Below are 64371 nucleotides of genomic sequence, written 5' to 3' on the forward strand. Positions count from 1 at the left end.
TCATACCTGTTGGTAGCATTGGCTAACTAGCGCCAGATTTCTGAGTGCAGGGGACAAGCCGAGGTGAGCTATGAGACATACGTTCACACTCGGTATCATGTTTCAACACACTTTAGGTCAAAATCACACCGGAATTCTCCTTTAAGAGCATCTTAAGGCTCATTTATGCTTCTGTGTCGACTCCACACTGACTACGCTACGCTGTTGCCTCGATGCAGGTGTGAACCTTTCGAAGTTCTTCGTTGCCAGTGTCTGCGTCATAGACTGCCGTGCTGAAATATTAATCTTATTTGTTTGGCCTTTTGTTTGCTTAGATTTTGTAAAAAGTATTGAGAAATAGACAGTAAAATCCAATGACCTAGCCTGACGAGCCAGACCCACATTAAAATGTAAGGTCTGGGCACTCACTGGGCACTGTTGGCAGTGCTCAGTCCGAGGGGGGGGGGGTAATCGGTTGTCTTTCAAATTCCCTCTGCACGCAATAGGACAGCGTTATGAGTCCCATGCGTTTTCCCACCTGAGCAAGTTGGCTAGTTCAAACTTTTGCCAACTAAAAAAAAGCTTAACTCGTGTCACGCTTTTCGCCAACAGCAACATCCATCTTCTTTGTTTTCAAGTAGCAGGGAATTCAAGCCAAACCGTTGCAACTCTGCCATTAATCATTATGTTAAGCCCGCCTAACGTCTCTATACATGATTTGATTGGCCTGATAGAAGTTAAATTTTTCCAGCACACAAGCCAACGGAGAGTTGCTAGTCTGAGGTTATTTGTGAGGTGTCTGTCAGCCAGTTTATGTTATGTTAGCAAGTGATAGCAATATCATTCCTGTTTTAAAAAGCTCACGTATGCCTGACCGCAAAACATCTGATCCACTGGAAATTCTCCCGACTTCCGCAATTGACCAATTCCTAGGCTCGCCCATCGAACACAAATAAGCCAATAGCAGTTTAGTACCAGACCAATAGCACAAGCTCGGACAACTTAAGCCTTTTAAATAGATAGCATAGTTAGCTAATCGTTGTTAATGTCCAAGTGACATTACATGAATGACAGCTATTGGGAGACAATGGAACAAAATTCACTGAGAAACCATTCACCTTGCTGTGGATGGTCATCATAAGATTAGATTGGAAGTGAGAGAGAGTTCACAGATCGTAGATAGCATGCTAATGTTAGACCAGCGAGGTTCGTCCACAGCAATGTAAGATTTAATTACCTTAAAGGAAAGACCCGGAGTTAAAATCCAGAGATTTGAACAACCGGAGTTATCTGGATGTAAAACAACCTATCTATTTATTGACGTTAATCTGAGGAGTTTTGAGCTAGACCGTTGTTTTTGCATTAGCAATGGTTTATAGCCTGTAGCAGCGGGCATGGAGCCACGTCAAAATAATTTGCTATAGACCTCTGAAGTTCGCCTACAAAAAAGCTTCCATCTTTGCCCAAATAAGGAGATCCGGTATCTTGAGATTTTTTTAATGGGAAAGTAACATGAGGATTTTGAATTATCGCACCTGTTAAACTCTCGCGGGTCGAAGAAATCGGAAATGCAGACGTTTTGCTTTACACAGGTTTGTCCTCTGCCTTTGAGTGGATACTGTGATCTTTGGTACGTAAAGACGGCACACTTTGATCTTTGCTACCCCAGAGCTAACTTACAATGCAACTTGCCATAGGTAGGTAGCAACACCCAGATCTCCTTATATGGGCAAAGATGGCAGCTTTGGTTCCTTTTTGTAGGCAAACTTCAGAGGTCTATTTTCAAACCACTGAGAAGGCTCAAAATAGCTTCACACTTTGGTGGTAGCGTCGATAGAGTCTCTAACGACAAAACAAAGTATTGTAAACTTGTGTACAGAGAGGTTATCACAAGGACATTTCTGAAGGCAGCGCACTGCCTTACTTTATGTTCCGGTGGCATCAAATCAGTGGGCTCACTCCACTTCTTGGGGCACTGTGCAGATCTGGCTGAATCTTACAATACAAACATGCATCACGTTCAGCCAGATCTGCAGAACGCTGGAAGAAGTTGAACGTGCCTACTGATTTCATGCTACTGGAACATGAAGTAAGGCAATGCGCTGCCTTCAGAAACAGGCCTTGTTATAACATCTCTGTACACTTTCAAAGTTTACAATACTTCGGTTTGTCCGTAGGGACCCTATTCATGCTACCAAAATATCAGAATAACCGTCTAAGTTTGTCATCCAACAAAATTAGAAAAAAAAGCTTAACTCGTGTCACACTTAACAAAAAAAGCTTAACTCGTGTCATGCTGTTCACCAACAGCAACATCCATCTTCTTTGTTTTCAAGTAGCAGGGAATTCAAGCTGCAACCGTTGCAATGGAGAGTTGCTAGACTAGCCCGGGCAGCAAATTACATTTGCTGCCGCTAGGGTGCATCTAGATTTCTAGGCTAGTGTGTAGCATTATGTTGGCTACAGTCTATGTCAGTTTGCAATGTTTGCGCAGCACACAGAGTGTGCGACTTCATAGAATGAAAGTAGCCTACTCCGCTGCTTGTGCAAAGCTGATCCAAAACAAACTACTGGTGCTGACTGTGCATAATAAACTGCATTGATGAAATATATAGTTTGTGAATAATTGCCGTTTAAATGTATAGGCAATTATATGGCTATTTAAAAACATATGTCCGGTAGATTTTCTGTATTTCGGGTATTCTGCAATATTATAGACATATAATATTGCAGAATAGTCAAAAAAAGTCTAACGTAACCTCTGAGTTGGTGAACACTGTGAGGTGCTCTAGTAACGCAGGCGAACACTGTGAGGTGCTCTAGTAACGCTGCTGAGTTCTCGATGAACATTCCTACTGTCTACATTAAAATTCAAAAATGCCCATCTGATGAAGAGGGGTTAACGTTGCTTCCACACATTTTGTGAATGTTCTCTATAGCTGATATTGCCTACTTTAATATGGGTGACCTATTCAAGCACTATTTCTTCTCTTGAATGCTGTCCAACGATTTCATTACATTCTTTTCACTGTTTTTGTTTCTAAATAGTAGTTGAACAAGATGCAATTTAATGAGATTATGATCTTGATTTGTATTCTGGCATGTTCTCATGCACATCATACAGTGAAACACAATGTCTTTTTTACATTGCATTATGGACACAGCATGATTCTTCACTACCAAACAAAACATGGCGATTTTTTTTTATCCCCTCATCATCTAAGTTGATTTATATTTCAAGACGGCATGATAATTATTGGGAGAAACACAGAGTGCACAGTTGAATCAGGCTCATTGAATTGAACAATTAAATTGAATCATTGAATTGCAACCAGCAATTGTTGCTCTGTATAGTGCAGATAAAATACCTAATTTTAAATTAAAGATCCTTCAGAGACCTGAGGTCTGAGATCTCCATCCTTTTTTGGCACAATAAAATATCTGCTGTACAACCCTTTCAGTTTGTCAGTTTTGAGGACCTGCATGCAGAGTAGATTTTCATAGCCAGTGCTTTGAGTATTACTTCACCTTTTCCCTGGCACAGGAATGTGATGGTCTGGCTAAATCATTTCGTAGGTAGAATATCTGAAAAGGAGGCTGGCAAACTGCAATGCGCAGCCCCAAACCTGCACACTCCCACCAAAAGTTTAGGTAGGCATCAAGCCCTAAACGAATGCCCCTTTATTTATTATACTACTTTTTTACTCATGTGCATTACTTATAGTTGGACAAAGGTTTATGAATGTGACCATCCACATCATCTCTTGTGAGGCAGAATGACATGATTGTGACAGAGGAGCCATCGGCAAAGGACATATCTGTTTGTGTGTTTAGGATGCAGGCGGAGGCGAGTCTTTCTTTATAGAGGCAGAGTGGGGCACAGTTTTTAAGAACCATATAAGTATAGGTATACATATGGATTTGTGTATGTATATGTATGTATGCAGGTATACAGTATGTGTGTCATGCCATAAGAATTAGTCATAACCTTAGTATTTCTCAAATGTCCTGCCCTTATTCTGCTTATTGGTAATGTTGTCTGTGTGTTTGTGTTTGTGTTTGTGTGTGTGTGTGTGTGTGTGTGTGTGTGTGTGTGTGTGCTAGTGCTTAAGAAGAACTGATAATTGACCTTGATACACAGGCCTGTGGCTGGCCCTTTTACCCTTCTATGAATAAAAAAACCCTTATATCAAATATATCCAACTGAAACACACTACTTCACAACATTGTGATTATTTAAATCTTGTAAGCATTCAGCTATATTCATAAAATAATTTCACTAAGCAATTTGTTTAAATTAGGCAGTTTTCAGTATCTACAACATTTGTTGGCATTTCTGACTTTTGAAGGGGAGTTTGGTAGCATTATGGCATGATCATAAGATGGGTGGTCATGAAAGACACATTACTTCATCCTCTGCTTTCCTACACTCCAATCTCATAATTCAAATTCCTGACAACCCTCTTGTCCTTTACAGAACTGTTCTTTCATTCTTTCTTTCTTTCATCTTTCTTCCTTTCATTCTTCTAATTCTATCATCATTCTCTTTCTTTGTTATCTGACTCTCTCCGTGTTATCCTCCTCATCTGCTTCCCTCACATCTCCCCTCCAACCCTAACAGCCTACCCCGGACGAACACTAGGGGACTCGTGCACAGGTGGGTATAAAAGGGCTATTGCATGCAAACCTGGCTTCAGATAGTATTTATTTCCTTTCAAAATATTTGATTGGACGTGACCGTCCTGGGACCTTTCCATGCTGTCCACTCCTCTGTATCAAGCACAGGAAAGTTAAAAGTGAAGGAAAATAATCACTATCTGTCACCAAGGTCTGCGCCAACTGCATGGCATTGCCCACTGAGTCTGTGGACCCTCCTACCCTTCCAAAACATCTTCCAACTATCCATCTCACACACCGCTATCAATATTTCGGGAAAATGTAGCCTTTCGATGTTCTTTTGGTCTGATTTGGGAGTCGCTTTTATCCTAGTGTCATTCTCATCCTTTAAATATGTGACAACAAAAATCACAATATAGCACTTATCCTGTACTTGTGCATCATTTTGGTTTAGTTTACTGCTAGCAAATGGTTTAAATACTATATTCAAATATAAGAAGAGAAGACACAAAGCAAACACATATCCATGTGTTTATTCAATGATTAAAAAACATGATTCCTTTGCTGAGGAACTTTGTATACACTACCTTGTACATTTATTGGCACCTGTAAAGTTGAGTAAAAGAGGTATGAAAAACCTCTTTTGGCAAGGAAACTTGAAGGGATGCAAAAATACCTCATTTAACAAAATCATAATGCCACAATTACAATAATTGGCACCCCTATAATTTTGGCTCCCCTGGCACCATTTTCCCTTCAAATGCTCTACTCATTCTTCAACTTAGGAAAAACAGAAGAATACACAATTCAATTAAAGGGAACATGTGCTGACCTCTGTAAATCATGGAATGTCAATCTTTGCCAATTATTTTTGCCCGGAAATGCCAATATGTACAGTAAAAACAATACTTAAGAAGTTCCAATCAACTGGCCTATGCACCCATGCACAGTGAGGAGGATGGTAAGAGAGGCTAAAAATCTATTGGAGAGTACCAGAGAAAAGAAGCATCTTGGGGTTACCAGGTCTCCAAAAAACTCCGCAAGTGACCTTTATGCTGAAATGTTATTTTAAAAGTGCGTTAGTAAAAAAACTTTTTTGTCATTTAATTACAAATGTAAGTGGCTGGGGTTGCTAAATGCTATTATGCTAAATGCTATTGTGCTTTATGGTAAGATGAAATGGAGCTTTTTGGCAACAAATAGATAGATAGATAGATAGATAGATAGATACTTTATTGATCCCCAAGGGGAACACTGAAGTGGGTCGGACGTACATAGAAGAATGACTATACTGAAAAGAACTCCATGCCTACCGATAAGTAGGGTGGAGAGGCTGTGATGTTGTGGGGTTGTTGTTTTTTCAAAGGTCCTGGGAACCTTGCTGGGGTGCATGGTATCATGAACTCCATGAAATAACTGAGCATTTTAAATAGAAATCTTCCTGTCTCTGCTAAGAGATCATTGAGGCAATACATAGGTCCAGATCAACACAAAAATGGTTTATTGAACACAAAATCAGGTTTTTGCATGGCCATCTCAGTCCCCTGTTCTGAACTCCATAGACATCCAGGGGGGTGAGCTATAGGACAATATCAAAGGACCATGGAATCTGTATGATCTGGAGAAATTATGTAAAGAGTGCTCTGAAATCCCTTGCTCTGAAATTCCTTGCTTTGTATTCTCCAACGTTATGGAATGTCATAGGAGAAGACTAACTGTTTTATTGGCAAAGAGAGGCTTTATAAAGTATGTATAGTATTTATAGTATATATAAAGTCAGACTCCAGCAGTTTATTACAGCCCTGAAACGTTTCTCTTTTCCTCAAAACTATACACTCAGAAGTGTTTATCATGAAAACTTCACCAGGGTTCAAATAAATGTGCAGGGTGTACAGTATGTGTGTGACTATGTTTATGTTGTTTTTTGTTGTGTTGTTTTATTACTGTGTATGTGTGTGTGGTGTGTGATGAGAATAGAGAAAAAATATGATGACATACATTAGTGCAAAGGGACAGCAAATATTGATTTATGAACAGTTAGCAAAACATACTTGCATCTACTCCGTGGTTAGATCTGTGCTGGTTTTGCCAACTACAGGAATAAATAACTTGACATCTTCTTCTTCTAGCCCTTTATAAAGCGAACTACAGTATACTACTCTCAGTACAACATTGATTTAATGGCACAACATGATTCTACATGGCCTCAAACACTAAAAGTAAAACCTAAATGTTGAAGAAATGATGGCCGTTTCAAGAAAATTCCACATTACTTTAAATTAATGTTCATGTGTGAGATGCTCTGGCACACATATGGGGGACATTCTTCAGAGTTTGTCTTTGCCAGACCTATCTTTAAAGATGTATCACAAGAGAAGATAATCTATAACTTGTTTCTCTGCTACTAATCCTTTGCCATTATTTGAGCTATGCCTGGTGTTTGTTTGAGTGTGTCTGTACTTGTGCCTATATGTGGTTGCTATGAGTTGCCTTGTGTTATGTGCTTTATGAAAAAATCAGTGCAAGGTGGTGCAATTTGTTAAGTAAAATGTAGTTCTTTCATGTCAGTATATATTTATTTTAATGATTACATCTCAGTGAATGACACCTATACTTTGATAATTGTCTTCCTACCTGGCATCATCTAAGAAAATGTACAGACATAATGTGGATGTAAAGCTTGTCGCATAATTGGTTTGAAGGAACACATAGATGACAAAGCACTGTACAGTAATAAACGTTACGCTTTTCAGAAGAGGACTCATTCAGTAGTCCAACATTGTGCATTTGTATTTACAAGAGTGACAGATACATAATAATTACTTAGTTTATGTCCTATTTCCACAGATGGAGAAATCACTTCCAAACCCATGGTGCTGTTTCTGGGTCCATGGAGTGTAGGCAAATCCTCTATGATCAACTACCTGCTGGGCCTACAGGACCTTCCTTACCAGCTCTATACAGGTACTACTCTCTTCCTTGTTTTCCACTAGTATGGAGTTAAATCAAGTCCATTAATCTTTTGAGCTAGTGGAAAGATGTTCTAAATAATGTGTGTAATAAAGAAATATTGTGCATATGTGAAAATAAAATGTGCACAGACTTACCCATGTGTAAATAAGTTTTATAGATGTAGAAATAAAAGTGTGAAAAAGTTTTGTTCATGTCAATATAATTTGCAAATGCATGCCAATTTAATCCCTTTCTTACTTTTCTGTGTGACGCTATAGTATATAAGATTCAAGGCTCAAGTTCCAACTATGCATTTCGGTCCGTTTTTACACCCTTTTTGAAGAGCCAATCAGCACATTGCTTTACATCGACCTATTTAGCAAAGGCCATCTCGCTCTAACATCAGAGCGTAACAGGAGGAGTGGTCACCTAATCAGCCCATTTAACTGTTCTGTTTCCACTGCATTGGAGGATATCAACATTTAAACATAGATTGATAACTTTATAATTATCATTGCCCCAAGGTCGTGTCACCAGTTTTGAAGGCTAGTGCTAACTGCTAACTTCATTTACAATGCATTTCTGCAAAATCACTTTTATATGTTGATATGTTGCAATCTAAAACATATTAGCATATTTGCAATTAGAATTTTGACTCCACACTGTAGTGATAACATCTCCAGGGTCTTAACACTAGTCATGGTTTAAATGCATTTCCAGAGATTGCCAGGTCATCTAAAAGTAGTGACCATGGCTAGTTCATTCATTGCAATGCATTTCTATGCAAATTGTGGTTGTTATGCCAATGCATCTGAAGCATATTTACACTTTGAACTTCAGCTCCACACTGTAGTAACACCATCTGCAGGGTCTCAACATGTAAGCCAGCTAGTCTGACATGGTTTAATTGCATTTCCAGAGACTGCTAGGTCATCTCAAAGAAGTGACCATGGCTAGTTCATTCACTGAATAGGCTGGCTGTATCTGGCATCATTGTGACACTTCCCCTGTGACCAGCCTGCAGTGAGGGATAACTAGAAGAGATGGTAGGCTACTGCTAGTGTCTTCATTTATCATGTTGCTGCAATGAAACAATTTAAGCTAGGCTAATCAAATCTGCAGCTTCAAAACTAGGTGACACAACCTTGTAACACTATTAATGTGTTATTAACGTTGATATCCTGCTGCAGTGGAAAAAGAACTCCTGGCAGGGCTGATATGACCAAAATGTCACCCCCAATATATACGGAGAAAGAAAAAGAAAGAAAGAAAGAAAGAAACACTGTTACTACAGGAAACCAACAAGCACCGCCATCTGAAATGTAATCAAATGTAAATAACGCACAAATTAGTAGCCAGAGAGTACACCCCTGCGGGGTTTGTCCTGGTGGTTTTGCATTTTTTTTGTTAGTGGCATGCGCTATCAAAAGCTTCCATCTGCACCTAGGCCTACTGCGGTGTGCGGTAGGCTTGTCAACAATATCGCAAAAAGCTACCGGTACAATTCTCACAAAAACTTGTTGGAAAGGTGTAGCACAGGCTAAGGAAACCCCATTAATTTTTGGAGCCGGTCAGACTCAAAGGGAACTTTGAAGTATATCAAACATACTGTAGCCTATTCTTGCAATGATAGCGAAAGTGAAACGTTGTGCCCTTTTAGTTTAAAGGATGTATTTGTGCGTGCATGTGTCATTAATTTCTTTCACATGTCTTACAACATAAATAATGTATTCATATGTTAGTAATAATGTCAGAAATTAACCTGTTTATCGGCCTCTGAGAAATGTGATTAGCCGCCAGCACAATAAAATCAAAAACAAATACAAATCTTACAGGCTACAGGTCCAAACCTATGAGTGTAAGCCTTAGTTTAAAAAAAAGTAAGTAATTAGTCAAAGAGCCATTGCATTATGTGTAATAAAGAGGTGAACAAAGATTGTAGTTTATTTTAAAATATACATTTTGGAGACAAATGGAGTCATACCACAGGTCTACAGTATGTCCAGGGATGGATTACTGAATGGGCCTACTGGGCCCAAGAACTCAGGGGGCAGCCGTGGCCTACTGGTTAGCACTTCGGACTTGTAACCGGAGGGTTGCCTGTTCGAACCCCGAGCAGTAGCAGCGGCTGAAGTGCCCTTGAGCAAGGCACCTAACCCAAATGTTTTATCAGAGTTTGTGCTGATGCATGATACATTCCTTTATCTTGTATTTTTTCTGTCTTTGTATTATATCTTAGGTGCTGAACCCACTACCTCAGAATTTACAGTGATAATGCATGGAGAGAAGATACGCTCTGTTGAGGGCATTGTTATGGCTGCTGACAGTTCACGCTCTTTCTCACCCCTGGAGAAGTTTGGACAGAACTTCCTGGAGAAGCTTATTGGTATTGAGATGCCCCACAAGCTACTTGAGAGGGTCACCTTTGTCGACACACCTGGCATTATTGAAAACCGCAAGCAGCAGGAGAGAGGTGATTGTATTGCAGAATATTTTCCTTAAAATCAGACCCAAAGAAAAGCTCAACACATGAGCAGGAATACATAAGATTCCAAGAAATATGTTTAATCTTAATGTTTTCCTGTTGACATGAGTAAAACATTTTAGAATTACACCTAAAAGTGGGCCTTGGTCAGGACAGGAATCACAACAGTAGTATTTTCTAGAACTATGCAATACAGTATTTATTCCTATGATATAGAAGTTAGAAACATCAAATTTACTGTTGTATATATTATATCATATCATTTGACTGGTGTGTAATGTTATTGCCTTGTCTCACCTCTCCACAGGCTACCCCTTCAATGATGTGTGCCAGTGGTTCATTGACCGTGCTGACTTGATCTTCGTGGTATTTGACCCAACTAAGCTGGATGTGGGTCTGGAGCTGGAAATGCTCTTCCGCCAACTGAAGGGGCGTGAATCCCAAATACGCATCATCCTTAACAAAGCTGACAACTTGGCTACCCAGGACCTTATGCGTGTCTATGGTGCCCTGTTCTGGAGCTTAGCCCCCCTTATCAATGTAACTGAACCACCACGTGTCTACGTCAGCTCTTTCTGGCCTTATGACTATGCCCCTGACACAAGTAGAGAACTGTTCAAGCGTGAGGAGATATCTCTCCTGGAGGACCTTAACCAGGTGATTGAGAACCGTCTAGAAAACAAGATAGCCTTCATCCGTCAGCATGGTATCCGTGTGCGCATTCATGGCCTGCTAGTAGACCGCTATGTCCAGACCTTCAAAGACAAGATGAGCTTTTTCAGTGATCCTGAACTTGTTTTCAAAGAGATTGTAGATGACCCTGACAAATTCTATATCTTTAAGTCCATCCTGGCCAAAACAAATGTTAGCAAGTTTGATTTGCCCAACCGCGATGCCTACCGTGATTTCTTTGGCATCAACCCAGTGACTAGTTTCAAGCCACTCACAGCGCAATGTTCCTACATGGGTGGCTGCCTGCTGGAAAAGATTGAGAGGGCCATCACAGGTGACCTTCCGGGCCTCCTAAGCAGCATCACCTCTGGCAAAAACCCCATATTCCCTCCTTCCTGCGAGGCCACAGGGTGTGGGGAAAAGCCGAAAAACCGCTACAGAAGAAACTGAGGGAAGAGACAGAATGAGAAGAATGGATGTGAAAGGGAATGAAAAATGAGGAGGAGCCATTGAGTACTGATGTCAGCAAGCACTGTCAGTCTTGTGGCTTTCTTCGGAATGTTACCAGAAAGGGGAGAAAGTCATTCAGTTCTGTGCATTTCTATCCTGGATGGAGTGGAATTCAGTGTTGGGTTTCATTAAACACAGGCGAAGGATTGACATTGGATACCTGAGATTAGTTACATACAACTCACTCTCCTCTCCTAGACACTACTGTTATGAACTGTCTACAATTTGATTGAAAAAAAAAAATAATATATATATATATATATATATATATATATATATATATTCACATGAGAAAAGAAAAATATTGCAAGAAAGGGTAAATATATATTGATGTGAATAAAAATGAAAGTTGAAAAGAGTTGCAGCAATGTGTAACTTTTCTATTCAGTATTTTTAGTGGGGGAAAACTGTTGGGTGAACCAATTGTTATTCTAAAAATATTTCAAATGCTGTTCTTTTGCAAGTCAGGATTACAGCCTAACTCTAACTTCTATACTCCTTAATGTTTTTCCGAATTTATGAACATGGCAGAGAAATTGTCTGTGTTTTTTTTTTAAGTAATAAAAGTGAATGATCATGGTCAGGCTGGGCATGTCTAGAGCTGCTGTTGATGTTTGTCAAATTAAAACCCCTAGAACAATCAGTGTCTCATTGATAACAAAAGGCAGTTGTGTCATTGCCTTTCCATCAGGTGTCCTGTCTCTGGGTAGGTCCATAAAACATTACCTATTAAATGCTGCCAAAGGACATAGACCTCTGAAGTTCGCCTACAAAAAAGAACCAAAGCTGCCATCTTTGCCCATATAAGGAGATCAGGGTGTTAATTGAAGCTACGTAATTACCTATGGCATGTTGCATTGCAAGTTAGCTCTGGGGTAGCAAAAATCTAAGTTTGCCGTCTTAACATATCGTAGATCACAGGAGCCACTCGAAGGCAGAGGACAAAAGTGTGTTGAGCAAAATGTCTGCATTTCATACTTCTTAGTCCCTGCGAGAGTTTAACAGGTGCAATAATTTAAAAACCCCATGTTATTTTCCCATAGGAAAAATCACAAGATACTGGATCTCAAAGATGGCCGCTTTTTTGTATGCGAGCTTCAGAGGTCTATTACAGTTTATCAAACTGCCCAGTGAAAAATACTAAATATATTTCAAACATTTTCATTTTTGATGTCTCTATTTGGAAATAAATTGAAATATAATGCAATTTGGCTGCTAACAAAATCACACCTGGGGTTAGTTGTTCAAAAGTAATCTGAATGGATTCCGACTGTAGGATTGGATCAAATCTTGAAAATGGGTTGATCAAAGGGAAAAAAGGATACTGAAGTCGGATTGCATCACATAATCTAATCATAGTTTTGATCTGGATAAAACCTTCACTTTGTGTTGTTCAAAACTTTTGAGTTGGATTGGGATACATTTGATCCAAAAAGGCAGGATTACAATGATCCCAACAAAGGGGTGGATTTTTTAGGCGCAAAATTACAGTACAGTACATAAAAGTTACAGTAATAGGAGACAAGGTATGATTGTTTGTATTTATTTATTTGTCATGGATAAGATGAGAGGTCTGACTGACAATGACAATGGAAGGGGATGTTTGTATTGTTTTATTGTGGTGTTTTCGGTCTCTTTAGATAACACAGTTAAAACTACCCCAGGCCACCTATTTTAACTGTTGTTCCTTGCATAGCCACTAGACTAGATTGTGATATGTAGTTCCATTTAGAAACACAGGTAATCCAGATTTTATAATCCTGAAAAGGTTGTATCCGGATAAGGTTGATCAAATCGTAAATTGCTTTTAAAAACAGGCATACAAGAAACATGGATTACCTGATCCTGGATAGTAAAACATGAGATTTCCAAATCTGGATGATTCTCATCCAGATTAAACTTTTTGAACAACTGGGTCCTAGGATTACTTGGGGCTGTTGGCCCTCAACCATGAGTATGGAGAGGAGTTCTTGGACACCAAAAATTACTGTTGCACCTTTTGAATGTAATGTTATGTATGTTTGAAAAGGGAGACTAAACAAAATACTTTTATTGCCCTGGACAAACCACTGCATCTGCAAAGGCATTCTTCACACATTCACTTCCATCTATTCGATACTGAGCATCTTGAGGTAACGTTGTAGCCTATTAAAAGAGAGTTTGGTCTGAAGCCATTTAGAAACTGATGTACTCAGAGACTACCAACAACAGAACCAGTATTCAGAGCGCCGGTTCTGTTTCTTTGAACCATGTCAAGAGCAACTTTACTTTTGGTTACCTTTATATGTGTTATTTTCACTTTATCGCATCATCCACTTCCCTGCCTGCTAAACTATTAAATATATCCTCAAATCTAGCCTATAGCCTAGCTGCAGAAATAGTTCTAGATTTTATATAAGTTTGAGAATAATTACTGCCCTGCATTATCTTGCTGTTTATTGACATCTTTTTCTTCTATTGGTTATCTATCTATAGGAGAACTTGGCAACTATTTCAACTTAATAAAACCGTTTAGAAATATTTGGATGGTTAACTAACCTGTTCTGGTGAAAATGGTGACTTTCCCCGCTCCCCCTAGCATCCCAGGCGGAAAACCAACCTTGCAACATTGGGACTGACGTCCTGGTAAGAGAAGTGAGAAACAAGAAACTCGAATCCTGTTTCTTACCTTGTAATGTCCACATTGTTGTGCCAAACGTATGCTAACCGTTTCGCTAGCTTGTAAACAAATCCACATGTGCTTTATCGTTAGGTTTTTCCCCAGTTTGAAATAGCATAATGAACTTCTCCAGCAGACAGGGAAAATAGGCTCCCGCTGGATTTTCATGTGAAAATTGATTTTTTTTTTTTTGCATATTTTACTAATATAGAGTCTAAGGAACAAGATTTCTTTTGTCTTCAAATTTTCAAGATCCATCTTTAGTGTTTATTTTTTAAAAGAAGCGATTCCGATTGATTTTTTCCACATAAAACCCCCAGATAATGTAGACAGGTTGTTGGTTCTAAAACAATATCCATAGTTTTCAAACTTTGAGTGTCTGAAAAGTGTAAAAACACCTGAGGAGGCCATTGTGGACATTGAGACTGTTTTCTCGTCTGAGAGAGAGGAGCTACCTTGTGCACTGAGCTACCTTGTGCTGGCCCGTCTGTTTTAGGAGGTCGTTGGCAGGGCATCCAGGGCTCTTGATATTCCCCTTCCAGAGAAGCCCCTTGCCTCTGCATCTAGGTTCCACACAGACATGACTGAGCGCCCAGTGGCGGCGCTCATTCCCCTCCTACCAGACTTTAGCGACTTTGTCTGTCGCCAGTTTTCCTCCCCAACTACTTTTCGTAGGTGGTCTGGCCAGGCTAAGGTGCTTTCTAACATGTACGGCGAAGGGCTGATTGGTTGTGGCTCGCTTCCCCCAGTGGATCAAGCTTTGGAGCCCCTCTTCTCCTCTCCCAACTCCCTCTTGGTGGTCCCTCCTGCCTCAGTGCCAATTGCAGGACTATGGAGGCTCTGCTGGGTAAGCTGCATAGGCCCATAGCGATGCAAGCCCGTCTGGCTAACACAGCGGCCATTCTGTCCCTGTATGTGACACCTCTCTGGTCTCTTGCAAAGCAGTGCCGGAGATCCCACTCTTTTGAGAGAGCTCCAGTCAGCCTCTGTGTGCCTCGCTGCAGTGTCTAAGGAGCAGGCAGTGGCATTGGGCCGCTCCTTGGCTCAGTTCTGGGTAGCTAGACGCCATCTCTGGCTGTCTCAATCTCAGCTCCAGCAGGCAGACAGAGAGCGTCTTTTGAGAGTGCCGGTGGAGCCCTCTGTTCGGCCCACAGGCAACCACCCTGTTGCAGCAGGCACGTGACAGCCGCCGCTGTGCGGAAGAGGTGTCAGGGTCTCTTGGCAGGCGCCCTAGGGCATTCACGCCTCAGCCAACACCTACCTTGGGGCATCCGTGTTCCCTGATCTCCCGTTTCCTCAGCAGACCATGACTCAGCCTGTCTGAGTCATGGTCTGCTTGCTTCTTTTTTCATCTTAAACCTGTGGCTATGCATTGCCTAATATTAAGTTACAATTAACAAATTACCGGTAGTGGGATTAATTTAACAAGTTGCGTGAGTGCTTGATGAAGGGACGTAACAATGGATTCAATCCAAATGAAGTCTCTGTACGATACCATCCATCAAGTCAAACATGATCTAATGACTTACTTTGACACTAAAGTTGATCCGATTTTTGGTACCTTGAGCGGAATGGAGAGATCCCTATCCACATTAGGTGATCATGTGTCGCTACTGGAACGTGTCGGAATAAATGAAGACAATCTGACCAATCTCTCTACCCGAGTGGAACAACTTGAAAGTGATAATAAATACCTGGTTAATTTTGATTTAAGTCTTAGTCTTGTGGGATCATATTTAGAAAATTTTTGTTAGTCAAGTTTTAGTTGCTAAAAGATCTAGTTTTAGTGCAAAGTCAGTTTTAGTCAACACATTTTAGTCTTTTTTTTATAACAAATTATTTCTGATTACCATTTGAGTCAAATAGTGATCAACCAAGAGGCCACAGAAACTTTCGTCTATTATAATTCTCATTCTGATTTTTTGTCAGTCAGTATGTTTACATGACAGCTCGGCTGGGATTGACCATAGACAGTAAAGATTTGACTGGACCACTGTCATATTCGTAGACCAGTGTTTCTCAAAGTGTGGTCGGGGATCACTGGTCTGTATCCCTAGTCCCGAGCAGGCGTGGTAAAATATAAAAGATGAGTTGTTTGCAATATTGAACCAACTTGTATGTAAAAACAGTTCTGCAACTAAGATATGCCAGTTTAAATAATACAGTATGAATCCACACAATAAGCAAAGTACAAAGCACCAAGGTGGTTGTCCTAATTAAAGCTACCATCTTTTTTTTTTTTTTTAGATAGGGTTAGTTAAAGTGGTCCTGAAACTGAAAAGGTTTGAGAAACACTGTCCCAAAGTATTAATGCCCTAGATGGCGATAGGCCATTCCCCAAACAGATCCTTGATAAAGAACTTTCCATTGAGCCACTTTTCATCAGTCTAACTAGTTAAAATTAAAGATCTTGGACATTCTGGGGGATGCCTTCAGCTTCTGGGTATGTAGCATTGTGGCAAAAAAGTTATGAGTGTTCTTGTTTTAATGGCAGCGTCGATTAGCCTTCGTATGAACTCATTGAATATAACAGCTAGATATTCTGTCTTCTCATTTTGTAGACGAAAATGAAGAGAGATTTTATCTTTTTTTTATTTCATGCAAAACATTTTAGTCTAGTCTTTTTTCGTCAACAATAATGCATCTTAAGATAGTCTTAGTCAGTGTTTCAGGACATTACTGCGTCTAAAGCCGTCTTAGTCATGAAAAAAAGGTTGTTGACGAACATATTTCCTCCACAGATCTGCGGCTTTCTCGGGATACCAGAGGGAAGGCTGTGACATTCGGGATATGGCTGGTCTGATCCCCACTCCTAAGGAGTATTCCCAAAGTCCACTCGTTATCCTTGAGCCATTTTCAAGATAAATTAAAGATCTTTCGCCTGGCTTCGTGGAAAAAATGTTGACTTTTAATGGCAGCATCTTCATCTTGATGGCGAAAAGGCTCCGGGATATGGGTCTCCATAAGGAGTATTCCCTTCGTTATCCTTGCACTCTGAATGTTGTAGTTGATGGAGAAAAACGTGTTTTCACCGATCATAAAGAAGCTGAAGCTGCCTTTACACCATCCACTAACTCCTCCATGAACTCTCCTGGGTAGTGTAGCCCAGGCTACACTTTTCTTTGTTGTTTGTCTCTCTCTTCCTTCATCTCTTATTTTGTTACATTGTTTCCGCAGCCATTCTAAATATTTCTAATGCCTTCTTAAATCAAGCGTATCTAAAACGTTTCTTCTGGTACTCGGCTGCTAATTTAAGTTAATGCATGAAGTTGATGCGTGGTAGTGTTTGCCATAAATTGTCTCCACTGTAAGGCCTAAGTCTCCCCTGATGCAGATTTTGTTGCTCCTGTTAGGATATATAATATTTTTTTTTTTTTTATTTATTTTTCATACATGTGTTAATAAGAATTATCCTTAACAATTTAAAAATTACCTCTCAAAGGCACCTGACTTAGGCTAATATATTAATAAAAGTTTTGTTTTGAGCCACTCTAATGTCTTCTCTGTGTAGCAGGCCAAGCTTATTGGTTTACTTACCAAAAAATCTGGGCATGGGGACCTGGATTAATAGGCTAGTCTTGTATTTGTGTTCTGTTGTCCTGTCTTGTCTTTGTGTGTGTGTTATGTTGTTTTTTGTATGTTTAATTTTAATGACTATTTACTTTATCATTTTGAGTCCTACCATTTACTCCCTCTTACTTATTCAGTTCTACAATGTCTGTTCAGTGAATTTATTTTCTTAAACTTTAAATATCGTACTGGACGGTGATAAAGGTCTGAAAATAATTCACTTAAACATATGAAGTCTACTACCTAAAATTGATATTCTTCGAGTATGGGTTGAACAGTATAAACCGGCTGTTATTACTTTTTCTGAAACTTGGTTTACTAATAAAATACCTAACAATGAAATCGAACTAGCTAATTATGTTTTATATAGGGCTGATAGAGGTGCAAGAGGTGGTGGTGTATCTACATATGTGTCTTCTAATCTAGTTTCAGAGTTAATTATGCCAGATATTGAACCCCTGCTCTATAGTATATAACCATTGGAAATATATATTGACCTCCCTCTGCACCTGCTGAATCTATAAATTACATGATCTCTACCATTAATTCTATTAAAGACACAAACGAGCTTATACTATTGGGTGATTTCAACAAAAATTGGCTTGATAAATCTGATACTAAGGATAAAAATAGTTTTGGAAATCTTAATCTAACCCAGTTAATCAGTGAACCCACCCGTGTTACACCAACATGTCAGTCTCTGCTTGACTGGATACTAGTCTCTCATCCACACAGGTTCTTAAAATCAGGAATTATGTCTGATTGTTTCAGCGACCATGCAATTGTGTACTGTATATGGAAAATCAAACTGCCTAAATTACCTCCCAAATTAATTACAATTAGACAATATAAAAAACTAAATGTAGATCAACTTATTAATGATATAATTTCAATTAACTGGGATAGGTATCAGTTAATACCAAGTGTCCAAGACGCGTGGGATTTTTTACATTCAGAACTGAATATAATTATTGACAAACATGCTCCCATGAAAACTAAGTACAAGTAAAAGGCTGGCGCCTTCCTTGGATAAGCGCTGATTTGATTACTCTTTTCAGGCAGAGAGATGCTGCTTGGGCTTCATTTCGTCTAAGAACTCTGCTGATTGGGATGAATACAGGAGGCTACGAAATCTAAGTAAAACTATGACAAGAAATGCTAAATCTTGCTATTACAATACTTCTCTTGCTAGTAAACCTTTTTAATTTTTATTTTTATTTGTATTTTTTTAGCTACTGATCCAATCAATCTTTTTATTCTTTTCATTTTTTATTTACAGTAACGCTTGGATATACTCTGAATGTTCATTATTCCCTGTTACTTATTATGTTCTTAGTATGCTCTGTGTGTTTTTGTTGTTGTTATTGTTGTTTGTCTTGAGTTTCTTATTGTGTTGATTGTCTTGTTTTGTTCTGTTTTTCTGTTATGTATTGTGTCCATGTGTCTTGTTTCTGTTATATTTTGTCCTGGACCCCCTCGAAAACGAGATGGTACATCTCAAGGGGCTATCCAAATAAAAGAATTTAAAGTTAATTTAAAGTTCATGGCAACTGTTGTGCCTTTTCCTCAGATGGGTCGACGGTGGTTCTTCGCCCCAGCCTTCCTACCCAAGGTCCTGACTGACTTCCATCTCTCGCAGTCAGTGGAGCTGCGGTCTCTCCCGGCCTCAGCAGCAGACCAGCTGGCAATTTGCCCAGTCAGGGCTCTGTCTGAGTACATGAGGCGTACTCAGACTCTACGGAGGTCAGACCAGCTCTTTGTTTGCTTTGACCCTGGGTGCTTGGGGCGGGCCTCTGTCGAAATCCCGGCTATCCCATTGGGTTGTGGACGCCATCCAGGAGGCCTACACTCTTGCTCCACATTCTCCAGATTCTACCGTCTGAATGTGGCAGCTAGCCCCTCCTTTGCCGAGCATGTGCTAGGCATGGCTCCGCAGTAAAGTTGGGAGCCTCCCTTTCCCTTGGTTTGCTTTGCGTCTTGCGGGCCAACCTGGGTGGCCCATTGTCACAGAACTGGCCCTTGCGCCTGGCGGGGCCCTGTTCTGTGTTCAGGGTTGGGTCTTGCGGACCCACCCGGGCTACCCATCTGCCCTCTGGCTTGGCCTTGCGTCTTGCTGAGCATCGAGCGGCATGTAAGTAGTGTACTTTTCAATTTCATTTTATTTTCACTTATAGAGCACCAAAACATTACACATGTCTCATGGCGCTTACAGAGTGTTAGGCGATCTGTAGCGTTTGTATAGTTCGTTGGTGGCACACGGACGAACTAAACATTGTGGCACATGGTGCTAGGGTGCAATATTTCCTCGCCGTACATATGGAATATGTAACGGAGTGGAGAGATGGTCTCGAGACGATAGAGAACGTTGGGTTATGTTGTAACCCTGGTTCTCTGAGTGAAGAGACCATCTCTCCAGTCATCAGGCCGCTCGGAGATCCGTTCCGATCAAACTATCAGTGATTACACGCCAACACAGGTGTTTTATAGGTTCGGGTTGGGCGTGTCCGGGTGAGCCGGTGTGTCTTAAAGCCTATCCATGGTCCTTAGCAGGTGGGGGTTCATTCCCCGTACATATGGAATATGTAACGGAGTGGAGAGATGAACTCAGAGAACCAGGGTTACAACGTAACCCAACGTTATGTAGCAGTAGGCAAAATTAACAAACAAACAGACAAACCACGGATATAAGTTACAAACAAACAGACAAACCACAAATGGCCCTCTCATAGCCTGAACTAATACAAAAAAACAAATAACTCAAGGGAAAACATTGGTCAGACACTAAACCGTGTGCATTTGCTCTCTTTAAAAGCAACAGGTTATCCATAGCCAACAGGCTGGGCGTGTGAGAGAAGCGATGAAGTCTAAGAATAAAGAATAAAGCCATGTTCCTCCAACAACAACCACAAGCACCCATGCACCAAACAATTCAAATGACTGGCATTGTTCTCCCAGAGAGGAAGCTACCTATATGATCACCACCCATGGGTGGGCGTGTGTGCCAGCGCTGCAGGTCAGCCTTTCCACATACACCTCTGGCTTTAAAGTTCACCGTCCTGGTAGCATACCTATCTACTGCCAAGGTCTGAAGAGGATGGGGAAAACATTTACTTCTGCTACACTGGCAGAGAACTCATGTGAAACAGACTGTGGGAGGTGGAAGGGGTTTGAATGCTGTCCGGCAGTATTATGAGTGGAACGTCAGAGGGATAGAACCGGATCAGGGTTCAGACCCAACTCTTCACCACAGCCAGCTCTGCTTCTTCCAAAGTGTCTATGCTAAATGATGCCGCTGCCGGGTGGCTGGCGCTGTTTGTGGGGGGTTGGACATCTGGTACACCCTCCAAATGAGCCTGGCACCGTTGGTCAAGGCTAAAGTTAACACCATCTTGGTCACTGTGATGCTAAGCACTAGTCCTTGTGTGGACTATGGCTACCCTCAACGGATCTCCAACTGCAGGGTTACCGAGGCCTGGCTCCTTCCCGATACCCCCATGAGGCTGTGGAGCAGCCAGTGCTGGTGGGCTGGATGAATCTTGACCGGTGGGAACAGGTTTAAGCTTGGAGAGATTCATGGTCTTAAGGGGGCCCTCTTACCCATATGGCCTGATGTTATGGACCCTTTCAAGAGAGTTCCATTATCAGCATCATAGTTGGCCCCACAAGACTTCCTTTTTAACATTCCATATGCAGAGGTGGAAAAAGTACGAAAATATTGTACTCAAGTAAAAGTACCAATACTTTGATGAAATATTACTCAAGTACAAGTTAAAATACCAATCTGAAAATGTACTCAAGTAAAAGTAAAAAGTAGTCCATTTAAAATGTACTTTAAGTAAAAAGTTACTTAGTTACTTTTTTTTTTTTTTTTTTTTTTGGGGTACCAGAACAACCAGTTTTACCAGAGACTTTCTAATGAGGAGATACAGCACTCAAAAAATCCTCCATAGTTTAGTATATGTGCTGCCGAAGCGATAGTAATGCATGGGGTTAGTTTGTAACGCCAATATGGCAGTTGTCTACACATATTACAACCCTTTCGCAGCAAAACGTTGACATGTGAATACATTGAGCCAATCATGTGGTGTGTTGAGAATACATTGAGCCAATCATGTGGTGTGCTGTGAAGACATCGTGCCAATCATCTGTTGTGATCTCTCCTTTAAGTTTGAGCAGTAGTTGATTTTCAAAGTTAGTTGCACTCATCCTTGGTCGCTTTGCAGTGAACAGTAATCCAGCACAACTGAAAAGCCCCTCACAGGCACCTGAGGCAGGCAGGCCAATGTTGAGTTGCAGAAAGTTTTTTTTATATTTGGAAACGAGCAGAAGGTTCAGCAGATTAAAGGGGAACTGGGGGGAAAAGTGGAAGTATAGGGCCCCAATGTAGGAGAGGGCCCTTGAAAAGTGGAATACAGGGGGCACAACATTTTCACCAGGCATTAGTAATAACTCAGGTAATCCACACATAAAAAATCCAAACAACTCCATAAGTAGAGTCATGTGTAATGAAGTGGAATAACACAGGGAAAAAGTATTGAACACGCTAAGAAAAGGCACTAAGGCAAGGAAAGGAAAGGAACGAGCTGGAATCTTAGAGAGTAGTTATCCTTTCTATCTGTGCAAATTAATATAATCTTAATATAATATAAGCTTGGTTAGTAGCCTACATATTGATGGGCTATAAAAAGGTTTTTCATTACCAAGGTGTCACACAAGAAACATTTCATGATGGATAAAAGCAAAAAGCTCTCCCAAGACATTTGCAACCTTATTGTTGCAAAACATCAATGAAACTGGTTACAGATGTATTTCAAAACTTCAGAATCTTCCAGTTAGCAGCATGGGAGCCATTATCTGCAAGTGGAAGGAACATCACTGCATCATCAACCGGCCATGCACAGGATCTCCTCGTAATATTTCTGACCAGGGAGTCAGAAGGATAGTCAATTCCAAGAGCCAAAGACCACTCGGAGAAAGCTCCAGAAAGACTCGAAGGCAGCCAATTCAATTAAATTCAATTAAACAGTTCTGGCAGTAAAGATCAGGATTCACAAGAGGGATCCATGGAATCTGTTTAGAACAATGGGCCAAAATCACACCTGATACTGCGACTAATAAGTTTTGTCATAGGAAATTTCTTGATGCTGTCATTACAAACAAAGGCTTTTCCACAAAGTATTGAAGACATTTCAGTAGGCGTTCAATACTTTTTTCCTGTGTCATTCCACTTTATTACACATATTGTTTTTTATATGTGTGTTAATATAATGTGTGGTGAAGATTTCGAATAGAATCACTGGAAGTTTAGGCTAATTACTGAAAAAAAATCTAAGCGTTCATTACTTATTTCCACCATATTTTACCTGAATATTTTAACTTCCAAATTAATGTCAAAATGAATGTCATACAAAATGTAAAGTTTGACTGACTGGATGTTTATACAAAACATAGTGAAAACTGTCTAAGGTCACTCTCACTCTCCCTTGCTAAAGAGCTAAATGGTTTAGTCCGCCTGCACGATTCATAAGGTAGTCTATCTTTTGTTTATTTAGTTGAGCATCGCTTGTAGTGGACCGCTAATTGTTGTGTTGCTGGTGCAATGTCTTTATCCAAGAAGTCAGGTTACCAAAAACAAATGCCAAAACAGGAAAAAGAAAGAAATGAGGGGAAACAACTGCTAATGAACTACTTTCCAAAGGTGAGCACAAACGTCAAAACACGAAATCCCATGGTGTTTGCTTGAATATCTCCGCAATCATAGTGCTAAAACGAACTGAGACAACCCATTGAAATAGCGGGAAATACACTTTCATAGGTTAGGCTACACATGTAATCTGATGCATCTCGTGATCCAGCTCCATCTCAATCACTTTCAGAAAGACATCGCGCCAGCTTGATTCATGTCCTATTGTAGGCTACATGCTGATCATTATCACTAGGCTAGTGGTTTAGGGCGCGATTTTTTTCTCTCTCCCCTTCTGTTTTCGTTAGTCTTAACTTTTCTTTTTACTCAAGTAACGGATGGGATTTTTGATGTAGCGAAGTACAATAGTTAACTCAAAATGTAATCAAGTAAAATTTAAAATACCGATTTTATAAACTACTTAAAAAATACAAAATACACAGAAAAACTACTCAATACAGTAACGTGAGTAAATGCATTTCGTTACTTTCCACCTCTGTCCATATGTTATCTTAATGCAGAGGAAATAGATTGGGGCCCAAATAGAACGTTCAAGCATTGTTTTTGTTGTTATTGTTGAAAGGGTCTATAGAGTGTGCCAATTCCATCCAGACACTCCACAATTTCATACTTGGTGGACGCCCATGTATCCTGGATTTTGTGGCAACCGTGAAAATGGTTCTTGCAAAAGAGTGTACATGCACATTACATTTAGCAGACACTTCTTGACCAAAATGACTTACATATGTCAGCTATATTACAAGGGATCACATTGTCCCCGGAGCAACTTGGGGTTAAGTGCCTTGCTCAAGGGCATAACAGTGGAAGCCGGGAATTGAACCGACAGCTTTCAGGCTACTGCACGCTAGCCCAGCTCCTTAACCACTACACTACCACCGCCCACTAGAAAGGCCAGGTGGTAATATGGGTACGGTGTCAGGACCACCATGCCTACAATATATCGCAGCCTCTTCTAAGTGTCTCCTAGCACTAGCATAGACAGAAGTCAGGTACTCTTGATGTTACACCACCCAATCAGTCGGTGGACTGCCCCTGTGGTCACCTCCAGTATTTCCGAGTAGGTGGTCGACTGGTAACTGTGGCTTCTGACCAAACATCAGCTCGTATGGGGAATGCTGTGTGGACTGGTGCACGGTGGTATTATAGGCGAACAGGAGCTGAGGGAGCAACTGGGGCCATTTATGCTTCTTTTCAGGGGGTAAGGTCCTGAGCAAGTCATGAAGTGTCCTGTTGAAACGTTGACATTGACCGTTCCCCTTTGGATGACAAGCGGTGGTTCTACTTTTTGTTATGCTGTAGATGTCACATAAGTGCTTCAACAGCTCCCCCTCAAAGCTGCGCCTCTGATCGGAGTGGATTCTCCTTGGCATGCCATACACATAGAACCATCTCTCAGTTAGAATCTTAGCTACTGTGGAAGCTCTCTGATCAGGGGTGGGAAAGGCCTGGGTAAACTTTGAGAAAAAATCTGTGACTACCAGAACATTCTCGTCCTGTGCTAGCCCAATCCAAGAGAGTAAAGTCAATGGCAATTTTCTCCAAAGGCTTAGTGGCTAACAGATTTCCCAAGAAGGTTCTGGCTTGAGTTGTCTTGCTTTAGCAACCACACAGTGCACAGTGCTCATACTCAGAACACCACTTTTGTACCTCATGCCACATCTGGGGCCAGTAGCATCTCTGGTGTATCAGATCTGTGGTCCTGTCCACCCCCAGATGGCCATGGTTGTTGTGTAAGCTAGTAAGCACTTTGACTCGCAACACCTTGGGCAGTAAAAGCTGCAGCACTGGATCCCTGGAAGGAGGAGCCTGGATTGCTCGGTACAAGGTCCCATCCACTTCCTGTATCTGGGACCACTGCGTTATCAGCTGCTGGACTTCCCTTGGTTCACTCCACTTGTCTTAACGGGTAGGTGGTAGTCCCTGTCGCCAAAACCACAGAAATCTGGAAATACAGGGATCAGTCCCTTGCAGGACTTTCAGGTCTCTTTTGGTTTGACCAGGGATGGTGTCCACCATACAAGATTCTGTCACCCAAGAGTCTGGGATAGGTGCTCTCAAGGCTTGCATGTCGGCTATGGCAATTGGCAGGGGGACGTCCAGGCTGTGTGACACAGATCGCAAAGTGTTAGTGGTGCTTGTGGGAAGCCTAAGAAAGGGCATCGGCATTGTGATTAGCTGTCCCAGGACGATATTTGATGTTGTAATCAAAGAGGGCAAGCTGAGAAACCCAGCACTGTTCCAGAGCGCCCAGTTTCGCTGGCTGCAGGTATTGGAGGGGATTGTTGTCAGTGTACACGGTGAACTTGTTGCCTAGGAAATACTTGCAATTTTTTTCCATAATTGCCCACTTGACTGCAAGGAGTTCGAGTTTCATGGCACTATAATTTGACATATTCCTCTCACTTGCCCACAAGCCCCGGCTAGCAAAGGCTATTGGTCGCCGTAACCCATCCTTCTTCTGTGACTAGTGTGAAAATGGATTGTGAATTTGAATAATTTTCACAAGAAAATCCAGCGGGATTACACAAGACACCGTACTATTGTCAGCAGTTGACTCAAGTCAACTATGCTTGTGATTGATATACCATTCAGTTGAGGGCACCACAAATTACGTTAGAGGATGGTGACAGGCGGTGATGAGCGCTGTTTGCCTATATAGACAGGGCAAAACCTAGAGCAATCCGATAATGGTCACTAACAAACTTTTCTCAGTTGATCCTGTAGTACTTTTTTGCATAGAATCCAATTTTGCTTGCGACATTTTTGTATTGTGCATAGTTAATGAGATAATTTGTATATTGGAATAAATTAGCCAATATAAATATATCACAAAGACATGTATTGATAATTTGGTGATGTAGTGGGGGCAGTGCTCGAATTATCTTTCTGTCTTTAAGGGGGTCTCTCTATCTCATAAAAAGTTGGCACACCCTGCGTATATAGCCTAATAAGGTGATACAATCATACATAAGGTGATACAATCATACATAGCCTAGGCGCGAGTGGCGCTTTTGTGCAGTATATGTGCACAGTAGGCCTATAGGTTATAACTTGACACACGCACACAACAGATTTTTCATAGAAATTTCACAATACAAAGAAATAGACTAAACGATTTAGTCTGAGTGCCATTCTCAATTTCACAACGTAACTCATTTGAACCAGACCACCATCTCAGTGTCAAACACAATAATGCATGTAGTCTTTAACTTATACACAGGGAAAATGCCCTAACTGACAGAAATTAATAAAGCCATTGCAGCCAAACTATGTTCTAGTATTATAGGCTAATGTACACGTAGTGATAACAACACCTGGGAGTTCAGTCTTCTTGTGTGTTTAACCGTGGAAATAAATAGACAAACAATTTTGGAATTCGCACTAAGATGTTGTTGGGGGTAGCCATTAATTATTCCACCATTAGAGATTGTTAAAGTCAAAGTCAAAGTCAAAGTCAGCTTTATTGTCAATTTCTTTACTTGTTCCAGACATGCAAAGAGATCGAAATTACGTTTCTCACTATCCCACGGTGAAGACAAGACATATTTTACCAATTTAAGTCCACAGACAAACATAACATTCAAGTAAACAAAAAAGTAAGTAAATAAGTAAATAAGAGGGCACATATAATAATGAAAAAATAAGAGCAGCAAAATTTGGTTGAAATTGTGCATAGACAGTCAATAAAATACTAGTGCAAAGTCAGGCCAATAAAAGGCTTGGGTAGTTCTGTTTGACCTAAGTAATAAAGAAAGTGGCATAGTGGTGCAAGTTATGTAAGAGCAGCAGAAGTGTTGTGTTTTCAGGACAACAACACCAAGTTGTAAAAGTGTACAAGTGTGCAAGTGTTCAAGTGTGCAAGTGGAGTAGTGCAGGCGGCCATTGTGGGTCCAATGTCCAGGATGTTATGTAGCTGAGGGTGGAGGGAGGGGGAGGGAGAGAGTTCAGCATCCTTACAGCTTGGTGTATGAAGCTGTTGGTGAGTCTGGTAGTCTTGGGGCGCAGGCTTCTGTACCTCTTCCCAGAGGGCAGTAGATCAAACAGATTGTGGCGGGGTGACTTGCATCACTCACAATTTTGGTAAGCCTTAGGCGGGTGAGGTGGGTGGTGTAAATGTCCTTCAGGGGAGGGAGTGAAGCACCAATGATCCTTCCAGCTGTGTTCACTATGCTGCAGGGCTTTCCTGTTGTATTCAGTGCAGCTTCCGCCCCACACAGCGATACAGCTGGAGAGGATGCTCTCAATGGTGCCTCGGTAGAATGTGGTCATGATGGCTGGTGGAGCACTTGCTCGCCTGAGTTTCAGCGCCGCCTGAGGAAGTACAGGCGGCTGAGCTCTCTTCACCAGTGATGCAGTGTTGGTGGTCCAGGAGAGGTCTTCACTGATGTGCACCCCAGGAATTTGGTGCTGCTCGCTCTCTCCACCACAGCACCGTTCGATGGTCAGTGGCAGGTGTTGGGTGTGACCTCTCCGGAAGTCAACAACAATCTCTTTGGTCTTGCTGACGTTCAGCAGGAGGTTGTTGTCCCTGCACCCGCGTGGTCAGATGGTCGACCTCCAACCTGTATTGAGTCTCGTAAGCCCTTGGTGATGAGACCCACCAGAGTTGTGTCGTCAGCAAATTTCACTATGTGATTGTTGCTGTAGGTTGCAGTGCAGTCATCGTCCAGCAGGGTGAAGAGCAGCGGACTGAGCACGCAGGCCAGGGGCCCCCTGTGCTCAGTGTGATGCTGCTTGAGGTATTGTTGCCAACACGCACTACTTGGGGCCTCTGACAGAGGAAGTCCAGTAGCCAGTTGCAGAGGTAGGTACTGAGTCCCAGTTTGTCAAGTTTGCAGATGAGTTGTTGTGGTATTATGGTGTTGAATGCAGAACTGAAGTCTATAAACAGCAATCTCACATATGAGTCTCTTTTTTCCAGGTGGGTGAGGGCTGGGTGGAGGGCAGAGCAGATTGCATCCTCTGGGAGACTTTGATATGTGACATGACTTGGCTCAAAGCTCGGTATGCAAACTGGAAGGGGTCCAGGGATGGGGGAGAATGGCTTTGATATGTGACATGACAAGCCGCTCAAAGCACTTCATGATGATGGGTGTCAGTGCCACAGGGTTCAGGTTGTGAGCAGAGGGAGTCATTGAAGCAGGATGGAGCAGTTTTCTTCGCACAGGTATGATGGTGGCAGCTTTGAAACATGATGGGAGCGATGGCTTGCTTCAGGGAAGTGTTAAAGATGTCTGTGAAGACATCCTTAAGCCTCCCCCTGGGCGCAGTCCTTCAGCGCATTACCCACACGACCTGGGATGTTGTCTGGACCTGTTGCCTTGCAGCCCCACCTCACGAGGTGTTGATAGCAGGATGTTTTTTAATTCTAGTTGCTAATCACACCATTTAGCCTAACGTGACTTGAGAGGGACAGGATTCAGGAACTAAGACAGGCCCAACTTCTGTCTGACTCACGTTAACCCAGTTTCATTTTTGCTGTTGTTGCGAGCGAGCTTAGGCCTGTAGACTACGATATGGGAAATACTTTATACGATCAGCTTCAGAAATGAATGGGTTTTCCTTGGCCTGTGCTACACCTTTCCACCAAGTTGTGCAAGTTGTATCGATGTTGACAAACAAAAATGTAATCGATGTTGACAAACATGCGTGGCATGTTTATATAAACAATATATTTATGGAATAAAACTAGACAGGTAGGCCTACCTTGGATTAGCATTGCTGTTTATTCTTAAACTTAAACTGCTCCGCTCTAGAATCTTTGGTTAGCATTAGACAACGTTCCACAAAGACGTGCTGGCAGAAGATTTTGGTAACATAGCAACAATTAACACTTGACCGAAGCGCTCTGAAAATGAGGTTGAGGTTGTGAGCTGTCGCCACAAAAAAAAGGATTGGTGGACTGGACACAGGCCCTTAAGGTATTTTTATTGTTTCCCGTAGGAGACCTGCTGCCTCAAACAGACATTAGACACAGATTGAACACAATAAATACATCTTACATTAACATTTACAAACATTACTACATTATCACAGTCTCACCACATAAAGCAAAGCACAATAATGATAACTTGAAGGGCATTCTAAGTACACAGACCTCTGCCAAAGCAACATAGCTTTATGTATCGATGCAAGTCGACATCACATTACTGTTCCTAAGGAAATGCATTTCCTTTTGTAGAACAGTAGGGGATACTGTGTATATTATAGGGCATTATGGACACCATGAAAACTAAGCGTGGAAATTTGCTAACAGGTTTGCTTGAGTTCACCCAGGCTAGTGGATTTTCCTCTTGACTCTCTATGGACCGCGTTTTTCGACCGACAGAGAACGCATTCTTGAACCGGTTCCGTTCAGAATTCTTTGAACCCTGGTGCTATCTAGTGAACCAGCCCACATTTCCACCAGTTTTGAACCGAACCAAGGGTGCGTCATCAGTAAAAGAAAGCAGAAAGTAGCCTTCGCTACAATTTCTGTAGTTGCTGCGTCCATTCATTGTTATTCTCTCTCCTGCTCAAACAAAAGTTTTGCGTGCAAGTTGATGATAACGTGTTTACAAACTCTACTTTACATAAAATAAATATTGTAAATAGCCCACTGTCATGCAGTTAATGGGATACTGTGCAGAGTTGGAAAGTTAGGTCAACTTGGAAAGTGTTTCTAGTTGCCTGTTGGTAAGGTACAGCCGTAGCTTTCACCTGCAGGAGGCGCTTGCTTAAGCCTGTGTTGCGAACACATTTCCACGAATCACGGATGTGTTGATGACATAAATTAGGAAATATTAGAGGACTTAATGAGACGAACTGCATGCCTATTCCATTTAACCCAAATGCCCCAGCAGCAGCACGGGAGAGGAGAGCTTATCTGACAGATCTGCATTGTCTATAGTGAGGTAATGTTAGATTACATTGCAAAAATATCACCATGCATTCATAAGCTCGCGATTCAGTGAGAGTGATCCCAAAACATCGGAAAGTGACATTTCTGTATTACATTTTGTCAAGAGGAAAAATCAATAGCAAACTGTTGCACAACTGACAACTGACTATAGCACTGTAAACCGTTCCTGGTTGCGCCTGGCAAATCCGCCATCATAATAGCAATCCGCTATGGAACAAGCGTGCCTGTTGTTAAAGGGAATGTGAGATGACGCTCTGATTGGTTTATTGCACGTTACGCCCAAACCACACCCATGAATAATGTAGCTGCTACAGACCACCCCATTTTAGATTTGCGTTGGGCGCAACAGTCAATATTCCGCCGGTAAAATAGAGACAGCGCCCAAGATCCGCCCACAAAGCGATTTGCGAGAAGTCAATTGCGTTAAAGTGCAAGATAGAGCCCTATAAGTCGCTCCGGAGTATAAGTTGCATCAGTCAAAAAGTGCCTCATGAAGAGGAAAAAAACAAGGGCCAAGGGCATAACACTGAACGGATGTGGAACATGAAAATGTAGCTAAAAATGTGGAGAATGCAATGCAATGCAATCAAGCATTTTGGGTGATGTGGAGGGACAAGCCAGCAGCAGAGCAAATGCTCGGCAGGCTACCTCTGAGAGGTAAAAAAGAGAAAAAAATATGTGTTTAAAATAACATTTGGAGTTGCGTGTCACGAGTCCCGACAAAACCCTATTGGAACGCTAAAATGTCCCGGTTTCCACCAACCACTATTAAAGAGTGGTATTATTATAGCACGATCATTAACTAAACCCATGTAGAAAGACTATAGCCTAAAGCGTCCGTTTTATGATTTCAATAATGTGTGTGTGTGCGCTAGTGTCAGTCAATAGTAACAGTCTGCATAATCTTTGCAACCCACCTTACAGTGTATCTCTGTAGATATTGTTGCAATGCCTAGTCATATCTGCCTCGTTTTAATGGTTAGGACCATGCTGAAGAAAAAGTCATCATTCTCAAAATAACCTATGGCTGAGTTTTTTTTCCAAATGTTTTCATGCATGTCTGGATAACGGTTGAGGAATGTTTAGGAGACAGACTCATAAATCTTCAAATTATGGCTGGGGTCTTTTATTTACTTAGGCTGCGCAAAACACAGGCCTTTATTTGGAGCAAGCTTGTATTCGAGGCAGGCCTTTATTTCTTGCGTGCGTTTTATTGTGAGACATGTGTTTTGTTTGGAGCGTCATACCGGTAGGCTATCAAAAGCAGAAGATGTTCGGTTGTCAAGATGTTGCAGACAAAACTCTTATTGTTAAACACCTTTAGAGGCAACAATGAATCTTTTCATAACCACACAGCGCAATACCATTCTGCAGGTCAGCCATTACAGGCTTCTATACCCGCCAACTACTATACCTGCTGGTAAGTGAATTATCAAGATCCAATTATCCATCAGAATGAAGTTTTACTTCAAGTTTCCACAGTCCCTCTTTGAGAGAAGGACAGAAGACAGAACCCTTGTCTTCTTTCAGCGTTGTGTAAGAACAGCACTCTCATCCATATCAGATCATTCAGAGAAATGTTCCAGAAGTATGACTCTTGCTTGGGCCTCATAATTTTACCTCATACCTCATAATTTTTTCACAGTGTGAAGAAAACTACGGCACTTTGGACATTTGTGATTCACATCTTTAAAATTCTTGATGCAGAAAGGAAGTAAACAGCATCCGGCCGCACAACTAGACAAAGTGAGAAAAAGACAGTGATACAGATTAATTAACTGATTATGTTTTGGAATTAAAACACATATACACCTCGGATAACCTATAAAACCTCCAAGCAACTGAAAACAAGACATTCATTTAACTTACCCAACCAGAAAACTCATTGTGCACACCAGCCAAACGACAGGACCAACTGTATGGGTGATTTCTGTGGTCACAAATGCGTAGCAGTATGGACACTGTGTTTTAGCAGGGTAAGGAGGTAGTTCCTCTACATCCATGATGACCTTGGGGGCTGCATTAAATATATACAGTTGGCTTTATTGTTCTCTTTATGAGTCAACATTTGTAATATGAGTACCTCCTTATGTAGTCATGTACATTAAATGGAGAAGAAGGAATCACTGAATCACTTTTGTTGCTAGTTGTAATTTGCATTTACATTTATTAATTTGACAAATGTGTTTATCCAAAGCGACTTACAGCAATAGAATAACATTTAAGCATTTTAACATTTAAGATCGAGAGAGCTACAGCTACAGCAATTGAACAACATTTAATCATTCTAACATTTAAGCTACAGAGCTACAGCAATAGAAGGACATTTAAGCTACAGTGCAGAGGAGACTATAGCTAGGAATTACAATTGCATCTGTCAATACTAATACTAAAGGATAGGAGTGAACTTTGAATAAAGGCTAGGGGAGGAGGTATTCTCGGAAGAGTTGTGTCTTCAAGAGTTTTTTTTAAGACAGAGAGGAATGCCCCTGCTCTGATGGGACTTGGCAGATCGTTCCACCATTGGGGGATCATAGATGAAAAAAGTCAGGAATGCTGTGGGAGTGGGGGTAGCAGTGCCAGACGACATTCCTTGGAGTAGTGCAGTGGCTGAGGAGTAACATAAGCCTATGAGAGCACTTAAGTAAGTTGGGTGCAGACCCAGCAATCACCTTTCATGCAAGCATTAGTGACTTGAATTTGATGCCTGAATTTGATGCCTTGTGATGTTGATGTATGGTTTGTTTAGCTAGGAAAACCTGTCCTAGAGAGGTTTAGCTGGAGGTGATGTTCTTTCATCCAAGCGGATATGTCAGAGAGACAGTCCGAGATCCGTGCTGAGACTAGCAACATTAGGTGGGAAAGAAATAACAAGTGCTCCTGAATTTTTTCAAAAACGAATGACTGAGCTGCTCCGGAACATTGAGGGGGTGTGCTGCTTTATGGACGATGTACGGCCACACCCGTGACGAACATGACCGCAGACTTGCTGAGGTGCTGCAGACCATTCAGGCCTCAGGGCTAAAGCTGAAGAAATAAAAATGTGTCTTCAGCCAAAAAGAGCTGAGCTTTGTCGGACATCGACTTAGATAGATAGATAGATAGATAGATACTTTCTTTCTATCCCCAGGGGAAATTCAAGACTTGGTGGAGAGTGGGGCGGTCCGTTGCCGTTCGCGATCTCAGTAAGCCTTAGAAATCAGACTGAGTTGAAACGCATACTGGGCATGATCAATTATCTTTGCTGTTACCTGCCACACAGTGCTACCGTGCTTCAGCCTTTGAATCAGCTACTTAGAGCTGATGCAGTCTGGAGATGGGATAAGAGTCAGGAGCTTGCTTTTACAAAAGTGAAAGAGATGTTGGCCACAGCCCCAGTAGTAGCTTGTTACAATCTGGAAAAGCCAACTGTCGTCACGACTGATGCCAGTAGTTACAGGATAGGTGGTGCCTTGCTCAAAGAGCATGATGGGAAGATGCTTCCAGTGGCCTTCTGCAGACATCCCAAGTCTCCCGGAAGTTTCCGGGAGTCTCCCGCATATCATAGCGCCTCCCTGACGCCCGCAAATTAAATAAAATCTCCCATACTAAAGCTGGATGACCCTTTCCTGCCTCTCCTTGCATACCAAGCAACCCCTATCGCATCCACAGGCTGCAGTCCGTCACAGCTGCTTATGGGAAGACACCTCAGAACTACCGTGCCAACATTGGCAAGTAATCTGGTGCCAAAATGGCCTGATTTGAAAAGTGTGGAAGAAAAGGACCGAAAAGCAAAAGCATCTTACCAACACTTCTTCAACAGACACCATGGAGCTAGATCCTCATCACCACTATGTCCAGGTGACCCTGTGCGGATTAAGCTTGATGGGGAAAGGGGTGGACAACCAAAGGTGTTGTCAGTCGTCAGGCCGAACAGCCAAGGTCCTACTACATCACAACAGACCATGGAGAGTTCGGGAGGAATCCTAAACATCTTCAAGCCATTCCAAGCCTGTCCACCTGTAGTTCCGTATGAGCCACCTCCAAAGTGCACCGAATAAGATTTTATGTTGTAATATTTGCAGTCGTGCAATTCAGTTAGTTGATGATTTGAGTCAGATATTTTGTTTATGTAAGTTGTGATAACTGATCTTAAAAAGGGGGGAGATGTAATGATAGTATCTGAATTATTGAGAAGTTGATCTCTGATTGGTTGACCCCTGACATGTATGTGACATGCACAACAGTTCCGGTTTAAGTAAACCACCAGTTCAGTAACATGTGTCCTGCGTGATTTATGACAGACTGTTTTGCAGTTAGTGTAGGGTGACCAGATTTGTCAGAACTAAAACCGGGACACTTTGTGCATGACTGAGTATAATGTGAACATGCGGCAGCTCAGACAGACAGACATTTTTTCTTTAAGCCCAAAAGTTATAGGGGGTTCGGCGGTGTCACCTCCGAGAAAATGTATTAAATATTGTTATGTAAACGCACAAGTTCTGCACACTTTCAGTCAGAGAAAAAGGGCCTGTACTATGCCTAAACACGAGTGCAAAGTCATTTGTTTGTCTCCTAAACATTGTTTACCCGTTATCCAGACATGCATGAAAACATTTAACTCACAGTCATTTTGAGAATGATGACTTTCTCTTTAACATTGTCGTAGCGTAGCCTAACCGTTAAAACAAGGCAGATATGAAGAGGCATTGCAACAATGTTTATGGATACATTGTACCGTTGGTTGCAAAGATTATGCAGACTGCTTTAGGCTACAGTCTTAGGCTTTAGGCTACAGTCTTAGGCTTTAGGCTACAGTCTCTCTACATGGGTTTAGTTAATGATCAGGCTATAATAAGACCATGTCGGCTATGTAATCTCTGAGAACCAGGACACTTTAATAGTGGTTGGTGTAAACCGGGACATTTTAGCGTCCCGACAGGCTTTTGTTGGGACTCGGGACCGATCTCAAAATCGGGACTGTCCCGGTTAAACCGTGACGTCTGGTCACCCTAAAGCGTACTACATACTCGACGTTACCGACCGGTAACGTGACAATGTGACGTCAAAATGACGTAGATCTCTCTGGCGCGCCAGGATTTTGGCCGGGTAGCTAGACCTGAACAAAATCTTTCCACTTTAGGAAATTACACAAACTCAGCCAGCTACTAGCTAGCTAGCCAGCTAACTAAAATGTTTAAATTCTTAAAAATTTCCCTCGAGATGACTAAAGTATATCTATATATCCATCTATCTATTTATCTATCTATCTGCACTTGGAAACTAGATGGTAATGATGATGGTAGTTGTGAATAGCAGCAACCAAAGTCTGAAGCACCATCACAGAGGCTAGCTAGTGTTTTTTAAGGCCATAAACCTCTGAAGTTCGCCTACAAAAAAGAACCAAAACGGCCATCTTTGCCCATATAAGAAGATCCGGTTGTTAATTGAAGCTAACTACCTATCTCTGGGGTAGCAAAAATCTAAGTGTGCCGCCTTCACGTACCGGAGATCACAGTATCCACTCAAAGGCAGAGGACAAAAGTGTGTTCAGGAAAACGTCTGCATTTCAGACTTTTTCATCCCTGCGAGAGTTTAACAGGTGCGATAATTAAAAATCCCCATGTTATTTTCCCATAGGAAAAATCGCCAGATACCGGATGTCAAATATGGCAGCTTTTTTGTAGGCGAACTTCAGAGGTTTATTGACGGCAATACTTCTGACAGCTTCTTCTACTGTGTATCGTAGGTAGCGATAGCCTTTTCACAACAGCGACACCTTTGTTCAGGAGAATATTGCAACTAGTGTCGTGACCACCACGCACGAGTATAAATGGTTACGGCGCTCCTGTGATGTCACATTGTCGCGCTACAGGTCGGGAGTATATAGAAGCCTTAAGTTGTTAGGTTAGTGCATTAGCCTACCTTTAATGCATGGTTCCTGAAAAGACTAGAAATTACACAAAACTTACCAGGGGCATCAGGTGGAGGTCCTATATAACATATTCCAAAGTGTGGATTTTCTTTTGTAGTCTTCATGGAGTCTGGTGAGTGACCGATGTTATGGGATGAACCTAAACATGGAACAAAGCAACAACAATAACAAGTTTATAACTTACGCTAGACAGTTTATCTCCACTCTGAATCTGAAAATATAATTGGTACACACACAGACTAATGTAAACTACAGGTGATTTATTCTTTCTATAGTGTTAGATTGCACTCATATAGTTTGTTGGTATTTAGCAGACAATTTTAGCTTGTTTTAACAACAAAGACTCGCAATAGAGTTCGTGAATCAAACCCGAGCCGATCGAGTTTTGCCAGTGATGTTATCGCTGCTCCCCGTGCCCCACATTTTAGTATGCCTGTCTTCATATAGGCTAGAACAGGCTGAATAGTTATAGCTTCCTATCTTCTGCTTTGATTAAAAATGTTGGTAAGAATGTAATGTGCGCACATTCTCTATTCAATGGAGACTATCTCTCCACTTCGTTACATATTCATATATGTATATACAGTACAAGCCAAAAGTTTGGACACACCTTCTCATTCAATGCGTTTCCTTTATTTTCATGACTATTTACATTGTAGATTCATCAAAACTATTAATGAACACATGTGGAATTATGTACTTAACAAAAAAGTGTGAAATAACTGAAAACATGTCTTATATTCTTGTTTCTTCAAAGTTGCTTTTTTTTTTTTTATTACCATATTACCATATTAAGCCATAACTTGACAAATATATATCTGTGGGCCAAATAACTTTGCATTCATTCATAGTTTTGATGCCTTCAGTGAGAATCTACGATGTAAATAGTCATGAAAATAAAGAAAACGCATTGAAATGAGAAGATGTGTCCAAACTTTTGGCCTGTACTGTATATATATATATATATATATAATTTATTTAAAAAAGTATTCTATTTATTTCTGTACAACCTTTTAATTCTAATAATTTAAGATACTCATTTTTAGTGTTTCATGAGATTTAAGTTATAATCATCAAGATTAAAACAAAAAATGGCTTGAAATATTTTACTTTCTATCTAATGAATCTAGAATATATGATTTCTGATATGTTGCTGATTGGATCATAAACAACCACAGCAACAAAGAGGAATGACTGATAATGACTGACTCTTCTCTATTATTGTGTTACATGCTCCAAATGTAAAGCAGTTTGAGCTGCATTCTGTGTATGAAAGGTGCTATAAAAATAAAGCTTATTATTATTATTATTATTATTATTATTATTATTATTTAAAAAATTGGAGGGGGGTCAGTACTTGGTCCTTTCCTTCTGTCGCTGTTGTATTTTGTCATATATAGCCAGGGTATTCCGGTGCATCCATTGGGCGGTTAATAACACACAGAAGTTAGCACTTCACAGAATAGGATATGGCATGTGGGCAAGTATATGTGCCTTTTATTATTGACATTTACAATTTTGCAGTTTCTATAACCTTTTGGGAAACTACACCTTTTTTGTGCATTCGCATAGCATGAAATGGGTGGGTTCCTTCTGCCGAAATTCCTATAACTATTTTAGCTCTTACCATGGGAGAGTCTTTTCCCTGTGCATGATTAACATATATGTACACCATGGTCAAAGTAGCCCAGGCACCATTTGTAAAAATCTGTGTGAAAATCATTCAGCTTCTGTTTAAATTTGCTTGACATAAAAACGGCACGAGACGGCTGTTGAGACTAACTACTGTCACGCTAAATGCCCTCTGGGCCCCCGAGTGCTGCCTGATACAATGAGCTTCTAGTTTTTCAATAAACTCAGTAATTGTGAAGATTCTTAGAACTGTTGTGTCCAAAAAAAAAAAAAACGTTGTGTGTGTGTGTGTAGATACAAACCTGTTTGTGTGTTTGTGTTGGTTCTTACAGCGCCCTCCACATTTATTGGCATCCCTGGTAAAGTTGATTAAAAAGAGATACACATTTAAGTCTATAATGTTGATTTGGCTGTTCATTGATTCACTCATCTGCCAAACTTGTTTTTAAGATATGTTCATAGCAAAAATGGATGCATGCGATTAATTTAGATTAATTAATCACAGAGTATGTAATTAATTAGATTATCTTTTTTAATCAATTGACAGCCCTAATATTAAACTCTTGGAAGTACAGCAAATATATCTTTCTTGTTTTTAAATGCAGTTGTTTACTCAACTCCAAAGAAAATACACATCTGTGTCACCACACTGACACCATCAGTGCAGCCATTGGTAGTTTTCAACTATAATCCTTTGTCTGTCATCATATAAAGCCAGATAAGGGGCTGTGATTGGTTCCTGGGTTTTTTGTGACTCGGAAATCGGCTTGAGTGGGAAGATAGTCAAACAGACCTGCAGACCAAAGTTAATGTGCCGACAGATTTGTCTGGGTTCACTGGGTCCAAAAACACTCTTATAATAGGTCTTAGTTGTTTTTTTATCGTGGTGCACAGCAACGTATCGATGGGTGTCTATACCATCGACTCTGATGAAGATGGTATAGGCACCCATCAAAACATTAGCCTGCTGTGCACCACAATAAAAAACAACAAAAAACCCAACTCTGTGTGCTCTGGTGATCCTTCTCCCTCTCTAAATGATCGGCCCCTTCCCGTGAAGCACTAGACTGGAATTCAGAAGCGCGGAAGAACATTACATTACATTTAGTAGACACCTCTTGACCAAAGTGACTTATATACTGTATGTCAGCTATATTACAAGGGATCACAATGTCCCCGGAGCAACTTGGGTTTAAGTGTCTTGCTCAAGGGCACAACGGTGGAAGCCGAGAATTGAACCGACAACTTTCAGGCTACTGCACGTTAGCCCAGCTCCTTAACCACTACACTACCACCGCCCCCTAGAAGGGAATGGGAGAGAAAGATGGGGTAGGATCGGGACATGACCGCAGGTCAGACTCGAACATGGGTCACCATGGGCACTTGGAACCCCCATGAGAACCAAGAACCACCCTTATACCGTAGGTCTATTAGCCTAATGGGGCCACGTTTCATGTGCAGGTGTTTCAGGCATGGATCCCGGAAAATAGCAGGCAACAACCTAAACTTAAATGTCTGCACAGCAGAGTGCAAAAAAGTGAAAGCTAATTCCAAAATCCACGTCCTCAACCAGGTCTGGATGAGCAAGTAGGGAGATTAAGATGGTGAGCCCTGAAAATTTGAAGTATAGTATAGTATAAGTATAAGTATAAGTATAGTATATATACTCTTTTGATCCTGTGAGGGAAATTTGGTCTCTGCATTTATCCCAATCCGTGAATTAGTGAAACACACTCAGCACACAGTGAACACACAGTGAGGTGAAGCACACACTAATCCCGGCACAGTGAGCTGCCTGCATCAACAGCGGCGCTTGGGGAGCAGTGAGGGGTTAGGTGCCTTGCTCAAGGGCACTTCAGCCGTTCCTACTGGTCGTGGTTCGAACCGGCAACTCCGGTAACCGGTAACCGAAGCGCTAACCAGTATATTAGACCGATAGTATTTATATCATGTAGGCGGACAGACACGTACGTACACACACACACACACACACACACACATATGGACTGACTGATTACAATGCCCTATCAGGGGTAATAAACATATATATAAAAAAGACAACTATATTCAAAGATGGCAATCTACAGGAGTTTGGTCCACTTTTTTACATCTTGCAATTTGGTGGTGAACTGCAGAGCTACGCAAGACACACCAGTATACTACATCACAGTCAACTGGGGGCATATCTGTACCTGTATTTTAGGACCTTCCTTCAGACACTCTATGTATTAAATTAAATGATTGCGATTGTGGCAAAACTGAGTTTACCAAAGTATATGTAAACTTCTGACTTAAACTGTATAGATATGAGAAGTGAAATCATTTGAACTCATTTTCCAACAGACATGATAAATGGGTATAAATGGGGATAAAATATGATAGTATACCAGTCCTATGCTGTGTTAGATTAAGCCTTTCTTGTTTTTCCAAAAGGTCTTTCTTTTTCACAGATAGAATATCCAATTCCTTTTGAATGGCCTCAATTTCTGCTTCCTCCCTGGTGTCTGTTCAAAGTGTGACAATGAAAGTGAGAAATAATGGTAATATTTACAATCCGTCCTTTTTCAAATATAGCCATTTTCATTGCTGATTTACTCCCAACAACCAAACTGTATCATATTACCGGTCATCCCTGGGTCTGTTTGATGTCTAAAATCTCGCAACATGGTCAGAATAGTGTATCGGTCATGTAGTTGCCGTCTCCTGATTGACAGGTAGTTCAACTCCTCTGCTACTGTCTCCATCTCCAACTCATCAGATGATATTTGCAGTGTATGGCCTATGAAAACAGTTTGTAATGATTATTCAACAGGCAGTTGTACATTCATGTCAAATCACAGCATCAATATGGTTGACTAATGATGAGGAGAACTCCAGTGATTTCTCACATAGGTCTGTTTCATATGGAACATTTTATTTATCATCACTTGTAAGGACACCTCACTATACATAATTCAGTCATCCTTATCCTGGTCATTTTGATTGTATGCTGTTGACAATTGGTTGTCGTTGATTGATGACGTGTTGTTGTAATGTGTGCTTTTTAACCAACACATGTAGTTGCTTCACAAATGAAAAGTTTCCTTGTTAGGGTAATTATAAACACACTCTAAGGGCCCTATCATGACAAAAGTCAAAAGCTTATTCAAATTTAGTAGGATGTGTCCAGTTCACATTAGGAGGGTTTTCGTTATCAAACGTCGAGCGCATGACGCAACAAGGTGTTACTAGGTTTTCTAATCAGTCATGGGTGTGTTTGGGGCGTAACATCACTTAAACCAATTCCCTTTAACGGCGCAAAGCGCGATGTCAAATAAATGCACCGGTGTTTTGACATTCAATGGCACATTTGAAGGAGGCTGCTTGCGAGACCGTATGGAATAGTAATTCCACTAAACCATGCTTTACTAAAACCTAGCAGAGCCTTCACGCATTTGCACTCCTCTATATTTTGAACTCATTGGCAAAGTGAAACTAACTTCACCATGGTGTCAGTCAACGACAAGACAGTTATATGCAGTTACTTTCACTATTGACTGACAATGGGTTACCATCGAAAACATAGGCTGGAAAAAGCAACACTTACCCTAATATTGCTCAAATGACTGAATAAAACAGCATTTATCCTGCAGAGGAGTTGCTTATATCTCGTGACACTGCGTCTTCAGCTGTGCTCCATACGTGTCTCTCGCCTCTCCTCTAATCACTTTTAACCATCATTACCAATTTGCAAATGATGGTGAATAACTACTCATCATGAGATGTACAGTATTTCGTAATATCTTTATTCTAATTATGTTTCCCATTGTAATCGTGCAATTTGTAATGTTTTGCATGGACGTGCGCTGGTGTGCGTTCATGAATGATAGGATGGTGCGTGCACCCGCCAATATGACTGTTGACAATGCGCTCTTAAAATAACATATAAACAACTCGCCACGTGTGTTTATTTGTGTGTAAAGTATTTTAAATGTATGTTGCATCTTGTAAAGATATTCATGAAGAGAAATCTAGTTATATTTCATACTTCCAGACCGCCAGAGGCAGAAACACAGGGGCCAGAGGCAGTGCCACGGTTAAAGGGATATTCCACCATTTGGGAAATTACACTCATTTTCCACCTCCCCTTGAGTTAAACAATTGATTTTTACCTTTCTCCAGTTCATACAGCCGTTCTCCGAGTCTGGCGATACCAGTTTTAGCTCCAGCTTAGCATAGATCATTGAATCTGACTAGACCATTAGCTTCTCGCCTGCTAGCATCACGTTTAAAAGTGACTAAGATTTCCAGGAATTTTCCTATTTAAAACTTGTCTCCTCTCAAGTTAGAAAGTCTAATACGACCAACGGAAAATGAAACGTGATGATTTTCTAGGCTGATTTGACATGGAACTATACTCTCATTCCACCGTAATATTTAAGGAACACCATGGGCACAGCAGCACAACGATATCATGCAGCACCTGAAAATAGTCCCTGTAGGCTAACTTCCAGCAACAAGGTTAAACTGCAGCAGACGGATCGGTTAGTGACTGGATTATTAGCCTGACGACTGTATAGTTCCATGTCAAATCAGCCTAGAAAATCGCTACATTTGATTTTCCATTGGTCTTATTACACTTTCTAACTTGAGAGGAGACATATTCGAGGAGCCTGAGTGCCCGCCTAGCCCAGCATCGTCTGAGGGAGACGCAGGGATACACTACGCAGACCGCACACGTGGCCAGCGGCTGTGGCGATTGTGGTTCTTCCTCGCACTCCACCAAAGCCCATGAGTGCCCCGTCAGAGGACAGGTGTGTCAATGCTGTGGGAGGAGCAACCATTTTGCCAGGGTTTGCCGCTCTGCACCAGCCACAGCAGGACCACGGGCTGGTCCACGACACGGGAAAAGTACCACTACAAGCCCCACCCCCATACATTCAGTTAGCTCTGCCCGTATACCGTTCAAGACGTGCACTGTGGAGTTGGATGGAGTCTGTGTACCGCTGCTGTTGGATACTGGGGCGGCGTATCACTCCTCAATTGGCCCACAGTCAAGCGTTTCCTGCCTTTACAGATGCCATCTGCAATGCTACACGGGTACAATAATGCAAAGATCTCCCTCGTTGGCTCCCTGAACTATGCAGTGCGTCATGGAAGCAAATGCTTCCTGACCTTCACCTTCCAGGTGGCGCAGCACGGTGCTAACCTCAGGGGGCTGGACCTCATCACCAGCCTGGGTTTCACATTCCTGGACAGCGGCGGGGTGCCAGTCCTGCAGGTCAGCTCAGCATGGGAACAGAGATGGCCGCAGCTCTTTTCAGGCCTGGGCTGCCTCTCAGCCTTCGAGCATCAACCCCTCCTGCACACGGACACGCACCCAGTCATACAGCGCCTTCGCCTTCGCGCATTCCCCTGGCATTGCGCGGCGATGTCAAAGCGGAGCTGACAAAGTTGTTAGAAGCAGGCATCATCGAACCAGATAAATACCCGCTGTGTCCAGATAAATACCCGCTGATGTGGTACCAGATAAATACCCGCTGCCCACTGCAGAAGAACTGACCTCACAGTTTTATGGCTCCAAGACATTTTCTAAGCTTGATCTGCGCCAGGGCTACCTGCAGGTTCCCCTGCACCCAGATCGTCGTAACCTCACTGCATTTGTCACGCATGCAGGTGTCTTCCTCTACACCAGGATGCCTTTTGGCCTCCACAGGTACTGGACACTCTGGCCTCTCATAACCTCACACTGAATGGGGAGAAATGCATCTTCTCTGCATCTGAGGTGGAGTTTGTGGGGTTTCGCCTGACCCCAGAAGGACTTAGCCCTCTGCACTCCAATGCGGAGGCCATCAAACGGCTGCCCATGCCATCCAGTCCTGCCCAACTCGCCTCCTTTCTGGGCATGACTGCGTAGTCATGATTATTATAACTAAGCTACAACACATCCAGAAGTAGCCTCACAATGTAATGTAATCACGAATGACAGGAAGTAAGATCATTGGGATAAACACATTTTCCCCATTCCCAGCAGGCCTTGTTCCTTTGTAAAAATGGACAATAAATAAAGAAATGTAATAAGTTGCAGGTATTTTTTTTTTAATTTCTAACTCATATTGTAGCCTATGTTAACATCTGAACGTAAACACAATGCAAAAAATAAGGTCACCATGACTAATAGTTATAGGGCATCTGAGTGGCCTAGCTGTCAATCCTTGATTAAGAATATACCGCAGTGTGAGAGAAAAATATTGAAATCCGAGAACTGCCGACGTAAACGCAGCTTATTTACAATATTGTGCGATGAGCCCGAGTACTAACGAGAGGGGGCCCATATCGGGAGCGTGGAAATGAGCCCCCCTTCGCGCCTGGGCCCCGGTTCACTGCACCGTCTGCACCGTCGGTAGCTATGCCCCTGATGTGAACATTTAAAACAGTTGTTTTACAGAGAGCATTTAAGTGTCAACTCTAAAGAGGGCGCACCATTCGCCCACATCTGGTTCTCTGTTCCTGAGGGGGAATGACAGGTGTGTTTGCCACCAGGTCAAGGGCACTGTCCACTGTTAAGGAAGTCTCAATGATTCAGTTCTTGAGAGCTGTGGAAGTGAACTGTTTTCTTACCTGCTAACTTCTAGCTACTTCTATTAGGAATCGTTTAGTTCATTAACAACTAGAATAAGTGTATTAGTCAGCTCACATTCTCTTTTGTATACCGGAAACCAAGGAATAACGTCTTTTATTCCTATACGATTCTGTAGTGGATTTATTGAACTGTGTTGCTGGGCTAGCAATGGACACTGCAAATGGGACTAGCTGCTTGGAATAATGTTAGATCGTTTTTAGTGAAAGCCATTGCATATATCAATATTTCAAACCTCTACACTAGAAACACCAAATCCAAGAACCACAGTTTTAACTACAAAGGTTGTGACGGAAGTTAGCCAACTAAGCTTTCTAGAAACGCACCCCAGATTGTTCCACAATAAACTGTTTTCATCTCTAATCTCTGCCCACTGTGTTGTACAATACAAAAATGTGATATATGGCAATATATGTAAAGTACATATATTATGTATATGTCAATGTATGTCTCACACATATAAGTCACATATATACACATACATGTCAAATATATTTCAAAATATAGCAAAATTGGCCGTTTTTATATATGTCACATATATTTTCCCAGATATACAAATATATTACAAATATATGTCAGTTGCATATATGTTAATATATGATAAGTTATGTATTTGTACGCATACTAGGGATACCAATGTATTGCAAATATATGTCTATGGACATATATTTGCACTCATATTAGGTTAATATAATGCAAAATATATGTAATGTTCTGCTATGTCACAGTTATAGAAATGTGTCACAATATATGTATATTTCAGAAATATAACATTGTTGATGTTACAAAGAAAACACACAAAATATTTGTTTAACCTTTTATTAAAGTTTAGTTTTTCCACACAAACAGTGAGTAGGCTACACTCTACAGGTAGAAACTTTTTTCCCTGTATGGAAGTGGCACACATTGATTTGGCATGCAGAATGCACTCAGTGTTCTCAGGGCAGCAGTCCTCACAAATCACCACCTGCAAACAGGGAACAGAGAAGATTAATATGCTGTAAAACTAATATGCTGTAGCACTACTACCTTCACATGCATCTTTAATAAACACACGCCCTGGCACAAGTAAGCTTAAATAAGGGCTATGAGATGAAGAACATGTAGCCTAATGATCCATACATCAGAATACTTTGACAAGATTTGGGAAAGATTCTTGAAAGATTGGAGTCTTTTTTAACTAATGCCCCATTCAAGCTTTTACTCAAAAGACTCTTTCAAGAATCTTTCCCAGATCTTGTCAAAATCTTCTGTTGTAAGGATGGCTTAACACTACCCTTCACAAACTAAAGATCCATTTAGGCCTACTAATGTTCACGTTACCCTGCATGGTTATTAGCAGCCACTTTAAATGTAAGCTATAGCTAGGTTAGCTAACTTACTCACACCTGATATTTCATTCAAACTAAAACTTATATTCATAACAACATCTCAGACAGGCTTTTTGTTGGATATGATGTTAACTACCATTCTAGATATTTACCATAATGGTAAAGTTAGTTAATGGAAAAGTTAACATTAACAGCTAACATCGCTAACGTTAGCAATATTAGCTCGCTAACGTTATCGATAGCTAATTGATAACATTAACGTTTGCTAATTCTAACATGATGGTTAGACTGTTAACAAACGGATTTGGTTAACATTACATTATAAAAACAATATTTTTCTAATTCCTGTTTACTAAAGGCCTTCTTACCTTGGATATGATGACAGCAGAGTTTGTAGAGCTTACAGTCAGATGCATGACAGGACAGAAAAGTGACGGTTGAAGTCACAGTGGGTTGGATTTCAAAAGTCAGTCAAGGGTTGGGGATGGGTATTGCTGTGTGCGCATGCGCATATCAAGATGCGATAAGCATCCATTATATTTAAAGTAGCTGTGGCCTCACACATTTTTTGTATGCATATAGTGCAACCCAAAGTGCTCCACACAAAATGACACATAAGGCAAAAGATGCTGAGCAGCATAGTCGACATCATACCTGTGACGCAAAGACATAAACAAATTCACACTGTTCTCCATTTGGAAAATAAGTAATGGAATCTAGTGTATGGATATGTATGCCACCATATATGAAGACTACAAATATGTCTGCCACATATTCACACATAAAGTTCTCCATATATTTAGAAAATAAGTAGTGGAATCTAGTGAATGGATATGTATGCCACCATATATAGAGACTACATATAACTCCGTCACATATTCACACATAAACTTCTCCATATATTTGGAAAACAAATAATTGGATCTAGTATATGAAGATATATAGCATCTTATATGGGAAATTAAAATATTTTGTATGCATGTATGGACATATAGCTTTGAATATATGTTTGACATAAATATTTGAATCACATATATGTCCATATAAGTAAAATTATAAGTCCCTGTTATTTGACATATATGTTCATATATTGCCATATATCACATTTTTGTATGGGGTGCTCCAGCATCCCTTACATTGAGAACTCCATCACCAAAATGGAGGTATCTCAGGTATAGTTATAGCTATTTAACCACTGATTATGTCCCATTTTAGGGGCCGGTTGGTTTAAGACCCCATCTTCATATACTAACATAGACCACAGCCCTAGTACCGTGCAAATTCCCCTTCATTCTCTCGTAGGCCTGATGATTTGTTAACAAATCCTAACAATGTGAAAATACTTATCTGAAGGAAAATGACAAGCATTTTGACTCAGTTTAAAATCATCTCCAGACAGTACTCTTATACCATGACTCGGTTGACCAAACAAAAGCTCATGTGTATGTATATATATATATAACAGTGGGCCTTGATTTGAAATACAGGCAAAGTCTTACATTTCAAACACATGGACCAAATGGAAGTGTCATTATTGGGCAAAATATTCAGATGTAAATGCAGAATATTTTGCATAATGGAAAACTTATACAGTATGACATATGGCTTAACAATATCAAAGTTATTCAAGCTTTCAGTTAGGTCTTGTATATACTGTAGACCAGTATAGCCTATGTGTCAAAAAATAACCAACAAAATCTAATGATTATTTTTTCATTCAAATATTCACAGAAGTACATTACAACATCATTAAACAACAATTGACAATCAACTCAGTGTAAAACAGTAAATTGATAAAATTAAGATTTTTTTTTACCGGTGTGACTTCAGTTGGTGCATTAGAGAGACGGGGGAATTGTTTGGAAAGTTTCCAACGGCATCCGGAACTATAGCTGTATTCAAAGCTTTTGGCTTAGAACATTTTCCTATTTAATAAGATTGTATGACAGCTATCTTAAAACATGATTATTGAGACAATAATTTCAGCAAATTATTATTGAGACAATAATTTCACCAAATTCACTGCAAAACATAATGATTTGTTAATGCTAAACATTGTAAAATATTTTTAATGGATACAAATACTTCATATAAAAAGCATAAATACATAAATAAATATATACAATACATATATCTCATGCATGATATATAGACTATTTGTAGAAGAAGAAATTGCATACCCTGCTGATGAACTTGTAGTTACTGGCCTTGGCTGGACTGTTTACAAGAGCAAGCTAAACTGTATGGCTATTTAAGAGTTGCCCATCAACTTTTCCTGAATACACAGCCATTCATTTGCATCCCTGCAGAGGAACAACTATTTCATTGATAAGAAAATTGGAGTGGAGATTCGTGTTCTTTCATATTTACATATTTACATATGGAAAACATTTTTGTAGGCTGAAATATGATGACACAGACCAGAATTGTCACTTTGATTACATCATAGGCCATGAAAGTTCATTTTCATTAGTTATTTTTTTGTTATGTTTTTTTTTTTTTCACAAAGGTCAATGCATATCCTTGCACTATTGAGTATAAAAATCATTATGATGCAACCATGTTTAAAAAACAAAAACAAAAACAAAAAACATCTTTATTAAAATACAAAAATATGACATTCCAACTGGAGCATACTTAATTAATTAAAGCAATTAAAGTAGTAATTAAAGCACCCTTCACATTTATTGGATAAAACTTAGGATAGGATCTATTGCCTATCTATTAAGAGGGAACATGGAACATCTATTTAGAATCTTCCATGCTCACTGGTGTAAGTTTGGTGGGCTCCAGAGTTAACAAACCATGCCTGCCTAGCTCCGATCTGCACGGAGGTTCCATAATTTGTTTTTGTGCAATATATATTAGCATCATACTGCACAAGTAAGTTTTAGGACTAGGTCTATGTGTCTTGGTTAAATAGGCTAGGGTCACCGAATATCTGCATGAAGGTTATACACAAATTTCCCAAATCATAGAGCTCAATACCCATTATGCTTTATCACACCAACAAAAATGTAACCTATAGCTGCAGATTTCAGATAAAAGGGTTTGAAATTAAAACTCTGGGTAGCCTGACAGATGGGATTTTGATTTTATGTTTTGTGTAATGTTGCATATTTGTTGTGGGTGTGAGATCATGCTACATGGTGATTTTGCATAGGGTGAAGTCAGGTAATTTGGGACACTTTATGGTAGATCACAAAAACTTAAAATGTAGCTGTTTTTTGTCCAAATTTACCTGATTCATTAGATAATCACTTAAAGCTGCAGTTGGCAAGTTTGACAAACTGAAGGGACTTAGCCAAAATTGTTAACTACCACCGAGCACTCTCTCATTGAGTTTGTGCTCGTCAAGGCAGTGTAGTGGAAAAAAACAGAATGACAGAATCTGGAAGAGGACGACAGTGCTTAGGCCTATTAGCCTATTATTCAGTAAATATTACAAAATTGACAGTGTTCTTTGTGGTAGGCCTAGGTCGTCTGAGTTCTTCTATTAAACTATAGGAGCAGTTTCGGCATTTGTTCATTTAAAAAATCTTTAAAAAAAGACATCAAAGTTCAACGTTCTGCACTCCAGCCCACTAAGTGGCAGTAGAGTGTGGTAGCCTACTAAGAACGGAAGTTTCATCACTGAGCGAAACGTGTGATTTACATGGGTAAATTAGTAGGCTCAACAATCTTTGGTGTTATTGTAGCCTATATATGAAAGCAATTTATATAGCTAGAAACGGGGTTGCCACCCGCCATAAAACTCAAAAAAGAAGAAGGATTAACAACCTGAATGCTTACTTATTGAAACGAGGATGCTTCTGTTTTGTCCAACTTGTGGGAATGTGCTGATTGTGGAGGAGGGACAGAGATGCTACAGGTTCGCCTGCAACACATGTCCTTACGTGCACAATATTACTAGAAAGGTAAGCGTAGTCTACGTTTTTATGTGTAACTTGGACACTTGTGTGAAGATTCAACAAGCACACACGCACGTGTGTTTTACGCATGCTGATTAATTGCTGAATCGCATTGCGAATTAGTGCTGTCAGGTTCAATACTTTTTCCGATGCTTTTTAATATTTCACAAACGTCTGTAAGTTAGATGTTCGTGTTTGAGGTAACCTAAAGACCAGCGATGTCAACTCGAAGGCACAGCTTTTTGTGTCCCAGCGTCATGTGGTCAGTGACTGCTCCACAGTTGCGTGCGTCGCAGTGCTGGAGACGCATCCCATTCACTTTGCATGGGCTCACGTCATCCGTGGCCGAACTGAATTGTGGGTCCTTTGCGTCGCGTTTAACGTAGAAACTTTGTTCAAACTCTGTAACTTGGTCTTGAAAAGCACACTTGGGCAATGTATTTTTCACTTTTGTAAACTTTATACTTTTTGAGATATTAACACAAATAAGCTTATTTTTCCCCATAGACTTTGCATTGGCACTATGACATCACAAAGGGCTAATTAAATTGATTTGCACAGTATCAACTGCCAGCTGCTCAACTAGGCCACATCAAAGAGCAAGTTAACTGATTGCACCTATATCAACTGCTTTCTGCTCAACTAGGCCAACTCTCTCTGTGCCTCTCCATTCTACAAGGATACAGGCCTGATATCGCTCCGGTGCCACGCCGGATTTCCGGCATACCGATGTGTCTGGGAAAAAAAAAAATCAGGTTTGCGTGATCTCACATGCAAATTTCTTTTGTTTCCCACACTGGCAATGTGAAACGTAGCCAAATTCATAGAGTGCAACTTTATGAAGCCAGTGGAAGACACCAAACTTGTCGATAAAGGTATAAATAATAAATAGCGCTGGTCTTGGATAGAGGAGGTGGGTAGAGACGAAAAGCCCTTTGGAAGCTGGTGTCAAAAACTCCGGCAACCAGGAGCATGTTTCTGCACTTTGTGCGCAAGGAAAATATTATATGGAACTAGGGGTAAAAGTGCTGCCACGGCACGAGTTAGACCCTAATCATCAAGTAGCTGTCCAAGCAATTTAACACACCTCACGTAGGTGGCTGATCAAATTCACGTCAGGTCGCTCCGCTCAATTTCGCTCTCCGCTTCACTTAAAAATCATCCCGCTCCAGTGAAATCGCTCCATGCTCGCTCCAGTTTAAAAGAGGGAGAAATAAATACAAGCCGAATTGTCACCTTAAACAGAAAACTTAAATCCCAAGAACTAGGCAATTTCACTCATAGAACATTTTATTTTAAAATGCAACACCGATTGGCAAGCTTGGCAACGTCAATACACATAAGCCTAAAACTAAGGGATCAGTGGGATTAATTGCCTAAAGAATACAGGCTTAGTATCCAAGTTTTACTTTCATCTTTCTACTTCATATGAAGCATATTCAAATTGCTCACGTTTTTCTTTGCTCTCCGTAGCCTAGCGCACTCTCCACGAAATGTGTCTTAGATTCTCTAAAAGTTAACTGACAGTGTCACCACATGGTCTACATTGTATCTAGTTGTTTTGTAGGAATAATACACTTGTATGACTTAGACTTATCAGTTTCCTTTCTAAAATATTTAGCGAACTCCATCCCCATCAACGAACTTAGACCAATATCTTTGAAATGAACGGTCTTGGTTTTATTCGGAAGACATGAATTCTGGGTGGATTTGGGCATGCCTCAGACTCGTGGTGTGAGCGGTATCGGAGCGAAACTGGAGCGGAACAGAGCGGCCGCTCCAGCCTCTAAATTAAAAAGCGTTCCGCGCTAAAACAAAATTCCATCTGCTCCGCTCACTAGCTCTGATCTGTCGTTTACAATCGCTCATCCACTCGTCACTTTGTGTCAGAAATTAGCGGAGGATAAACTCGGCCTTACGCATCTTTTTGTCTCGAGGCATTACACACAGCATCTCGCCAGAATTTAAAAGAAATCTGTCCGACAAACTTAAGAATAACCTGTTTAAAATAAGTGGTGCATATTTTGCAGAAAAATGAATGTCTCCTTGTTCATGCCGTTTAGTCAGTGGTTAGGCTACTAATCAATTCCTAGTTACAGTGCATGAAAATGTTATCCGAAGTCTTATTTTTTCGAAAGATAGGTCCCATGGACCGGAGGTAGAAGGGTGTGACGACAACAAATAGAAAACCATAATGGCAAATCACAAAACACAACAGCAGATAAAAAAAAATCACAATGGCAAATAAAAATCACAACGGTTACATAAAGATCACAACAGCAAAACACAAAACACAATGGCAAACAACGCCAAACCAGAAATCACAACGACAACTCATTAAACACAATCACATTAACTTCTAGCAGAAATATTAACTTCTACCGGAAATCTCTTCTCAAGAAGAACGTCACTGATTGGTCAGAAGTAGGGCGGGAGCAATGATTTTCAGTTTCACAGGTGGGATATGGAAGCAGTTCGTCTGTGTAGTTTGAATTGGAGTATGTGGCTTTGCATGCTCTTATACAATTACTATACATGCTATGTCCCAACAAGTTGAAGTTGTTTCAAAGAAGTACTGCATCATTTTTTTTAATGACCACCACATGAAGGATTTAGTTTATGTATTCGCCTAACTTAACATATGAAGCTAGCTAGTATATAGGACACTCGGAGTCATTCAGAGTTGGGGGTGCTGAGAAATCTACGTTCAATGACATCATATTAAATGCAGCACGACAGCACAAATGCATAACAAACTTAGCCCACACAGGCGTGTCACCAACAACATTTGGGGCATATCCCAAAGCTACAGTTAAGAACAAAATTATTCATAACCCTGGCAAATAGATGATTTAGTGTTGATTTTTTTTCTTGACCAATATGTTTGTTCTGACTGACAATTACACTGTCACATGCCAAAAGGTTGTAAGACAATGTGGGAGAAACATGAGATCAAAAAAAGAAGCGGGTCATTCCACGCCAACTCAGCCACCCATGTACATGACACCTCTCAGATTTTGCTGAAAAGCAGTGAATATATGCCTTACGTTACCAAACAAAGGAATCTGAAGTTTCAGGTCAATATCTCAAACGGTTTGCCTGTGGCGTCCATTTGAATTTCGGGTGCCACGACCCTTATTGACATATTGGAATTTCACATTTCATCTTTTGCCATTTTTGGAAGCCCATAGGGTCATTCCACGCCAACTCAGCCACCCATGTACATGACACGTCTCAGATTTTGCTGAAAAGCGGTGAATATTTGAGAGTTCCGCCAATTCCATCACATGGGCTTTTCCCATGCAAAGTTGCAAAAAAGCGACTTACAGAAAACATTAAGAACATTACATTCTTCTTTGTCAGTGCAGAAGATATTAAAAAACACGGGGCTGGAAACTGGTGGTAGTTCATTGTAGCCTGTACTTTAAGTAGCCAGTATTTAATTGTTTGCCATCACTGAGGGTAATACTAAGTTATTTCCACTATTTTCATGCTTTATCATCAATAAATTCTCCCTGATCTACATTCCAGACTTCTGGAAACAATGTCCAAAATGGTGCATTATGAAGAATAAAATTCATATTATGGAACTTCATAGTCAAAAATGTTATTTCATTAAAAGAAAGAACAAATATGTATCTTTATCTGGTATAAATCCCATTAGGATCATCAAGTGCCCACATGGTCATTTGGGGGTCCAAATATGGGGTTCCAAGAGTCACCTCTGCCGGAGAGGGTTTTTGGACCCCCATAAAAACCCCACCAGTGGTACCATACCCTTCAAATTCATTTTGGCAAGAGCAAGGTTCCCACATATAACAAATAATCCTGTTTAGAATAAATATGATCATTAATTATGGTGCTAGGGCAACCCAAAAAGTGAAAATTCACACATGCCGTCAACATTTTTTAGGACTTTGGTGACCCACCTCTCACCCAAACAGTAAGGAATGTTGATTCTGCCTCCAGAATTGTGTAGTACAGGCTACAATGAACTACCACACCAGTTTCCAGCCCTCTACCTCTATTCGAACAGACGTTATGGGCTTCCAAAAATGGCAAAAAATGAAATGTGAAATTCCAATGTGTCAATTAGGGCTGTGGCACCCGAAATTCAAATGGATGCCACAGGCAAACCGTTTGAGATATTGACCTGAAACTTCAGATTCCTTTGTTTGGTAACATAAGGCATATATTCACCGCTTTTCGCAAAATCTGAGAGGTGTCATGATACCCCGATATTGGCTGTTTTCACATGGAATGACCCAAGCGTTTTCATCTTTTTTAAAATTTTTATGAAAAATGGCAAGTCCAAAAATATTCATACCCTTTAAAAATAATTAATAGAAACATCTTTATTTGCATTCACAGCTCTCAAAATAGTTCATATAACACTACCAAGCCTCTTGGCTCCACAGTGATTCAGGACTGTACCTTTTTAAGAGCAATCCGGGTTTTGAGTCAGGATTCAGGAATGATTATTTGCCATTACTCTGGCCTTGTGCTCGCTTTTTTGACGGATTGAGGTTAGAATGCGGATCGGGCCGCAAATATCTGTCCGAACCCGGCCCGCGTCCGACAGAGTTGCGTCCGAACCCGACAGGCCGCATGCCTCAGTTATTCCCATGCTAGTGATTAAACGTTCACATTTGTGGATAGCCTGTCTTTTTAGCCCATTAAACGGAACACACAACAAATTGTCTACATAATCAGATGAGTGTGCACGCATGCAGGTCACACACAGCGCACATTAACACAAGAGGCCCAAGCAAGCATAGCCTAAATAGAATTCTTGTCTTACCATTGACGAAAAGTCTTAAAAATGAACTGCAACAGTCGTTGAAACTACAGTGCCTCTGTCACTGATCCATATGCAGCATCGACGTTAATTGGGGCAACTCGAGGAAATCCTCATCCAGTTGAACGAGACAACCTTATAGCCTACCGGTAGCCTATGTCTTTACCACAGTATGCAACGCAAATAATCTTAAAATCTCCTGATAGGCTAACAACTTTTTTTAACGTCACCCAAGACTGTGCTTATGTGCATATGTGCGATGTGCATAACCTTTGTTTATGTAGCCGTGAGACGTGACCACACGTGTGCATTTCAGGCGGCATGCCTGAAATGCGTTGTCACGATAAACAAATCTTGCACGCAGGAAGAAGGCTATTAGGCCTTTTTTACATTTTACTTTATTCTCAAAAAACAAACGTTTGCATCATGTAAAGCAGACCTGTTGGTTACCCAACATAATAAGGAATTTAAATGTAAAGCTTCCAATGCATATCGCCCCCATGTGTCCGAACCCGAACCGAACCCGACTACAATTTCAAAGTCAAAGTCAAAGTCAAAGTCAGCTTTATTGTCAATTTCTTCACATGTTCCAGACATACAAAGAGATCGAAATTACGTTTCTCACTATCCCACGGTGAAGACAAGACATATTTGACCAATTTTAAGTCCATGAACAAACATAACATTCAAGTAAACAAAAAAGTAAGTAAATAAGTAAATAAGAGGGCACATATAATAATGAAAAAATAAGAGCAGCAAAATTTTGTCCAAATTGTGCATAGACAGTCAATAAAATACTAGTGCAAATACTGTAAAATACTATAAAATACTGTTTGACCTAAGTAATAAAGAAGAAAGTGGCATAGTGGTTGCAAGTTATGTAAGAGCAGCAGAAGTGTTGTGTTTTTCAGGACAACAACACCAAGTTGTAAAGTGTACAAGTGTGCAAGTGTTCAAGTGTGCAGGTGGAGTAGTGCAGGTGGCCATTGTGGGTCCAATGTCCAGGATGTTATGTAGCTGAGGGTGGAGGGGGAGAGGAGGGAGAGAGTTCAGCATCCTTACAGCTTGGTGTATGAAGCTGTTGGTGAGTCTGGTAGTGGGGGGCGCAGGCTTCTGTACCTCTTCCCAGAGGGCAGTAGATCAAACAGATTGTGGCGGGGTGACTTGCATCACTCACAATTTTGGTCAGCCTTTGCGGGTGAGGTGGGTGGTGTAAATGTCCTTCAGGGAGGGGAGTGAAGCACCAATGATCCTTCCAGCTGTGTTCACTATGCTGCAGGGCTTTCCTGTTGTATTCAGTGCAGCTTCCGCCCCACACAGCGGAAATAAATAAAATGAACTAAATTAAAACTAAATGAACTAAATGAAAAATTTCTAAATATTTGTCCGAACCCGACCTGACCAGTCACTCTAATTGAGGTATGGACTCTGGCTTTGACACTCTAAAATGTTGATATTGTTCTAACCATTTCTTGCCTTGTTTATTGTGTGGTTTAATGGTCAAATGCCGCCTATTGGGGCAGGTCTCTCGGCAGCCTGCCTGATCTTTTCCTCCAAAAATCTTAATGTAACCCCTGGGTCATTCCACGTCAATTCAACCAGGGCCCATGCACTTAGGTCTCAAAAAATGTGCTCTATACAAAACATATTGATGTCAATGGTGCATTTTACCCATCTTCAGGGTGGAAAGTGAAAAAGAAAGATTTGCATAAGACAAGTCAAATTGGTGTTTTTAAAAAGAAAGGATCATGGAGAATAAAGAAAAAAATATTTAAAAAAATCAAGGTGTTTGGGTGCTCTGAAAATGAGAACCAAAATGATTTTTCAGACTTGTAAGGTCTGCTGTTCAGACCCTGAAGGAATTTATTTTCTGTTCATTGTTTTTTGTGAAAGTGTTTCTACTTATCTCAGTAAGGAAAATAAATCAAGAGCCTATGCTGAGTACAAATATGTCTTCTGAAGGCCTAAACAGAGCCCAGCCAAAAACTCCAATAAAATTTGTATCAACTTTGAGGGACAGCTATGACCATGCAGGATTATCCAGACCAAACATGACGATTTTGCTACATACTATTCCTATTTATGTACCAGCATGCAAAATTTGAGCCTCCTACATGGTTTAGTTCTTGCGCTGTGGGCTTGTGAACTTTGACAAAAAAAAGAGGCCAACCAAAATCGACACCCCTCTCCCCCTGTAAAACTGGCTGTATCTTGGAAAGTATTGATCTTACATAAGAGTAATTATGACCCATCGCCAAGAGCTTAAGCGGTCATATAGGTTTAGTCAGTTTTTTTTTTTTTTTTTTTTGAGACAGTTTTCTGTGAATATCTCGAGAACCGTAAGGTTTAGGAGGACCATTTTTTTTGTATGTTGATCTCAAGGGGCCATGCCAACCCATCCCATTACCACTTATTTCATGTATAGCGCCACCTAGTTAAAAATTAAAAAGCAAAAAATTAGGTGTTTTCATCACAATATCTCTGGCTGACATGGTCAAAACTGCACGAAATTGAAAGTGTAGGATCATTATGACCCCCTCGAATGCATGCCAAGTTTTGTGAACTTTCGTTCATGGGGGCCTTACAATAAAATAATTTATGTGTACATTTAGTGACCATTACACCAACAAGAATTCCGGGACACTGAAAGACCGGGGTACCGCGAAACTTGGTGGGCATGTAACCCCACATGTGGAACCATCGTTTTTCGTTTTGATCTGTAGCCCCCCCCGCTGTACTGGACCCCCTGAAAGGAGGGTAGGGCAGACTTAGTTTTCTGTGAATATCTTGAGAACCGTAAGGCCTAGGATGACCAATTTTTTCCGTATGTTTGCCTCCAGGGGTCATGTTAACCCATTACATGTGCACACGTGCATAAACAGATACCTGCGCACACATTCACAGTAATCATCATTATGACACATACTCACACAGTAGACATACTGTATATACGCATGCATGCACATGCACAAACACACATACGCAGGCAACCACACAGCAGCAACCACACACACACACACAAACATAAGCGTGTACACGCACACATGCACACAATTCAAGAATTTCTCAGAATTATGAACAGGCAAGATGGGGGTGGGGTTGTATAAAATGAATTTTACATGTGAAATCTATGAACTAATCATGTTTTGGTACTTGTTGTCTAGCAGATACCAGTGAGAATTGAGGGTGGATAATGCAATTTAGTGAGACAGTTAGAATCATATAGGCCTTTCAGCGTGATTTATTTTTGTGGAAAAAATGTGCTGGACTGGGCGGCAGTCATATTTTGTACCGCTCTGCGGTACATCTAGTTTTACAGTGTGTCTCCTGGGTAACATAGGTAGGTACACCTGGTAATTTTTTCAGAATTTTGAGACCTAAGTGCGTGGGCCCTGGTTCAATTGACGTGGAATGACCCCCTTGTTTTAGTGTTACCGTTTACTTTGAGAAGTTCACCAGGTCCCTTTGTCTGAAAAACACCTAAAACTAATATATTATTTATAGCTATTCTCCACTTTGGGGATGGTGTTTTGGTGGTTGAAATTTTCACCCCATCCCAAAATGGATCACTTGGTCATCATGTATGCTGATCATGTGTCACTCTTCTCCAAACATGCACAACTCGGCTTAACCTTTATATGGGCACACCTGGACAAAGAATTTAGCTTTCGCTGGATTTTTTATTTGACCCAGGGACATGGCCTGCGATTGGCATAAAAAAGAAAGCATTAAACCCAAATGACGCCATGTCTATTTCAATTGTGGGGGTGAGAAGATTTATCACACATTGTTATCATACACTGCTCAAAAAAATGAAAAGAAACACTTTGAAAACACATCAGATGGATGGACCAAATCACAATGTTCAAGACTGTTCGACTGGATTTAAGTCAGGGGAGTGTGGGGGACAGTCAATGCTATCAATTCCTTCATCTTCCAGGAACTGCCTGCACACTCTAGCCACATGGGGCCGGCCATTGTTGTGCACCAGGGGGAACCCAGGGGCCTCTGCACCAGTACAGGGTCAGCCAGTAACCATTTATACTCGCGCGGTGGTCGCGACACTACTGTAGTTGCAATATTCTCCTAAACAGAGGTGTTTCTGTTTGTTGCTGTTGTGAAAAGGCTTCGCCTACTTTACACCTTAGAAGAAGCAATGAAGATGCTCTAGTTGCCATGGTGAATCTGTGATCGGTGGCGGGGTCAATTTGAGGGAGCCGTGAGCGCGCACTTATCAAGGATATGTTTCACCTGGCTTGATGAATCCGTGTCTGCTCATCCTGGCTTGGTCTTTGTGTGCAACCAATTAAGCCTGGACGCTCTTGTTTTAGATTCATTAAGCTCAGCTCAGTAACTTGTCCCGGATGTCTTAATTCTACTTTTGTGCAACGGGCCCCTGGTGAGTTTCTCAGAGTAAACGATAACACTAAAACAAGAGGCTACATTAAGATCCTAGAGGAAAAGATCAGGCAGTGTGCCGACAGACCTGCCACAATAGGCGGCATTTGACCATTAAACCACAATGATCCAAAACATACAGCCAAAAAAGGCAAGAAATGGTTAACCGATATCAACATTTTAGAGTGGCCTAGCCATAGTCAGACCTCAATCCGTCAAAAAGTGAGCACGAGGCCAGAGTGATGGCAAATAATCGTTCCTCAAAACCTGGTTTGCTGCTGAAAAGGTGCGGCCTAGAATCATTGTGGAGACATGGAGAAGCTTGGTAGGTATTATATGAACCATTTTGAGAGTTGTGCAAATAAAGATGTTTCCAGTGAATGTTAAAAAAGGGTATTAATAATTTGACACCATTTTTCATAAAAATGTTAAAGACAAAAACACTTATTTTTTTGATTCCACACTTCTACCACATTGTCTTACAACCACAAGGTTGTGTCATTTTTAGTCAGAACAAACATATTGGTCAAGAGAAAATCACCTTTAAATCAGTATTTGCCAGGGGTATGAATAATTTTGTTCTTAACTGTATGTGAGGGTCCGGGGGTGTCCCCCCTAGGAAAATGTATGAAATAATTTTGAACCCCGACCAGTAGGCACGGCTGAAGTGCCTTTGAGCAAGGCACCTAACCTCTCACTGTTTTCCGAGCGCCACTGTTGATGCAGGCAGCTCACTGCGCCGGGATTAGTGTGTGCTTCACCTCACTGTGTGTACACTGTGTGCTGTGTGTGTGTCACTAATTCACGGATTGAGATAAATGCAGAGACCAAATTTCCCTTACGGGATCAAAAGAGTATATATACTTATACTATACATTTTTTGTACATTCACATTGTTACTTTCATAGCCAAGAAAGGCTGAAGTGGAAAGGGACAGGGTTGTAGTACACATTTTGTTGATTGATGCTGTCTCGGGCCTTGTGATTTTGTAATTATAGGTAAACAACAGAAAATATCCAAAGCTAAAAGAGGTTGATGACGTGCTTGGAGGAGCTGCAGCATGGGAAAATGTTGATTCCACGGCAGGTATGTTGTGGTGTGTTTTTGTGTTTTCAGTATGCTTCAAGTATCCGGTCACTGTATCACAGTCATGATCTCTTTTGGCTCTTTTTTAGAAAAATGTCCAAAGTGTGAACATCCAAGGGCTTACTTCATGCAGATCCAAACTAGATCAGCTGATGAACCAATGACCACCTTCTACAAATGTTGTAATGCTCAGTGCGGACATAGGTGGAGAGATTAACATACAAAGTCTTGTTAAAGTACAGGGAAAACTATTATTAAAATTATTTTAATGTAAATACAACTAATAATGAATGTCATTTATTCAATAAAATATTCACAAAAGTTATGGTCTAGATGTGATTTGCTTCAGTAGCTGAAAAATTGAGTCAGATAATGTAAGAACGTGTTTTTGCATTAGATATGAGGCATTTTGTGTGAGCAATAGTTGGATTTGTGTGTATGTTACAGTATGTTTACCTACCTGAGTTTTACTTGTATTAAACTTAAGTGATATTGGTCACATTTACCTTTAAGCTTACTGATTTAATAAATTGTTAATTCACCCACCAATTACATATATCTCATCTCATATGCCATGCCAATACTCTTGGCTTAATCTTGGTTTCTCGTAATATTACCATTGCTTCACCAGTCGCTCTCATTGTTCATACACGTGTAAACCTGTGAGCGGCCCAACGCAATTCTCATCCGTGGGAGCACGTCTGTGCCATCTCTCTCCTTTCAGACGGTACGCAAGGGCTGATGGCTGGTACGCACACACTAGAGGTGGAACGGTACATGTATTCGTGTATTGGGCTGATGGGTGTTTATTGCCGACCTCACGGCACATCAACGGTTAGACCGAGAATTCTCGTCTTAAATCAAAATTCCACTGGAGCTCCAAGCAGATTGGTACACGCAGCCTTACAACACTGTTTACAGCTCTTCGAGCCACGGTAAAATGTAATTTTTGGTACATAGCTAATTTAGATACACTTATGGTGTGGGTGCTTGCGTTTTTTTAGGAATCCGCCGTCTTTGTTTGTATTGAAATGAAAATATTAAGTGACACATACACATAAGAGGTCGGAAATACGGGACGGTAGGTAATAGGTGGCGTTCCTATACCATGACAGAATATGCCCATTGAAAATGGTTTAGTTAGGCTAGTTTATTGTTTATTATGAGACACCGTAAACGTGAAGGTAGGTATAACCCAGTATACTGTATATAGGCTACAGCTGAATTGTGGAATCACAAAGGAAGAGGATAAGATCATCGTCGCTGACATGAGGTGAGTAGGCTAGTAATGAATACACGCAGAAGGTATGATTAATGTATTTGTTCACAGAATGAATATTAAAGTTGTGCACTTGAACTCTGTCCTATTTGTGAGCTGATATCTCCTAAGTTAAATCATACGTAGTGCCCGGTTTGAATGCTTCGAATTTTCTGTGCTTGAGTTTTAAACATGATTCAAAAAACGTTCCGTGAACGTTCAAACTGCAGTTCCTTCCTGACACAAACAACCACAAGGTGTCACTTGGGAGTTCTGCCACTACTATTTTTGATGCGACTTGACTTAGCCTACTGCTTCCGTGACGCAGCGGGGGCACGGGAACTTAAATTGATCACGGTAGTTTAAGCTTACACTTGACAAAACATTCTAATATGAAAATGTAGATGCAATTGTAAAATGGTGCAGCTCCTTTAAGAAAGCACCGTGCGCAGGGATGGAGAGAGAAAGCGAGAGGGGATATGTGTGTTAGAACTTAGCCTACTTTTTTCACATGCATCTATGTGCTGTTGAGACTGGAGGAGTCATATTCAAAATAATGCAAATTTGCAGATAAAACCAATTATCCTCATTCATTGCAACCTCAGCATGCCTGCTTGCCGTTGTTCAAACGAAAAAGATCAAAGCACCTTTTGCGTTTGAATGTAGGCCTAGCACAAAAAATGTTTAAACAGCTGGACAAATGATTTAGCTAATTGATTATAGCCTGTACACCAGCAATTGTTGAACATTTACCTGTACAAGTACATTGACAGTAGCACAGCCTAACAGCATGTTGTAGGCCTACAGTAAAAAATTCACTTAAATTGCAACCGCAATATGCATGCTTGCCAACGTTCAAACGACAACGAAAAAGATATCAAAGCAACAAGAGGGTTGAGTCTGAATGACACTGAGTTTTAGACACTGAGTTTTTGAAGTTAAGAAATATTTTCGTATAAAAAAATTGTCATTCTTCAATCTCCTTCACTGACGCCTATGGAAAAGGCTTAACGTCCCAAAACAAACGATCAATGATCATCAAATTTCTCTCTCATATTGCTCCTCATAACCATCTATAAAAAAGTGTTTTTTCTTTTCTTTTCGAGCACGTCCGAATCCCAGGACATAACGCACTGGACCTTATAATAGGCTCGAGATATAATTCCAAAGGTGGCAGATAGGGGCCACTGCACTTAAAACTTAAAAAGATGAAGCTTCCCGAACTTTGAAATTGCGATCAGTGACTGGCATCGGCCATCGGAGTGAACAAAGCTTTTCGAAATTGAACCGGCTATTAGAAACTATTTGCGCACCTCCATGTCACAGGAGAGACTGGGCTCTCCCTTCTATGAAAAAGACGTTAGGATACCTGCAAACTGGCCTATGATTTAATTGCTGAGTTTGCGGCAAAGCAAGAAAATGTTTTTTTTCCTGAGTCAGGATATGGCGAGTCAGTGTCATTTATTTGTCCAATGTTAGCCTATAGATACAGACCAGTACATCTTATCAATAGTTTGAATGTCGTGTGTGTTTCTGCTCATTGACAAATACCGTTCAGCTCAATGATTCATGCCCAATTAATTCCCCCTGTTAAAGTGTTCGCCTTTGTTACACTATTTGGTTTCGTGATGTAGGCCTAGCCTATGATAAACACCATATGGCCAAATATGTGACAGACAGCTAATGTTATAGGCTATACACTTGAATTTCCCCTCTTAAAGACTGGTGTAGCTTATTAGACTAGGCTACTATTAAAATACACCGACGGTAGCCTTGGCTATGTGTAAAGTAAGCTATCGCATGATTTCATGCACGTATGTGAAAAGGGCCTTGCATCTGTCAAGTTCGCACAGGGCCTCGCACCCCCTTGCGACAGCCCTGCAGCTCCTCCTAAGACAGCGAGGAAAATGTTAAAATACGCGATAAACCCGGGAAAAGTTGACAGGTTTTTTCGGTCCCAGTGATTATTTGTGAAATTGTGCAAACGACAGCCTTTTCAAGGAGTCGTAGCATGCAAGCTCCCATATCAGTAGCCTAAGGCATCAATAAATTGTTGGGACTGGGGAGGATCATGCGTTTTTTTTTTTTTTTTTCAATCACGAGGTCATAGAAAAATGTCTTGCTGACGAGGGAGGGTCACGTCTTTTTTGACTAACGCTCCCAAAACTCCTCCGGTAGCCCCTTAAATAAATAACGAACAGTCCCTAATTGATTAATAGCCTGTAGGCCTTCACCAGCAATTGTTGGAACATTGACCTGTACAGGACATTGACAGTAGCCCAGCCTAACAAGCAAATGTTGCAAAAGATGCAATTAATCAGAAATAAATAATGTAATCTGCATCGCTTTATTTAACAAACTGCAAGCAACAAGAGGATTGAGTTCGCTGTGAGGCCAAACCCAAGAGCAGAGCCTATCTGTTAAGGCAGTCGATAGGCTACGAGCTGTGTGTGCCTGGAAAGACGATAGATGACGGCTCTGGTCATCCCCTCCCCCCACTTCCTGTAGCCTATGAAGGCCTGCGGGGAGTAGCCTAAAACGACTCGTTGCCGTTTTGGGACATCAAGAGGCCGTTTACACGACACCGCTGGGTGGATTTTCTCTTACCACTTTCACACCTTTAACGACTCCGGCAAGAAAAAACCTCGCGTGTACACACAGAGGTGTAACCGGCTAAATGTGCTGTAGTGCATATGCCAGACCAGTCGATGGCGCCGCTGTGCAGAAGCTTCACAATAAATTCGCGTGAATCGCGTAGAAGAAAACATTGTTGAAACAGTTTGTTAAGCCAGAGAATGTCTAATAAGTGCTCTGGTTAAGCAGTCGCATGAAATAAGGAGACTACAGACAATTCGGTTTTCAATTCAACTGTTAAACTAATAAAGTTCATTTTCAAGGTATGTGACTGCTATGTGAAATTTCAAATGCTTAGCCTACGCATTGCATTAGGTCTGAGCACCACTGGAGAAAACACTAACATGCAGTAAGCTAATGTTTAACTAAGTTAAGCTTAAGCGGTGCTTCTAACTTAGCCACTAAAGGCTGATGGGCTACATTGTGCACATAAATCATGACCGGGGAAAGAAAAACATTTTAATATGATAAATAAATGGTTTGGTTTGTTTTGACAAGCAACATGTCAGGTCGAGTGCCGTGGCCGAGTTGAGAGGTGGGGCTATGTCGTCATAAAGTTGCCGGTTTCGCACCTACAGGCGTCTACACAGCAAAAGTTAGCTGGCGGTTTCAAAAGTTCCCACTTCGGAAGCCGGTGTCAAAAGCTGTCGGTTTCAGTCTCCTAAACTGCCGGCGTCGTGTACATGCAAGGCGTAACCGTTAACAAAACCTCACCAGGTTCACAAAAACCGGCGCGGCCCC

The 64371-nt window shown here is 40.9% G+C and overlaps 3 protein-coding genes across 4 annotated transcripts in view; 2 read left to right on the top strand and 1 right to left on the bottom strand.

Moving 5' to 3' along the window:
• Window positions 1–11855, top strand: part of srl (sarcalumenin) — a 23892-nt gene extending 12037 nt beyond the window's left edge. Inside the window, exons 4-7 of one of the 2 annotated variants that reach the window (XM_048246831.1) lie at window positions 4601–4636; window positions 7444–7560; window positions 9788–10021; window positions 10341–11855. In XM_048246831.1, the coding sequence (XP_048102788.1) occupies window positions 4601–4636; window positions 7444–7560; window positions 9788–10021; window positions 10341–11155 (1202 nt within the window). In that variant the 3' untranslated portion in view covers window positions 11156–11855. The remainder of the gene's footprint in view (window positions 1–4600; window positions 4637–7443; window positions 7561–9787; window positions 10022–10340) is intronic. The other variant, XM_048246832.1, reaches the window with a different exon arrangement.
• Window positions 11856–31664: 19809 nt separating this feature from the next.
• Window positions 31665–47385, bottom strand: LOC125296663. Its single transcript, XM_048246700.1, has 7 exons — window positions 47362–47385; window positions 40219–40374; window positions 39983–40099; window positions 37898–37951; window positions 36001–36102; window positions 31919–32066; window positions 31665–31786 (listed from the first exon to the last, which is right to left on the bottom strand). Exons 2-7 carry the CDS (start codon window positions 40337–40339, stop codon window positions 31678–31680), a joined length of 651 nt encoding a protein of 216 aa, XP_048102657.1. The 5' UTR covers window positions 40340–40374; window positions 47362–47385; the 3' UTR covers window positions 31665–31677.
• Window positions 47386–49179: 1794 nt separating this feature from the next.
• Window positions 49180–60278, top strand: polr3k (polymerase (RNA) III (DNA directed) polypeptide K). The gene is made up of 3 exons (XM_048244748.1): window positions 49180–49462; window positions 59651–59738; window positions 59828–60278. The coding sequence occupies exons 1-3, from the start codon at window positions 49352–49354 to the stop codon at window positions 59953–59955; spliced, it is 327 nt and encodes a 108-aa protein (XP_048100705.1). The 5' UTR covers window positions 49180–49351; the 3' UTR covers window positions 59956–60278.
• The last annotated feature ends 4093 nt before the right edge of the window (window positions 60279–64371 follow it).

Source organism: Alosa alosa, chromosome 6 (genome assembly GCF_017589495.1).
Source record: "Alosa alosa isolate M-15738 ecotype Scorff River chromosome 6, AALO_Geno_1.1, whole genome shotgun sequence".
NCBI classification, from domain to species: domain Eukaryota; kingdom Metazoa; phylum Chordata; class Actinopteri; order Clupeiformes; family Clupeidae; genus Alosa; species Alosa alosa.

What these genes read in the sequence shown, in the direction of transcription:
- LOC125296663 (XM_048246700.1), bottom strand. Translation starts at nt 40,339, where the DNA reads ATGGAGACAGTAGCAGAGGAGTTGAACTACCTGTCAATCAGGAGACGG. An exon ending in CAACACAAACACACAAACAG is followed by an intron (nt 36,103 to 37,897) that starts GTTTGTATCTAC and finishes TTCCATGTTTAG; the next exon opens with GTTCATCCCATAACATCGGT. An exon ending in ACCTCCACCTGATGCCCCTG is followed by an intron (nt 32,067 to 36,000) that starts GTAAGTTTTGTG and finishes TATTTAATGCAG; the next exon opens with CCCCCAAGGTCATCATGGAT.
- polr3k (XM_048244748.1), top strand. Translation starts at nt 49,352, where the DNA reads ATGCTTCTGTTTTGTCCAACTTGTGGGAATGTGCTGATTGTGGAGGAG. An exon ending in TGCACAATATTACTAGAAAG is followed by an intron (nt 49,463 to 59,650) that starts GTAAGCGTAGTC and finishes TTGTAATTATAG; the next exon opens with GTAAACAACAGAAAATATCC. An exon ending in AAATGTTGATTCCACGGCAG is followed by an intron (nt 59,739 to 59,827) that starts GTATGTTGTGGT and finishes GCTCTTTTTTAG; the next exon opens with AAAAATGTCCAAAGTGTGAA.